This window comes from Eptesicus fuscus, chromosome 6 (assembly GCF_027574615.1).
Source record: "Eptesicus fuscus isolate TK198812 chromosome 6, DD_ASM_mEF_20220401, whole genome shotgun sequence".
Taxonomy (NCBI): domain Eukaryota; kingdom Metazoa; phylum Chordata; class Mammalia; order Chiroptera; family Vespertilionidae; genus Eptesicus; species Eptesicus fuscus.
Window position 1 is genome coordinate 2,049,349 of NC_072478.1, and position 72,089 is coordinate 2,121,437.

The 72,089-nt window shown below is 48.1% G+C and overlaps 1 protein-coding gene across 1 annotated transcript; it reads right to left on the bottom strand.

The window, feature by feature from the left end:
* Positions 1-40,457: 40,457 nt before the first annotated feature.
* Positions 40,458-41,527, bottom strand: TRAM1L1 (translocation associated membrane protein 1 like 1). Its single transcript, XM_054718297.1, is given in 4 exon segments — positions 40,458-40,840; positions 40,843-40,988; positions 40,990-41,230; positions 41,233-41,527. Coding segments are annotated over 4 exon segments (1,065 nt in total).
* Positions 41,528-72,089: the final 30,562 nt, after the last annotated feature.

The window sequence follows — 72,089 nt, forward strand, 5'->3', positions numbered from 1 at the left end:
CCAGACCCTGTATGTTTCCACAAAAGTCTCAGAATGCCGACCATTGTTGTCCCGGCCTATAAAATACTCTTAACGATTTCTGTAACAGTTCCTCAGCCAAAAGGTCCTACTCAAAATGAAAAATTATTTACTACCTTACATTTGCCAAGAGCAAATGGTGTCGCTTTCAATGGTAGCAACTGAAAGTGAGATTGTTAAAAGTAGAAATTTTGATAACCTAATAAAAATATTTGCAGAATATGAGCCAACAATATTTTATGATCATTTAAGTTATCACATTCATAAAACCGTGTATTGTGTTATGTAAAATTATGATGCTGGCATATTTTTGTAACTTTTAAGTTTATATTGTTACTCAAGTATCTCCCTTAATCCTATTACATTTTATATATCATTAAACATTTTTAAAATATATTTTTATTGATTTCAGAGAGGAAGGGAGAGGGAGAGAGAGATAGAAACATCAATGATGAGAGAGAATCATTGATCAGCTGCCTCCTGCACGCCCCACACTGGGGATTGAGCCCACAACCCAGGCATGTGCCCCAATAGGGAATCGAACCGTGACCTCCTGGTTCCTAGGTTGACACTCAATCACTGAGCCATGCCAGCTGGGCAGTCATTGAAGAGTTTAAAGGAAAACCTCTATATTTTAGTATGTGGACAGCACTTGTTTCCCTGCTGTTTGCACAAGGGGCCTCATTACCTGCAGAGGAAGGAGCTGTCCGACTTGCTCTCCCTGCAGCGCTGACATCCCATTGACATCTCCCACTGGCTGAGCCCAAAGCGGGAGCAGGAGACCAGGCAGCCCCGGTGAGCCAACCTGGAGACCCCGCTCCTGAGACAGAATGGAAGTGAGAAAGGCGCATGGGGTCGGAAGCTAAAGTAAAGCAGCCCCTGGCACAGCGGCCGGTAAATGCGTGCCATCCGCACCCTCAGACCTTGCGCAGGCTCAGGAACGTGCGAGAGACCTTCAGGACTCCCGCAGCGAAGCTGTTTGCAAGCATTTTCCAAACATGAATACATCGATTCTTATATTCTAATTCATTAGTAAGCGTAAGCACTACTGGAAGAGTTAGGAAACTATTGGATTTGAGATAAATTGTGCATCCATAGAGTTGTCATAGAAGGTGTAAGTGGAATATAATTTACATGGTAAATGAACATGGAGACACACTACCCGGTGTGGGGTCATGCTGGTGAAGTGCATTATTATTTACGTGGAATATTAATGAACGATCGCCCCCTCAAGGCCTGTCTCTTCCTGTTCATGCTTTGTGTAACAACTGCTTCCCCTGAAAAGTGGGCTCAACTTGGTGACTCTCCTCTTACATACAGAAATGAGTAGAGTTATGAAATATTACTTCCAAGGTTGTTTTACAAAACACCTACTCCTTCTGTTTTTGTTAATGTCTTGGTTTTTATTTTTTAATTTATTTTTATTTTTGAGAATATTTCAGATGTCTGTCATTTTCCCCTCTTGGCTCCCCTCCACTAGCTCCTGCCCCACCCCAGGCCTTCAAGTCACTAGTGTCTGTATCCATGTGTTATGCTTATATACATACAAGTGGCCTGGTCCACAGATTCATGCACATTGAAAGGAAATTAATTAAAAGAAATATTTTAACATCGCTATTCACCCTTTCTCTATAATAGAAGTGTCAGAGATGAAAGAAAATTAGTAAAATGTATATGAAAATCCTATATAATAAAAACCTAATATGCAAATCGACCGATTGGTGGAACGACCAGCAGAACAACTGGTTGTTATGATGCACACTGACCACCAGGGGGCAGACGCTCAATGCAGGAGCTGCCTCCTGGTGGTCAGTTCACTCCCACAGGGGGAGCGCCACTCAGCCAGAAGCCGGGCTCATGGCTGGCAAGCACAGCAGCGGTGGTGGGAGAGCCACACTGCTGGCTCAGGACAGCGGAACCCACACCACAGAGGAGGGGGACAGGTGGGTGGACAGATGGCCGGTCACTTGGCCTTTTATATATATAGATAAGTTCTTTGGTTAATCTCTCTCCTTCCCCCCTTCCCTCTGAGATTCGTCAGTCTGTTCCATGTTTCCATGCCACTGGTTCTATTTTATTCATCAGGTTATTTTGTTTATTAGATTCCTCATATGAGTGAGATCATGTGATACTTTTCTTTCTCTGACTGACTTATTTTGCTTAGCATGATACTCTCCAGGTCCCTCCATGCAGTCCCAAAGGGTAAGAGATCCTTCTTTTTTAGGGATGCGTGGTATTCCATGGTGTATGTACTCATCTACTGATGGACACTTGCTTTTGAGCTCTGTCTCTGTCCCAGGGAACTCAGCCGCTGCCCCCGAGGACCCTGGGCCAGGCTGCGGAGGGCGCCTTGTCACCAAGAACGGTGCCTCCAGCCAGCAGGGGTGGCTTCCTCCGGTGCACCAGCCTCTGACCTTGGGCGTGAGCTTGACTGCGAGCCCACCCCCAGCGAGGCTTCCCCAGTCCCCCTCCTCTGTGGTGTGGGTTCCGTTGTCCTGAGCCAGCGGTGTGGCTCTCCTGACACCCTACAGATGTCCCCTTGTCATTACCAGTTGGATAAAGGAACAGAGTTATTTCAATGCCTTATAAGGAGAAACTCACATTAGAAAGACGGGTTGTAGGGGTAAATGCATGCTCTAAAATTCCAGCAGCTGTCACAGATAGGCTGATATTTAGGTAGATACTCAGGAATCTTTCACCCCTTTGTCTCTTGATTTCTGTTTTCTGAAGCAGTGTAAATATTAAATGTTATCTATAAAAAATTATCCTTTTTAAAGAAGATCACCACACTGTCTTTTTCTGCTTAATTTTCCTTAAATGCACTTTCTTCTTTGATAGCTCATCATAAATGTTTGTGATGACATTGGATTCAAATATTGTATAATCTTCACTGCTTACAGAAATACATATTTTCATGTAACTTTCATTAACTTTTATTTCATTTATATATACATAATATATACATATATACATTATACATACATAAATACAAAATGTTTGTGCATTCAAATAAATATAAAGTTGTAAATGCAAATTAATTTATATGAGAAAATTCAATTAGTTAAAAAGCAATTTATTGCAATTTGCATCCTATAAACTGTAATGAATGTATATGCATATGTGTGAATATGCATGTCATGTAAATTGTTCCAAGTTTATTCCCTTCATTCATGTGTGAAACAAACTTTACCATTTAGTATAAGCTTCTAAATATATAGATATTTCACATTAAATGTTTTTATCAATAGCTATTCCTTGAAATTTTAATTTTTTTTTTTTTTATTTTTTTTTTTTTGCTTCTAAACTCAAGCACTTCCATAGATAGTTCCAGTTGACTTTCTTCATGAGAATTTTGTGAATCTGCTCCCACTCTCCCCAGTAGCATGGGTGGCAAGGAGCTGCCTTGGTGGTGAACTTCATCTTACCCCATCTAGAAGGACTCCTTTACCGTAATATCATAAGTTAGTGTTGGTTCTCTGAGGCTTTTCGTGAACGTGAAATGCTTGGGGCGAAGTGTTTCCCTTCTCCATCTGAAAGGAGACAGGAGAGGAGACACGGTTTGCATAGAAATGCACAGCAACTTTCCTAAATGACGCAGGTCTGACCTCAGCTAAGATGAGAGTGCTTCTGAAAGGGTCTTTTCTGAGGCTGTCCACAAAGTCAGAGTGAATCTGCCTCAGCTTCGGAGGTCGCGGGGTAGGGGGCATGACCCTGCTGCCTGGGGCATCTGCTGGGCAAATGGAGGGAAAGGGGCAATTTCTGAAAAGATGGCATCACATTGCCCATGTTTCGGCATCATCTGAGGCTGAACTTATTTTAATTGTTAAAATGAAATAAATCAGGTGAGTTTGTGAGGCTACAACTCCTGTTTAAAGAATTGTGCTAGAAAATATTCTAAGACAAGAAGAGAGATCAATCAATGGGGGGAATATTATCCAAAGGTCTGGGGGAGATGAGACCCAAGCTACTGCCCCCTCATAATGCCCGCTGCCCTCTGCCCCCTCCTCTGCTCCAGCTGAGGTGTCCATACCCAGGGCCCCTGGGATTTGCATCTATGAACCTGTTTGATCAAAGATAACAAATTATATCTAACTAGAGGCTCAGTGCACGAAATTCGTGCATGGGGTGGGGGTGTGTCCCTCAGCCCAGCCTGCACCCTCTCCAATCTGGGACCCCTAGTGGGATGTTTAATGGGCAGTTGGACATCCCTCACACAATCCAGGACTTCTGGCTCCCAACAGCTCGCCTGCCTGCCTGCCTGATTGCCCCTAACAGCTTCTGCCTGCTAGCCTGATCACCACCTAACCACTCCCCTGTCATCCTGATCGACGCCTAACTGCTCCCCTGCTGGCCTGATCACACCCAACTGTCCTCCCCTGCAGGCCTGGTCACCCCTAACTGCCCTCCCCTGCAGGCCTGATCACCACCAACTGCCCTCCCTTTCAGGCCTGGACACTCCCAACTGCCCTCCCCTGCCAGCCTGATCTTGTCCCCAACTGCTCCCCCCTGCTAGTCTAATCACCCCCAACTGCCCTTCCCTGCCAGCCTGATCGCCCCTAATTGCCTTTTGCCTGCCTGATCACCCCTAACTGCCCTCCCCTGCTGGCCTGATATAGCCCCCAACTGCCGTCCCATGCAGGCCTGATCTCGCCCCCATCTGCCAGCCAATTTGGTGCTGGTTGGTCGGTTTCTATGCCAGTCAGCGTCAAAAACTCTGCCTCCTAGACAGCCATTGGCTCCTCACACTTCACCCAGATTTGGTTCTGATTGGTTGGTTTCTATGCCAGTTAGCATCTCTGGGCTTATCAACGGGGCCTGATCAGAAAGGTGGGGCTGATCAGCAGCCCTGGTGGAAGCCTAAAGAGAAATGGAGGCACGGCTGCTGGCCCAGCCCAGAGAGAAAGAGAGAGGCAAGTGCTGATCAACAGCTTCCACAGTGATCAGACCCTACTTCTCTCTCCAGGCCCCTCTCTGGGCCTGATTCACAGCCCATGGCAACCCAGCGCTGACTGCAGGACTGACTTCTGGTTGGTCTAGCCTCCGGTCATGACAGACCCAGGGTTTTTATATATTAGTATTGATCAACAATATTAGAGTGGAAATGTTTAAATTATAAAAAGTAGATAAAAATTCAAGGATATAAATACATTGTGGACGAAAAGGGGCCACATGCTAGCCTGACTAACTCAGGGGAGGCCTGCGTGGCAGCCTTGCAAACTCAGAGACCTAAAGTAACCATAAAGGATGGTCTGAAGTTAAAATGGTTTAATTAAAAAGCAGTTTAAAGTGGGTAGGCATGTCCTAGGCCAGTATCTTCCCCGACAAAGATCAGCTTCAGGTCTTTACTGAGCCTGTTGTCTTTCTGCATCTAAGATAACATACCTGAGGAAGGTCAGGGTAACTTGTAATTTCCCTTTTTCCAGACCCTCAGGGCACAGCAAATGCTTCCAGGGCTGAGACCACAGATTCCCTCATTGTTATTGTTATCGTGTTAATTGCTGACTGTTAACTACCCTGCACCCGCCTAAGTAAAAGAAGTGTGTGTCCATCATTTTACCTTTTATCCAATCCCAGAGGTTTCCCCACTTTGCTTCCTCCCGCCTCCCTAATGTATCACCAATGGATTTCATGTAACCCACTTACATCTCCTCATTTGATTGTAATGTATCAAACAGGGTGAAAAACTGCCATTCTCAGGAGCATTATCTCAATCCGTTGAAATTCTGCTTCCCGGCAATTGCCGACAGTTTGTCTCAAATAAACTCACAAAAATTCTTTACAGGTTTGAATGTTTCTTTAGTTAATTCAAACTAAAAACAGTTTGAATGAATTCCAGTCACTTTATATGCTTAAAGGTAAGGCCTGACCTCTGACATTCAAAAACACAAAACTGTAACTACCATCCTGAGTGACTAGCTCCCGGGCTGGTCTCTCTAAGGAGGAGATTCCCAAGTCAGCACATGGGCAAGTGAATAAACTAAAATGCTGAGCCTTAAAAATATCAGAAGTCTCCACAGAGTGCAACAAACCCCATCACAGTCCCAACTCTCCTGAGGACAAGAGTTGTGCTAGGTGGCTACAGCTCGGGAGCTTCATTCTGAAAACGTCGATGAAATCGTGTCTTTCTTTGTGGTTCTGCCCCATTCGTCACAATTGCATGACTCCCTGACGAGTTTCATGCTTCATGGCGGTTCACAGAAAATGCCCACCACCTCTGCACCTCTCTGCAGTGGCCCCAGGAAGTGGGTACACCTGATAGCAGGTGCCATGCAGGTTTTGAGACAGGAATTTTTAGGGGTGAAAAAGACAGACTTAGAAAATGTTAGAAATGAAGGGGACCATGGAGGAAGCACAGCACTGCAGAGAAGCAAAGGTGTATTTCCATAGAATAGGGGAGCTGAAAAGCTGCAACAGGTGCATTTCCACAGAATGAGGGAGCTGGGAACAGCAAGAGCTCTATATTTACAAAATAAAAGGAAGGAGGGTAGGAGTTTTGAGCTCAGGAGTTACCATAGTAACCAGTCCAAGGAAATAGTGACCAATCAGAGGGGACATCAAGGCACCAAGCTCTGCAGCCTTTATAAACCTTAGGGAAAGGGAGCTCAGTGGGACCCCGCCCCACAAGGGAGTCCGTTCTATGGGACTCTTTCCTCGGCCCCACGTGGGAGTCTGTACTTGTTCTTCAGTAAATGTCCACCTTTGCTATACCACCTTCTGTCCGTGGATTCATTCTTCGACTCTGGCGGACAACGAATCTGGGACATCCGGCCCAGTCCAAAAATTCTGCTTCAGTTTGATGTAAGAAGTTCATGAGTGCGGAAAATGTCATGAATATGTATGTTGTCAGGTAAGAGTGTAGAATCTCCTTCCTTCTGCATTTTTTAAGAATAGAAGTCAGCTTAGGGTAATTTGGGAGAAGAACTCAGAAATGGTCCTTTGGAGGTAATTCTTTAGTAAGGAAAAAATACTACAACTAATGCTAATAAAATACTAATAATAATAACACACTATTAGTAACAAATAATGGTTAAGCAACAGGAATCGGGGACATGATAGAAAAGAACAATGGGTTATCAATTTAATGTTTGTGACAATGTCTATATAAAATGCTTTTAAATATGATTGCTTGAAAAAGCACTTAGAGAGAAAAAAATTATCTATTTTAACAAGGACCATTCCTGCCTCCTTAGAAGTAATAGCATTTATGTTCAGAGTTTTTTGTTGCCCTACAAACAGCTTCTTAAGAACTGAACAGTAATAAAATCCCATAAATGCTCATTTGAAAACGTTGGGGAAACTAAATGAATTAAGAAGAGCATCCAAAGGAAAAAGCATTCTGTAAAAACTAGATTGTCTTACTAACTGGAAGATGCCACCGTAACTAGACATTAAAAGTTCGCATCCATCTAATTAGGTCCTGCCTCAGAGACACACGTTCGCCCTCGACACAGACAGTGGAGGCCAGGACAGTTCCCCCAACTGGAACGCACAAGACCCATCCCGTCACCTGACTGTAAGTTGTCCTAAATGACAAAATGTCAGCATCCAAGCAGAAAGTTGCATGAAAGAGAAGGTTATAAGATGAGCTGAAAGCACCCTGGCATCACATTTCATTTATTTTTCCTTTGAATCATGATTTCCGAGTCCTAGACTTGATCATAGAATCCAATAGAAACTCACTCAGCAACACCTCCCAGGGTGTTGAAAACTGTTGCCTTTTATCTTTTACCAGTATCCCTGTAATAAGGAGCGATTGCCCCCTTTATAGCACAGAGGCCCCCAACTCTCTCTCTCTCTCTCTCTCTCTCTCTCTCTCTCTCTCTCGCTCTCTCCCTGTACAAAATCTTTTATCTCTTTTACCCAACCTAAGATTTAACTTATTGACTAAAAAGGAAACATTTTTCATGCTAACCTAATTTTTTAATCTTTCTTGGTACTGTCCATCAAATATAATCTTACAGGCCACCTTCTATCTTTTTATATATATACATTTTTATTGATTTCAGAGAGAGGGAGAATGAGATAGAAACATCAATGATGAGAGAGAATCCTTGATCAGCTGCCTCCTACATGCCCCCTGTGGGGGATCAAGTACCACAACCTGGCATGTGCCCTGACCAGGAATCAAGCCATGACCTCCTGGTTCATAGGTCAATGTTCAACCACAGAGCCATGCTGGCCCAGCAGCCCACCTTCCATCTTGGGCTAATTATTCTGGCCCAGCTCTCTCTCCCTCCTGCAGGAGCATGGCACCATCCCCTCCACAAATGGGCAGGACAGGGCAGCAAACGGGCGTGCCTCTAAGACCTGGAATATGACGTCGCTCTTAGACAACACTGGAGTCAAGGTTAGATTCAACTTCAACAGCTTAAGACACGCTTGACAAGGAATGAGAACCTTGGCAATTTTTCCTCAGCACAGAGCTCTCTGCGTCCTAGAGCTCAGTGATGTCAGTGGCGGTGCTGGGAGCAGACTGCAGCGCCCCTCCCCCCCACACCCCCGGATCCAACCTCAGTGGGGAAAGTCAGGATCAAGTCCTCGCAGTGGTTGAATGTTGACCTATGAACCAGGAGGTCACGGTTCGATTCCAGATCAGGGCACATCCCGGCTTATGGGCTCAACACCCAGTGTGGGGCTTGCAGGAAGCAGCTGATCAATGATTCTCTCTCGTCATTGATGTTTCCATCTCTCTCTCTCTGTCCCCCTTCCTCTCTGAAATATATATATATTAATAAAAGGGTACTATGCTAATTAGACCTGGAGACCTTCCAGGAGACCTTCCGGACATCCTTCTGGACAAAACCATGGTGGCAGGGCTGAGGCAGAGGCAGTTAGGGGTGATCAGCCCAGGAGGGGAGGGCAGTTGGGGGCAATCAGGCCGGCAGGGGGGACAGTTGGGGGAGAGAATGCTGGCGGGGCAGGCAGTTGGGGGTGAGCAGGCCGGCAGGCAGAGTGGTTAGGGGCAATCAGGCAGGCAGGCAGGTTAGGAGCCACCGGTCCCGGATTGTGACAGGGATGTCTGACTGCCAGTTTTAGCCCGACAAGGACTGGGCCTAAACCAGCAGTCAGACATCCCACAAGGGATCCCAGATTGGAGAGGGTGCAGGCCAAGCTGAGGGACAACCCCCCCCCCGCCCGCACAAATTTCATGCACCGGGCCACTAGTATACTAATAAAAGGGTAATATGCTAATTAGACCAGGAGACCTTCCAGATGTTCTTCCAGACAAAGCCATGGTGGGGGGGCCGAGCAGAGGTGGTTAGGGGTGATCAGGCTGGCAGTGGGGGCGGGCAGTTGGGGGCAAGCAGGCTGGCAGGCAGAGTGGTTAGGGGCAATCAGGCAGGCAGGCAGGTGAGCAGTTAGGAGCCAGCGGTCCCAGATTGCCCACCCCCCAGCCGCTCTGGGCCTCTGAGCAGCGTAGGAAGGTGGAAAGGCAGCTCCAGCCAGAGGGAAAGCGGTGCCGGCAGCCAGGGAAAGGAAGGTCCATTCTGGCACGAATCTTCGTGCATCGGGCTTCTATTATATATAAACATATAAATAATAAATATGTCGGTCTCAAGGTCCAATCACTAGGCCCACTGTTTTTCCTCTCTCGGTCCTGCTCGAGAGGCTGTGTGATGGCTAATTGTCACTCTGACTGGACAGCTGGCCCCAGACGGCTGGGGAACACCTGCCAGTTCTCACCACTGGGAATAATGAGAGCCACGGGTGGACTCCTCTCTCTCCAGGGAAAATGTGATTTCTACTCAGCAATGCACTGACTTCTTTCATTTCCAACCGACAGTTAAATGGACAACTCTGAGGCCGTTTCACACTACACCACGATGAATAAAGAGAAAAAAGTAATTTCCTCGGGAGGATTTGTTTATGAACGGTCACCAGGGACCCAGTGACTCTGCTGGTGGCTTGGCAATTCCAGGCGACACTGACACGCGCCGAGCCACTGCCTTCATTTCAAGGTGATAAAGCCAAAGAAGATTGTTTGATTGAAAAGTCGATCCTGTGACACGTTGCTCACAGAGAGGAGCTGGCCCACAGTGATGAATTCTAGCCAATTAGTTCAATAGTGTGTCATCTTGGACACAGTGAGGGTGTTGTGTCGTGGTGTTGTGCCTTTTAAGCATTTTCGTCCTGTTATCTAAATCTGGGGGCAATTTTTGTAGACCGTGAGATTTGACACGTGATTCGTAGCCGCTTAGTCCCGTTTTCTCTGACTGGACATGTCACTGTGAGTGACTGACAGTGTCCGTCACGCCTCCCACAGCCTCAGTCTGGAAGGACAGATGGTTTCTCACAGCAGCAGGTGCCCACACTGACCGGTGGGAGTGGCAGCTACCGCGGCTGGAAATCCTGCTCTGACCAAATTAAAAATGCACAGAAATGGTATAAACCAGGCGTCCTCAAACTACGGCCCACGGGCCACATGCAGGTGTTTTTGCCGTTTTGTTTTTTTACTTCAAAGTAAGATATGTGCAGTGTGCATAGGAATTTGTTCATAGTTTTTTTTAAACTATAGTCTGGCCCTCCAATGGTCTGAGGGACAGTGAACTGGCCCCCGTTTAAAAAGTTTGAGGACCCCTGGTATAAACCATCGGAGAGGCAATATAGCTCCCACTGCTCTAATACGGATTATACAGGATGGGCAGAAGTAGGTTCACAGTGTACTGTGCCTATGGAAAACAGTACACTGATTAATAAATAAGATGAGACCAAACTCTGTGTTTCTCGTGTGCACAACTATGAACCTGCTTTTGTTCACCCCTGTATTGTTAAAATAAAAATATTTGAGGAAATGTAAAAATCCTTTCAAACAATTTTTAAATGTATTAACCATCCATTTTCATGAAGATTAATATTTGAACAATATGAAAATGAAAGGCTTTTTGCTCCAAGACAACTCACTAAGAGGAAGGGCAAAATAATAAACTCAGAACTAAATAGAAAAATATCAGAAAAAGAGACAAGAAAATGTTTTAACACCATCCCCAAGATGAATACACCCAACCTGATGAAAACAATTAGTGACTGAAAATAATTTGTAATTTCCGCCGAATAGTTTTTGACCCTGGAGTGACTGAACATAAATATTTACCTGTCTCTGCTTCTTTTCTGGTAATATCCGGGTCCTCGCCATGTTTATAAAAACAACTGAGTTCAAGCATCCACAGAATAAGCATGTCCTCTTGATTTGTGACCATAAAGGAAAAACCAAAAGAAACCTCATCCGAGGCCTGTGGCTTGTACACCACCTTACAGACAGCTTGCTCAGCAACAGCATACACGTGACCTTGAAAGTTTCTCATGCCCCTGAGTCCAAGCAAGTGCCCTTCCGGTGCATTGTCTGAGGTCTCGCTGCTGCAGACACTCCCTCCCTCTCCTCTGGGTTCTGTTGCTGGCCACACAACGCCGACTGCAGGACACAGACAGCAGCAGCAGTGGGACCAGTGTCACCCTTGGGAGGCCCTCTGCAATGCGCACCATGTCCCTTTACAAAGTCACAAACCATCCCGTTTCAGAAAAGAACAGTCTCCCTTTAAGTAGGAACATTATTTGGAAACCTTTCCAATTAAATGGAATGTAACTACTAGGAGTTCACCAATAATGAACATCATCTCTTCAAAAACACATCACTTTGGAGACCTCAGATATAGAAACTAAGCTTCTCATGTTCTTCCTCACTGTTAACTAAATCATCGAGCTCATTCAAACTTTCCCACTCCAGGCAGACGTGCAGACGCCCTCGCCCCTCCTAGCAGCCATCTCTCCAGCAGCCAGACCCGCTTTCCGGGATAATCTACCCCCAGGTGCAGAGGCGTCCGCAAGCCCAGTGCACTTAGTGGAGAGTCTCAGACAAGACTGCCTGCTCATTAATAAAGCCCGTCCATTTACCCCCTAAATTTCAGCTGCTCCCCTAGTCACCTGAATGCTGTTAAACAATGCTCAGGTGTTTACAAATCCTCACTCTGTTGTGAAAAATTGCTTTTAAGACAATTGAGCACTGTGACTTCCTTGTGGAATCAAAAAGGAAATTTCCAACAGAGAAAAGTCTCTTTTGAAAAGGAAAGAAAAATGATGAATGTCATAAAATATCACAGGGAGACAAGGTAATGCCAAGAGTCTACAGGAGGCTCAGTCTTGAAAACGTTTTCCTGGGAGAGTTATGTCTACTTCAGACCTATATCTCCATGTGAAAGGCAACTCCTTCAATAGACAAGGACGGAAATCATGTTATATTTAAAGTTGCTATTGGTTTGTTTTCTTACTGTGTGACCCGCAGCTCCATGGCCGGCGAAATAGTTGGGCTTACAGAAAACAACATAAATATTCCGGTGAGACCGCATGGTTTGCGAGCCTTTCCATCCACTCCAAGGCAAGCCCACCCACCAGCTGCAGAAGTTTGGGATCCCGGACGAGCCAGCACCCACACACTCATGCACCTGGCAGGAGGAGCCCCTTAAGGTGAGGATGCGCTGCGACAGCCACTAACCTAGGGAAACGGCTAAGTCAGTTGTACTGAGACGTGGAAGTGCTGACAACAGCCTGTCTCCTCTCCAGGCCCGGCTCCCAGGCCTGAAACTCCTGGCACTGGGCACCAGGTGATCCTTGTGGGGAGAGTGCATCTGCCCCAACAGGGCAGCATTGACCATGAACTTGGCCTTCACCCACCAGCCGCCACGGCCCCTGCTCTCCCAGTCCTGACCATCAGCATGTCTCCAGAGATGGCCAAATGTCTGTGGGGGCCCGGACAACACTGTCCCTGTTTGACCATCCATCTTTAGGCTCATTTAAATGTGTAACCCAATCTGAGATGGGATTCAAATAATATCGAAGTCCAGGTCACTAACATAAGCATGAAAAATGTGGGGTCTCAAAAATATGATTTTAAAAATATATATGTTAATTGATTTCAGAGAAGAAGGGAGAGGGAGAGAGAGAGAGAAACATCAATGATGAGAGAGAATCATGGATCGACTGCCTCCTGCATGCCCCCCACTGGGGATGGAGCCGGCAACCCTGGCATGTGCCCTGACTGGGAATCAAACCCTGACCTCCTGGTTCATAGGTTGACACTCAACCATTGAGCCATGCTGGCCGGGCTGAAAACATGCTTTTAAAATACACATTGTCAAATGGCAGCCTGCATCCTTGTGTCTTTAGGAGGTTGGCAATCATAGGGATGATCGATCCCTCACCAAGCTTCTTCATTGGTGGAAACATCACCAGACTACTTACAGGGGAGCTAGGAGAAAGTCCCCTGAGCGTCACTCAGCTTGAGCCCCATTCTCAGTGCTGGGGTGGGTCCCCAGGAGTGTGACCTGGGCAGGAAGGTGGGTGCTTACAGCTCCCTCTGGACCATGAGCCCGTGGGGCTCAGGACAAGATGGGCAATGGGTTCTGGGAAGAGGGAGCCGTAGCTCCTTTGGTGTAGCAGCCGGTGAGGGCGGAGTCCTTGCTCTTGTGGGGGCAGAGGAATTTCGGGGAAAGATGTAGTTGGGATAAAACTAGAAAGAAGACCTGTCCCTTTGAATGAGTTCCAGTAACTGCCCTCCACCCTTTTCTCCCAAACCTGAGAACTGAGCCTCGGGAGGGTTCCCATGAGAAGGAACTGGCTTCCGGCTGGGGCTCCAAGAGGAGAGACCTGGAAGGTCCAAGAGCCGCCGTGGGGAGGGGCAGGTGGACAGGGGAGGCAGGAGAAGACCGGGTGTGCTGCCTGCTCCTTGGGACCTACTGATGCCACGGGACATAGACCGCTCCTTCCTGCCTCGGTGGAGAGCCACGCTCAGCGAATAGCGCAGGGAGGGGACCTGACACATCCTGCACTTTGGACGGGAAGAGCCAGGAACACGGAGATGCCAAAACCAGCAGCGTCTGAGGCCCTAACACAGGAGTGGGGGCCCACACCACAGAGGCTCCAGCTCTGTACACCTTGGCGGATGTCAGCTGGGTCTGAGAACTGGACAGCACTGGAGTCCCTTCCAATGCCAAGTGGCAACCTTCCAGGAGCCATCAAGGTAGAAGGAAAAATATAGGAAAAGAGTGTAAATTGATATTTTTAAAAAATATATTTTTATTGATTTCAGAAAGGAAGGGAGAGGGAGAGAGAAAGAGAAACTTCAATGATAAGAATCATTGAGCGTCTGCACGCCCCCTCCTGGGAATCGAGCCCACAACCCAGGCATGTGCCCTGACTGGGAATTGAACCATGACGTCCTGGTTCACAGGTCAACGCTTGACCACTGAGCCACATCGGCTGGGTGTAAATTGGTATTTTTTAAACTCAACATGGCAGCATTCTGGAATTTTTTTTGAAAAGGAATTAAACTGAAGTCTATTACTAAAATGAAGCTATTACTAAATCAGAAATATAAAAAAAAACCTTCATATTAAAAAAGTTAAGTAATCATTAATATTTTGGGTGTATGTCTTTCTCTAGCATGTCATTACTTAACACGAGTTATTTTCAAAACATGAAATGAATACAACTAATAAGGAATGAAAATGATCCATGGCCAGGGGTACTTGACTCAGTTAAATAATGAAAATCCTAAAATAAAGGATTGCTGCTGCGAGTCCCACTCGCCGGGCTCGGGGTGGGCGGCAGAGAGAAGGCATGTGACTTCCTTCCTGTCTGCCAGCTCGGGCCTCCCGGTGGGTGCACAGGAGCTACTGACAATAACTCTGATCACTACTAAGTTTTATTGTCAAAATACACGCTACCACGATTTCAAAGTGCAATTCTCCTGCGTCATCGTGGGTGGGTGCAGTGTGTGAGGTGAGCCCTGGGCACGAGACCAGGGAGTGCGGGCCCAGGGCCCTCCCCACACGGAGGGGCTGCACACAGGCCTGCTTGTTGCTCTTTTGGTCTTACTCATCTGATCTCAGAACTTCCGGTTTGGAAGTGCATCCAGTGGGCTGAGGAGCCAGTGTCCACAGGGAAGTCCAGGGCAGCAGGTGAGCCTGGCACCCATGCCATCCTGTGAGCAGGTGCACGGGAGGCCTGTGAGCCCGGGACTCCATGACCCACGGCACACAGGAGAGGAGCTCGGACTCCTGCAGGACAGGGACATGTGGGGCCGTGACCGAGTGTGGCTGTGGAACTTGTGTGCCTCAGAGAGAAGCACCAGGCACCCCTGGCATTCTTTCCCACCTGCTGGACTTCCCCATATCAGTCTCGGGCCTCGTCCTGAGACTGAGGACCAGGAGGAAAGGGAAGACAGGACAGGAAGCCCGGCTCCTCGATTCTTCCTCCCCTTCAGGTCCCCAGGTCGACTGCCTGTAGGAAGAACTTGCCGGTGGTCTTGATCCGGCATCTAGAAGGGTTCAGGAACCTGGAGAAGGCGTTGTGCATAAATTAATTAAGAGTCCAGAGACTAAACATAATTTTGAAAAGCATCATGGGGAGTCAGAGAAGACTTAGCTAAAGGAACTACGTTCTCCTCGTCTCAGGACCCCTTGCTATTTATTAACAAAATTTGTCCTAAGGCAAGGTGGAGGTATACACTTCAAAGAGTAGGGAATCCATTGTCAGGTTAGAAGAATTTGCCTACGACTGTTCAGGTGTTTGGCCAGTAGGAGGCAACAACATGTAGATTAAGATGCCCTGAGCTGTCTGGCAGTAAGCAATCATTTAATGCATCCCTTTCAGGTTTGGGGAAATGCCCTCAGCCATTTCCAGATGATTCAGCCCTGCTGACAGGCTGGAATTGGCTTCCAGCAAGAACTGACACAGACATCCGAGTTTGCTGCAGTGTGGGCCCTGCCCAGCAGCGCTGGAATAGATGTGCATGAGCACGTACATACACAAGCTGGAAACACCTGCCGGGCGATTCCCGTGACTCTCACATGAGTAAATGCTCTAAACCTGCCACGTACAATAAAAAAACCAACAGTAAAATTCATGTTAATAACTTACATCTTGCCCAGCCAGTGTGGCTCAGTGATTGAGCATCGACCTATGAACCAGGAGATCAGGGTTTGATTCTTGATTAGGGCACAGGCCCGGGTTGTGGGCTCCATCCCCAGTGTGGGATGTGCAGGAGGCAGTCGAGAGCAATGCGTCTCTCTCATTATTGATGTTTTTCTCTTTCTCTCCCTCTCCTTTCCCCTCTGAAATCAATAAAAATATATTTTAAAAAAATAACTTACATCTTAATTTGTCTTCACTGAGACTGATATTGAATAGCAAGTGAAATGCCCTGAGAAGCCAGAGAGAAGCCAGGAAGAGTGGAGACCTCCCTGGGTCTGAACGAGGGGCTGCGTCCTCACAGAACTCACAGACACTGCGGCCAGGGCAATGCTCCCGGCAGAAATCTGTGGGTTCTGGAACGCTTTGCTCCTATTAACACTGCATCTGGGTTGAGGTCAGGATTCCCATAAAAGCCGACTTGGACCACATCCAAGTGGAAACCCTTTCTCAGAAGCTGCTGCTGAATCATTGAAATGCCCTTCATTTGGCACCAAGGTCGTTTGCCTGCTGAGGAGGCGATGGGCTGTCCTTCCTCGGGGACCCAGTATCCAAAGGCTCATCCTGCCAGAAGGAGGCGACCCCAGCAGACCCAGGTGATTGCTCACTGACAACAAGTCCGAGGCACCTGGACCACCCACGCCCAAGGCCAACACAGACATGTCCCAACAGCCTTGTCCCCGGGCAGAGCCCATGCGCTGCGGTAATACCGCTCACTTTCTATCAAAACGGTCCTGCCTCAGACGCCCTCGGTGACATGCACAGCGTGACCTTTTGCATGTGGGTCATAATTAAGTCTTTCACCTTTGACATGTCTCGGAAACCAATAGGACCCGTATCAGGTCCCTGACACTGGCTAAGCCGCAGCCGCCATGCGCTGGGCGCCGGCTCACTGTCTGGCCTCAGCTCAGCCCTCCCTGCCGCCCAGCCTCCCTCCTGCCCGGTGCCCGCTCAGGCCTCCGCCAGCTTGCCAGGGAGCAGAGGGATCAGCAGATGTCACATGCATGCCGTGCCCACATGCCAGCCCAACACTTGCCAGTGAATCGGGAAAACACAAGAAATCACCTTCCAGATGCCGCTCGTCCCGGCTAAGGGGACAGCAAGACGGGCCGCGGTTCAGACCCCAAACCTGCAGATCCTGGCAAGCAGCCCCCCGAGGCTGTTCCCTTCCAGATGGGGAGGAGGGTGCGCTCCAGCCAGAGTCTCCAGCGCCCCCACTGCCATCCGAGGGGGCACCTCACGGCCATTATCAGAGGCCCCGTTGTCACAGCAGGCGCGGTTCCCAGGGGGTAGGAAAGGGGAATGGACAGCACGCGTGACACTTACGTAGAAAAGGGCCTGGGGTGGCTTTGTGTCAGTCCACAAAAGGCAGGACCGGCATATGGTGGGCACGCTGCCCGCCGCACTGACTGCGTGACCATAGCCACGCTGTGCTGCCCAGAGCTGCGGCTCAGATCCCTGCCAGGTGAGCCACCTGGAGAGCTGGCTGAGGCCCTGGGGTGGGCACGGGGGCAGGGGGGCTGGGGATGTGGCAGCGATGGCCGAGCTGACACCAGACAGTGGCCGACTCTGAGCTCACGGCGGCTGCAGGGTCCCGGCTTCTGCCTCCACACTCCTGAGGTGCCAGGCGCTGGCGCAAGAAATGCCTGAGCTCTCGAATGAATGTCCCCACGGCTCCCACATCCATCCTCCTCTGCTCCCTTTATTTTTATTTTTGTTTTGTTTTTTAATATCTTTTTATTGATTTCAGAGAGGAAGGGAGAGGGAGAGAGAGTCAGAAACATCAGTGATGAGAGAGAATCATTGATCAGCTGTCTCCTGCACACCCCACACTGGGGATTGAGCCGACAACCCAGGCATGTGCCCTGACCAGGAATTGAACCCTGACCTCCTGGCTCACAGGTCGACACTCAACCACTGAGCCATACCGGCTGGGCTCTGCTCCCTTTAGAATATCGAATGCCTTGCGCTGATTATAAGTAATTCAACTGAAATGAGCTAATTCATATATTGTCCAAAGTGTCCAGAATTCTGTATTTTTTCCTGTTCTGTTTGCATTGCAGCACGATAGGACCCTAGATGCATTTACCTACCTGTCTAACTGTTAGATTGTAGTGGCCACAGTGTGCAGGCCAGCAGTGTTACCGTGCAGCTCTCAGCAATCTGCGGGACGGAGGAGTGCTGAGCCCCCGTGGCCCTCGGTGAGGATGTGGGCTGGGAGGGAGAGAGCCTGAATCCCGGGCCGGCAGATCCCTACAGATTCCGATGATTCGAAAGCCCCTGAGCCTTTGTTTCTACTGAGCCTTCTCCACCCGCAGCTCTTCCTCCCCCTCTGAGGTCCTAGTTCACTCTCACCCCTAGGAAGGTCTCACCTCCTCCCTCCCTGGTCTCAGCAGACTGCTGATTCAGCTCACACCCCACCAGGAGGCCCAGGGCTCCGGGGACAAAGTCTGACACAGAGGTGACATATCTATCAAATAACTGCAAGACTCGCCTGGCCAGTATGGCTCAGTGGTTGAGCTTCAAACTATGAGGCAGGAGGTCACCGTTCGATTCCCAGTCAGGGCACATGCCTAGGGTTCAGGCTCAATCCCCAGTGGGGGGCTTGCAGGAGGCAGCGGATCCATGATTCTCTCCATCATTGATGTTTCTATCTCTCTCTCCCTCTCCCTTCCTCTCTGAAATCAATAAAGACCTATTTTTAAAGAGAAAAATAAATGACTGCAAGACTTAGCAAAATCATGCCGGAAATATGTATGGGCGTGGATGCCTGGCGTGTCACACCAAGGTGAAAAAACACGTAATCTTGGGTCAACCTAAGTGTGCAGCCACCGTGACTGAGCAGAAGCTCTGTGTCCGTGAGTTAGAATCAAATGGAAGCGCCTAGTCACTGGCTACGAGGCGGACTGAATTCTGGAACCAAAATGGCCTCCACCTAAAGGAGAGGGCGTGCTGGAACTTCCTTACACACGGACAAGGTGCCCACAGGCCTGGTCACGGGGAGGCCAGGGGGGTTATTATGCACATGTCACCAAACACTTACTTCCTTTTCCTGTGATAACGCCTCCCCAGGGCCTCCACCCAGGGGCTTCGCGCTTTCAGTTACCATGTTAACCAGCGCTGATTCTGACGAGAAGGTCATTTTGGCCCTGGCCGGTGTGGTTCAGTGGCTAGAGCATCAGCCCACTGACTGACGGGTCCCGGATTCAATTCCGGTCAAGGCATGTACCTTGGTGGCATGTTCAACGGCCCTGGTCGGGGTGCGTGCAGAAGGCAGCCAATGGATGGTCTCTCTCACATCAATGTTTCTCTCTGTCTCTCCCTCTCGTTTCCACTCTCACTCATGGACTTCAGTGATGGAACCACATAGTCTGTCAGGAGATGCTGGCTTGACATGGGTAACCTGGCCAATAACTCTGTGTGCACGTGAGGTGACACCGTTGAGAGGAGGGGTAGACTCCCAGGGAAGGTACACTGTAGTTACAGCAAATGGAAAACTAACTCTAGTTCCCCTACCCAAAAGCACATTAACATGGAAATGCTTTCTTTCCCAGAATCCAACTTCGGTGAGCTTCTAGACATGATTCATTTGTTCTGGAGGAAATGAAAGAGACGATGACTATTTTCTATAATATGTGAATCATATTTAAATCTGACTCTGGTTTGAAAGTGCTTCCACCCACGTTAGCTAAGAAGTTCACCAACATAAATACTCACCAGGGAACAAGATGCAGCTCAGAGCGGTCCTGGCACATCCCTCAGCCTCCCAGCTAACGGCCAGAGGCCCCCAGCTAATCGCTTCAATAAAAATGTGCAGGTCTGCCATTCAACAATCTCCCCATTTCTCAAACTTGAATTCTATCCGGTATATTCACATGCGTAATGAGGACCAGTGATGAAAAGTCCACAATTCATGTTTGAGAGTTGGTTGAAAGAAACTCCCATTTTGAATGAGCATTATTTTTATTTATGATTGAGAGGGAATAAGGGTCCTTGCCGTGGCTTTGCACACACCGCTCTTCTTTATGGGCAGAACAAGGGCGGCTTGCCTGCGGGAAAACAGCGGAGATCGGGTCCTGCTACCAGTATGTCAGAGCCATGCTTTCCCTACACGCTCTGCTCTTGGTTATTTTGCGAAGTAAGTTCTTAGAATACATATATCAACTAGATGAACTATTGACCTGCTGTGCTGTGGAGACGCCTGTACGCCTTTGGTTTCTTATGAATCTTATTATTTTCGCTTCTTGCTCTCTAAGTGAACTCCCCGTGTCTCAGCCTCAGTTAACTAAGTAAAACTGAGTAGGTTGAAATGCAGGCAGACAGCCTGGCCAGTGTGGCTCAATGGTTGAGCGCCAACCTATGAACCAGGAGGTCTCGGTTCGATTCCTGGTCAGGGCACATGCCCGGGTTGCGGGCTCCATCCCCAGTGTGGGGCTTGCAGGAGGCAGCCGATCCATGATTCTCTCTCATCATTGATGTTTCTGACTCTCTCTCCCTCTCCCTTTCTCTCTGAAATCAATAAAAATATTTTATCAAAAAAAAAAAAAGAGGAAAGAAATGCAGGCAGACATCTGTGCTACACGGAGCTGGCTTGTATAGCAAGCAACGCTGTATCCCCATCAGAATGGGCTGTGGTTCTATGAAGCATTAGACCCGGGCACTTCCATGGCACAGAACAATGCCCGGAACATGTATCCAGATCCAGTAACTCCGCGAGGCTCTCAGGTGAGACGCTGGACGATTCTCTCTGCGGGGCTCCCCAGCGCGTTCCCTCTCCCTGGAAGGTCAAGACCACGAAGTCTCCAGACCTTGCTAGGAGCTGTGTTTTGCAAACTGGCTCCCCTCTCCATACTGTGACCACATAAACAATTGATCAACAAGATGAACTTCACTGCATTCAAACAACACTGCTCGTTATGCAACAGGCACTAAATAACTCACCAAAGAAAACAAATCTGAAACCCATGCCACCACGCACCCCACTCCCTCTGTTCTGATATGGAAGTAAAACTGCTTTCCCATTAAGGACTCCAGGTTACCCTGTAAAACTCCCACGGCCATCACTCTTCACTCTGCGACTGTGAGAATACACCACGAAGTAAAGAGATGCCAGACTCACACTGTGAACTGTAATTCCCCCAACTAGTGATTATAATTATATGCTTAAAACCAGCTAAGGAAGTAAAATTAGGGTTGCCTCCTAAGACGCAGGAGTTCTCATAAAGCTGAATTTCAGTGATAGGAAAACTAATGAGATTTGCAATGACTCCCCTGTCCATTTTAGCGGCGCCTTCATGATATGGAAATATGAAGGTGGAAAACAGTAGGGTATAATTAGGAAACGTTTTTCGTTTTAAGAGAACCGGTAAAAATAAAGCGGAATATTATTAGCACTACACTGACATGCAGAATATATCCAACTGAGGGACACAATGAGTTGTACCTATTACTTTGTGTTACACTGGAGAGTTTAGGCATTTATAATTATCAGCTCATGTTTACAGAGTAAGAACTGAAAATTAGCTGTCAGGTTGGGAATGATAAAGTTTGGGAATGAAGAGTTTTCCGTACAGTAAACATTCACTGCGGACGGCTTTGGGTTGGCTTTATTTTAATTCTCAGGTGAGCACAATGATGTTAGCATAGTATTAGTATATTAGGAAAGGAAATCAGGGAGACCTTGGTAAGTTCCATAAAATAATAAGCACTATGATGGCTCCTTGGCTTTAATTTCTGGACATGTCAGGAAGCTGAAGGGACTGTGGTGTGCATCGCATTTAGTGCACACTCCTGTTGAGAGATGTAACCTTTCTCAATCTAAAAACTCCAGTCATTAAACGTGCACTTTCTGAAATCTGATGGCAATATGGAACAACCGGTCAAATAACATTACTTGGAGACCATTCAGTAAAGTGTATTTTTAACTCATGTAGGCAAATCAAGTAATACAATTTGTGCCTTCATTTTATAAAGCAAAGCATTTTTATAAAAAATAAATTTAAAATTTAAATTGCTGGTTTCCGATTAAGTTGAGGTTCACAGTAGATGTTTCTCAATGCTGCCACCTGCTGGGTCATAAACCTCACATTTAAAACCACCAGGGACAGGTGCTGGGGGGCATGTGCTCTGGGGCACTGTTGTGTGCATTCTCTTATTCGCCAAAAAGCGAAGAAGCTCTCAATTATAGGATATTTTGTATAAAAAGTGCTGAAATGAAAAAAAATCATGATTATAAAGGGATGTTTGCCAATTGAGCAATCAGTTAATTTATACCTAATGTTAAGCAAGAAAGATATTCATGAGGTGGTACAAGGAAGTGACTGTGGCCCGGCCTGCCTGGTGCAGGGGTTGAGGGTCCACCTATGAGCCAGGAGGTCAGGTTCGATTCCCGGTCAGGGCACAGGCCCGGGTTACAGGCTCCATCCCCAGTGGGGGGCGTGCTGGAGGCAGCCGATCCATGATTCTCTCTCATCATTGATGCTTCTGTCTCTCTCTCTCTCCCTCTCCCTTCCTCTCTAAAATCAATTATATATATATATATATATATATATATATATATATATACTTTTTTTTTTTTTTTTAAAGAAGGTGTCTGTTTCCTTTCTGACAGGCCATCAAAGGAGATCTGAGGGCTAATCTCTGGGAACATCTGTGTTCTTGCTGATTCTGTGAACATCCCTCATGGTCTGTTTCCTCCCGTCCCCCCTAACACCCTGACAGCCTACATCCCCTCGCCCAACACACACATTCTCCTACCCACCTGCTCAGTGATTTCCAAACCCCAGACTTGGCTAGGGATTCAGGTCACAGAGACACACAATGTGAAAGAAACACATGGATTGGTTGCCTCCTGCACAAGCCCTGATCAGGGCCCGGGCCAGGAAGGAGCCTATAAGCGAGGTATGTTTCCTTGACCGAAATTGAACCTGGGACCCTTCAGTCCGCAGCCTGATGCTCTATCCATTGAACCACACTGTCCAGGGCAGAAATTGCTTATTCTTCACAACTCAACTCAAATATCCCCTTTCCTGGGAGGCTCGCTCTTACTGCTCTGCGGCAGGAAGTGCCCCCCCCACACACACCAAATTTCTACTCTCAAGTCCCAGCAGGCCTTGGAGCGGGGACACCACCAGGACTGTGGGGGCGCCAGGCCAGGTCTGTCCGCAGCACCTGGAACGGTCCCCGACTTTTCTAAATACTCAATCACATTATAGAAGGGTAACTGTTATAACATATTTTATAAAATGTTATAAAATATTACATATGTAAATAAACACCTCCAAAATCAGTATGTTATTGTTCTCGATGTAACAAAGAAGGGAGAAAATGTGGCTGATACCACAGTTTAATATCTATATACAGTGTGAAGAACATTGATAAATGTGAGAAAAATATCACTGATAGATAAATATTTTACCATCTTTGGATATGCCATATTGGGGATACATTTTTTTTATATTTTTACTATAATTGGTACCTCTCTCTCTCTCTCTCTCTCTCTCTCTCTCTCTCTCTCTCTTTTCTAACCCTCACCGAGGATATTTTTCCATTGATTTTTAGAGAGAGAGGGGAAGACAGAGAGACTCCTGCATGCACCGCCGGTGGGGGAGGAGTCTGCCACCAAGATACATGCCCTGGACCGGAATCGAACCAGGACCTTGGTCCACAGGCGAGGCTCTATCCACTGAGCCAAACCGGCCAGGGCAGTACGTGCCTCGGTAGAGTGAAATCCTGTTTGAAAACTGCCCTGACACTGAACCTGTCAGCACCTGAATTTCTACGTGGAAACGTGACTTCCACGGACATGAAAACCCACGGGGTTTGGGGATGAAGCAGCTGCAGGCGGCCTGGCGGGTGGAGGCCCTGGGCACCTTAGACGGAGCTGAAGGCTCACAGATGCTGAGACTCCGCCCCCAGCCCGTCAGCCCAGCCCGGCTGAGCACAGCGCGGAGGCCACGTGTAGAGGCAAAGGCTGTCTGTGCGGGAGTCACGGTGGTTTAGGGGGGCTCTGGCAGGAAGCCCGGGGAAGGCGGATGGCTGGTCAGCGCCCCTGGATTCCTCAGGGGACTTGGCTGACTGCCCTGTGGTCCCGGGAGAGCGTGGCCTCCAGCGGGAACAGGGCCGCGTTCCTGGCTCTCGGGGACCCGCACCCCCTCCTGCCTTCCAGCAGGTGCGCTCCAGTCCCAGGTCTCAGAGGCCCAGCCCCTTTGCTGAGGGTCCGTGTCCTCCTGTCTGCCTATCAGTTCTCCGCTGGGGGTCCTTCCGCAGGAACTCGCTCTACTTCACTGCAAACTCCGACCCCCCGTGCGCACCGAGGCCTGGGGTTAGGGCCGACCCCGGCTGACCGCCTGCCTCACCAGCTTCGCCCTCAAGCACGAGATCAGCCCCAACACATCACCCTTCGCAGAGGTGTGATGGCTGAGTTCCCTGCGCAACTTTCTGGTTTGCACAGTTTGGTGATTGAAGATTTCAACTTTCACTGAAAGCAACTCAACGTGGATGATCGGCATGGCTGTTCCGTGGTCTCCCGCACCCAGGTGGATTTCCCGGGGCTCTGAGCGTCACCTGCCAGGTGTCCCCGCACCCAGGTGGATTTCCCGGGGCCCTGAGCGTCACCTGCCAGGTGTCCCCGCACCCAGGTGGATTTCCCGGGGGTCTGAGCATCACCTGCCAGGTGTCCCCGCACCCAGGTGGATTTCCCGGGGGCTCTGAGCGTCACCTGCCAGGTATCCCCGCACCCAGGTGGATTTCCCGGGGGCTCTGAGCGTCACCTGCCAGGTGTCCCCGCACCCAGGTGGATTTCCCAGGCCTCTGACCGTACCTGTGCAGGTGTCCCTGCACCCAGGTGGATTTCCCGGGGCTCTGAGCGTCACCTGCCAGGTGTCCCCGCACCCAGGTGGATTTCCCGGGGCCCTGAGCGTCACCTGCCAGGTGTCCCCGCACCCAGGTGGATTTCCCGGGGCTCTGAGCGTCACCTGCCAGGTGTCCCCGCACCCAGGTGGATTTCCAGGGGCCTCTGACCGTACCTGTGCAGGTGCCCCCAGCCTGGCTTCTGCTGTTCACCTGAGAAAAGTCCCCTGACCACCCACACCCGCTAGTGAAACTGTCCTCTGAATTTCCACAGAACACATTTCGTGTACAGCTAATGTGAGACTATGTATTTCCTGGTAAAACTGAGTTCCCTTTTAAATGTATAAGATTTACCTTTAAATTGGATTTTAAACTGATCAGAAAGAGAGTCAGAGAAGTTTCACCCACATGAAATATACCACAGAACTAGGGCAAATCATTGCTGGTAATGTATTTATTTCTCCATGAAAATCTCCATTAAGTCCCCTTTATTACATATCTCTAAACTCTTTCTTCCCTTTTATTAAAGTTCGTGTCCCTAGACACCAGTGGTTTCTGAAAAATGTGCCTCATGAGAAATGCTAATATTAGAGATTGAATTTGTTTTTCTTAATTTCATCTTTCCAAATTAATAAGAATTATTGAACCCGCATTTGAACTTTAGAGCCCCAAGATAATCATTTAAGCTTATGACAATCAAAATACATGTTTCCCTTGGCATTATAATTTCCATACACTTTTTTTTACTATAAATTGTAAAAATTAAAGCAAATTGCCACCCTTCCCAGTTGTAATCCTATATAATAAAAGGCTAATATGCAAATTGTCCCCTTGACTGGGAGTTTGACCAGGGGGCAGAGCCAGCTGGCCAACCACCCACGGCCCCTCCCCCCAGCCAGCCCCACCCCTCATCGCCCCCCTTCCCCATTAGGGTAGGCCGGCCAGACCCCATCCGTACACTAACTCATGCACCAGGCCTCTAGTGTGGTTTATAAATCACTTTGCTTGAATCTGGGTTTGCCTAGTGACTGGTTTGTCCCCAAAGAAGGCAGTGGAGGTGATGGTATACCAATGTGATATATATAAAATTGGCTATAACTCTGAGATCTGAAGTCAGCAAGCTGGAGACCAGAAGATCAGAAGGTGGAGTTTTAGTCTGAAAACCAGTGGCTTAAGACGCAGGAAGAGCTAATGTTTCAGCTGAGACTGAAGGCAAAAAAAAAAAAAAAAAGAAAGGAAGGAAGGAAGGAAGGAAGGAAGGAAGGAAGGAAGGAAGGAAGGAAGGAAGAAAGAAAGGAAGAAAGAAAGAAAGAAAGAAAGAAAGAAAGAAAGAAAGAAAGAAAGAAAGAAAGAAAGAGGAAGAAATAAAAGAAAAGAAAAGAACAGGAAAAAAAAGACAATGTCCCAGCTTGAAGGCAGTTGAGCAGGAGAAATTCCCTTTACTTGGGGGAAGGTCAATCTTCTGGTCTATTCAGTCCTTCAACTGATTGGGTAAGGCCCACCCACACTAGGAAGAGCAACCTGCTTTACTCAGTCCATCCATTTAAATGCTAAAGTTACCCAAAAGCACCTTCACGGGCACACCCAGAATGATGGTGGATGGGATACGGGCTCTCTGCAACCCCATCACATTGACATATAATTAGTTGTAAAATGATAACAACCTCTAATTTACACTGGATTTAACTGTTAGATTAAAAAATAAACTAACAGCTACAGAACAAAAGCTTAAGATTTAACTTACCTTCTGTTTTTCTTCTTTCTGCTAAAATATTCTTAACCTCAGCCACATGTTCACAAAAAATTATTAATGTTGCTTTCTATTTCTTAATCACATCATTGCCACAACTGTTTACCAGAGCCAGGTTACGTATAAAGTGTAGGTCACTGAGACCTAAGCATTATAGCACTCAGCGCAGGTCTTCATTCTGGATTTTGTCACATAAGCAGAACCTGCGAAGTGGTGAGACAAAGGGCTTGGATAAAGGCTTTGTGGTTCTCACACTTGAGGAGGGACTGGCCATGCAGATCGGGCCCCCTGCTGGCAGGTCCGGTGAACAGTCACAGAGATTCCCGCAATGGTTTTCAAAGTTCTCAGGTCTTTGCTCCATTCTGAGTTAATTTTTGTACTTGGGGACAAACAGCAGTCTAGTTTCATTCTTTTGCGTGTGGCTTTTCCATGTTCCCAGCACCCTGTGCAATATACGGATGATGTGTGGTAGAATGGTACCCTTGAAACCCATTTAATTTTATTAACCAACTAGAGGCCCAGTGCATGATTGAATCAAGCACGTGTAGGGTCCCCTACAAGCTTTCGCTTTCGATCACGGGGGAGCTGGGTGCCTGTCCGCTCAGGCACCAGGCCTTTCAGAAGCCTCCGGAGGCTTCTGAAAGGCCTGGTGCACCAGGCTTTTTATGGTCCACGGCGGGACGTGAGCTCGCTGCCCCAGAGGCCCCTTCTGTGCCGCAGCACAGCCATGGCCCAGACGCTGAGCTCGAGCCAACGCTGAGCTCGAGCCACCGCTGGCGATGCGAGCTCAGCATCCCGCTGGCCCAATCGGCCACCCCGGCCACCCAGAGTCCCCCCCGCCCCCCCACCCCTCCTGGCCAATCGCGGGCATAGCGAAGGTACGATCAATTTGCATATTTGTCTATTATTAGGTAGGATGTCACCCCAATAAATGTAATTTAAAAATGACCAAAACCCCCACAAAAATTTGCAGGGAAAACGCCACAGTTCTCCATGGTCTGGGTCTGACCACCAACCGTCTTGGTGTGCAGCGGGAAAGCGGACATTGCTGACCCCTGAGTGGCAGCCTTGCTGGCAGTCCTGCCTCATGAGAGATAAGGAGCTGAATCCCTCTGCTTGGACCACTCAGGGACAGGCACTCACCTGGAACTCGAGGCCGGACTTCTGATGAGCAGAGCCTGATGTGGGTAACGCAGTCACTCCAGCACAGGAAGGGGCCATGGACTAACCAGGACTCTGCATTTGCTCCTAAGCCATCCCTCTCCAAGGTCTTTTTATGTAATCCTAGATAATTCCTATATAATAAAAGGGTAATATGCAAATTGACCCTAATGACGGAACAACTGGGAAGGACTGGTCACTATGATGTGCACTGACCACCAGGGGGCAGACGCTCAATGCAGAAGCTGCCCCCTGGTGGTCAGTGCGCTTCCACAGGGGGAGCGTCTCTCAGCCACAAGCCGGCTCATGGCTGGCGAGCGCAGTGACGGTGGCGGAAGCCTCTCCCACCTCTGTGGCAGCGCTCAGGATGTCTGACAAGCGGGCCTCAGCCATCAGTCAGACATCCCCCGAGGGGTCCCGGACTGCGAGAGGTGATAGTGCATGCATTTTTGTGCACTGGGCCTCTAGTAACTAAATAACTTGATTAAATGTTGATGATTCTAAATGTAGCCTGGTCTTTTAGAATCTAACTTGAAACTGAAGGGATAACGGAGGATAGTAACCTTTCATCTCCTAATACCATCTAACCACTGAAAGCAGCACAGACAGCTGCTACCATTCACCCAGGTTGCTGTTCGTCAGCTTGTCCCACCCAGCAATGCAGAAGCATCATTTATTAGGTCGATGATATAGTGGGAGGACATCGATTCCATCGGCCACTAATTATGGTATATTGGGAATGTACTGGTTCTCCATGAAATCAAAATGTATTGTCATTTCTATTCTCTATTTTCATGAGAAGATAAAGTCTTTTTTAAAAAATCTCTCATGAATGTGTCAACATTTATATGATATACATATATAATTTATGGTTTATGTATATGCACGAGTGATCTCTCACACACACACACAAACACACACAATGGTGGAGTATTCTTTTATCCAACTTGGTAACTAACCACCTCAATAGAAATTCTATATTCACAGTTGCGCACCTTTCTCTGTAGGCACCATCATTTTCTCTTTCAGAGCCAGGCCCAGCGCTCAGGACCAGTGCCCTGCGTGTTCCCAGCACGGTGGGTGCCCACATGGGTACAGCAGGGACGCTAATCCTGCTCTGGGCACCAGACACTGCAGCACCAACTGGGACAGGATCCGTTTTGCAGCTGCTACCTCTGTTATCGTATGTGGACCTCAGTCAGTATCTTTTAATTAGAGGTCAGATCCTGATTAACATGGGAAACACAGCCGGGCTCAGCATGTGAGGAGAAGCTGTCACCATGCCTGTTCTCGCCAGCTGCTTCCCTATGCGTGTGTTGGGCTCAGCGGTTACTGGTGGGCAGAGTTACATGTGCCAAGGTCTCAGTCCTGTCCCACCCATGTCTGTGAGCACGTGTGCAAATGCATGTGCACATATGTGTATGTGTGCATGTGCGTTCCTTGTGTTCATGTGTGTTACTCGCCAGCGGCTCCTCTATGAGTGTGCTGGGCTCAGCGGTTACTGGTGGGCAGAGTTACATGTGATGTGTGTGCCTATGTGTCTGTATGTGTGTGTACTAGGAGTGGGTGTGAGGCAAGCTGTTTGTTGTTGGAAAATGGAATTTGATTTTAAAATATCATTAATGATTTTAAATTATTTCATTACTTAGGTTATTTTAGGAACCCTTTCTTGTAAATGAATCAATAATTCAGAATGTCTCTTATAGATCAATCAATAAATTAGAAATTCCACCCAGTATTAGGCGTGAAAAGGCAAGTTGGACTCCTAAGTGGTAAAGTCCATGAAAATGGAGCGCTGTATCTTGGCCTATAGTTTTGAGGGGGGTTTTTATTCTGCTATGTGTGAGGGCAATCGAGTAAGCATTTTTTTAGTCTTTCTTGTCACTTCATTTTTACCAAATACCACTGTGAGGTAAATATGTGTGTGTTGGGGTGGGGTGTGTGTGCATGTGTGTGTGTGTGTGTGTGCATGTGTGCATGTTGTGCGTGTGTGTGTGTGTGTGTGTATTAGCGACATCACATTTGACAGTTTCCGGTTTCCTGAAAATATGTGCAACTCCTGTTAATTCTTTTAACGTATTAACCACAGTTTTAAAATCTCTGTTATTAGGTTTCATACAAGAAATCTGTTAACATCAGCCCATAAAAGTCCCTTTCTACCACCTGCCACGTGTTCATGAGGTTTGCTTCTGCGGATGCTTAATTATTATTTGATTTATTGGGAGAGGCTTATTTCATCGTAAAGTAATTTTTGGCAACGACGTCGACAGTTCTCTGGGGAAGAGAATGAAGAACTTCTCTGGCCGAGTGATTTCACAGCTTCGTGCCGCCCGTCCTTGTCGCCGAGGCGCATTCCGTGAAACCGCCCACGGGGACGCTCCCGGGGCCGGTGGCCTCACTCGGCACCTGCCTTGGTGCCGACACCGCCCATCTCTAGGAATCCTGCTCCTTGGTCTTCAGCATATCTTCCTGGGTCCTGCATGTTCTTTCTCTGCCGGCCCATCCACAGGACTTCATAACCATGGTTCCCCCTGAATGGCCACTCGTTGGAACTCACCCTCCAGGGTGACTCCATGGTCACCCACAGAAGGACAGGTGCCCACTCCTCTGCCCCACAGGCGCTCCCTCTGCAGCTGAGGCCGCACGCTTTGCTGGCAGCGATCCGATTGGGTATTGTTGTTCCCGCCGCATCTGGAATTAAAAGCATCTAAAGCCTCACTTGATTTCAGGTCACAAACTCCTTTCTCCTCCTGTATGTTCTGCCTCAGAAAATAGCACCGCCAGCTGGTCACTGGCCCAGCCCGAGGCTGAAGGATGAGCCATGGGTGCGATATTGATCTTTGATAGGAAAGCATTCCTCAGGGGGAAGTTCAAGCTCCCCTCCCTCCCTCTCCTGCTCTGTGTCCTCAGGCCCCTGGTGGCCGTGCTCCTCTCTGTCGGGGAATGCGCACCCCGATGTTTAAACTGTCTGAGTTCTGCCCTTCTTCCAGAGTGGTCGTTCTTTGAGGTCCTTCCCTAAACCGGGAAGACGAGGCAGAGCTCATAGCGTGAACAATCCCAATCGCATCGCTCCTCACACGGTGTGCTGCCGCCAGTCTGCGCCTCGGACGGGACTGTGTTGTGCTGGGTCAGCCAGGCCAGCCCGGTGCTGGCCACGGGAGGGCTCAGGTGACACCGCTGAGCTGAGACGTGAGTCACCCTTTTGTACCTTCAGTCCATAGACTATAGGACTCAGTCCACAGAATACATGGCTCAGTCCACAGAATACATGGCTCAGTCCATAGAATACATGGCTCAGTCCATAGACTATATGGCTCAGTCCACAGAATATATGGCTCAGTCCATAGACTATATGGCTCAGTCCACAGAATACATGGCTCAGTCCACAGAATACATGGCTCAGTCCACAGAATACATGGCTCAGTCCATAGAATATATGGCTCAGTCCATAGAATATATGGCTCAGTCCATAGAATATATAGCTCAGTCCACAGAATTCATGGCTCAGTCCATAGACTATATGGCTCAGTCCATAATAGATTATATGGCTCAGTCCACAGAATATATGGCTCAGTCCATAGACTATATGGCTCAGTCCATAGACTATATGGCTCAGTCCACAGAATATATGGCTCAGTCCACAGAATACATGGCTCAGTCCATAGACTATATGGCTCAGTCCCTAGAATACATGGCTCAGTCCACAGAATACATGGCTCAGTCCATAGAATATACGGCTCAGTCCACAGAATACATGGCACACGGGTAACATTTACCAGGCTCGCATGCCACATGCTGTGGAGGTGAAGGCCTTCCTTATGAAGCATCAGTTTTCTGTACTCAAGTGCGGACGGATTAATAACCCACCTGAGCCTCAGCTGATAAGGAATAATGAGCTGTCTGCTATTTCCAAATACATATTTCAGGGACCAATTCCCACCGAAGATCAATTATCCTAATAATTCCTTGAAACTCTATCACACCTCTCTTCTGCTAAACCCTAATGAAGCACAATTTCGTGCCTATAATTAACACCATTTCCATGATAAATAAGAACAGGATTACCCAATTTTAAAAATTTTTTAAAAATTAAAAAACAGGCACATTCAGCTCCACAAATATTTTTATTATCCATCTTACACCTTGCTGAGGGAAACAGCGATCCAGATACATAATTTAACACAGCACAGTGATTGTCGTGACGGTAATAATCGGGCTGCAGTGGTGTGTGTGTGCCTGCAGTGGTGAGGGGAGGATGCAGTGGTGAGGGAGGCTGAGGTGGTGAGGGAGGCTGCAGTGGTGTGGGGCAGGATGCAGTGGTGTGGGGCAGGATGCAGTGGTGTGGTGTAGTCTGCAGTGGTGTGGGGCCGGCTGCAGTGGTGTGGTGTAGGATGCAGTGGTGTGGTGTAGTCTGCAGTGGTGTGGGGCAGGATGCAGTGGTGTGGGGCAGGATGCAGTGGTGTGGGGCCAGCTGCAGTGGTGTGGGGCAGGATGCAGTGGTGTGGGGCAGGATGCAGTGGTGTGGTGTAGTCTGCAGTGGTGTGGTGCAGGCTGCAGTGGTGTGGGGCAGGATGCAGTGGTGTGGTGTAGTCTGCAGTGGTGTGGTGTAGGCTGCAGTGGTGTGGGGCCGGCTGCAGTGGTGTGGTGTAGTCTGCAGTGGTGTGGGGCAGGATGCAGTGGTGTGGTGTAGGATACAGTGGTGTGGTGTAGGCTGCAGTGGTGTGGGGCCGGCTGCAGTGGTGTGGTGTAGTCTGCAGTGGTGTGGGGCAGGATGCAGTGGTGTGGGGCAGGATGCAGTGGTGTGGGGCAGGATGCAGTGGTGTGGGGCAGGATGCAGTGGTGTGGGGCAGGCTGAGCGGTGTGGGCAGGCTTCAATGGCAGGGGCAGGCTAAAAAAAGCTATGAACCTGATATGTATTTGATGTTTTATGTTCACAGAAAAACTGAAGAGAAAGTCAATACATATATCTATATTGTATTGACTAAAAGGTATATGTAAAGCTAAAACTTTATATATGTATATATATATATATATATATATGTATATATATATAAGCATAAATGTTCAACTTGTCTATACTAATAGCCTCAGGCCATCATGGCCAGGATGAACGACGGAACAGTGGGCCCCTGGCCATGGAGGAACACAGGTGGAAAAGGTCGTGGGCTCTGGGCCGCTGGGGTGCGGCAGCAAGAAGGGTCTATGGGCCCTGGGCCGCCAGGGTGCTGCAGAGCTCTGGGTCTCACGTTTTCGGGGGTGTGGCCAGCCTTCAAACTGGATCGTGACAAGAGGGAGAAGGGAGCCCCATTCCTCGCAGAATCTACTGTTGGGAGGAGGGAGCCTGCCTGCCTGCCTGATCGCCCCTAACCACTCTGCCTGCCTGCCTGCCTGCCCGAGGGTTACCGGAATGCAAGAGGGTGCAGGCCAGGCTGAGGGGATCCCCTCCCCATGCACGAATTCCATGCACTGGGCCTCTAGTCCTACATAATAAAAGGATAATATGCAAATCGACCAAAAGGCAGAACAACTGGTTCCTATGATGTGCACTGACCCCCCCGGGGGCAGATGCTCAACGCAAAACCTGAGGGAGCGCCGCTCAACCAGAAGCTGGGCTCGTGGCTGGTGAGCACAGCGGTTGTGGCTGGAGCCTCTCCCACTTTCGTGGCAGCGCTAAAACCCCTTGGGAGATGTCCACCTGCTGGCTTAGGCCTGCTCCCCAGCAGGCGGACATCCCCTGAGGGGTCGTGGACCACAAGAGGGCGCAGGCCGGGCTGAGGGGAACCCCCCCCCCCCCCGCAACAGTGCACAAATGTCGTGCACTGGGCCTCTAGTTATATATATGCTTGTAAATGTCAGAAAAAATACCAAACTAAGTTCAAATAGTATTATTAGAATAATTATCTTCATACTTGTTTTATGTTATTCATCAGATGCTTTATGCAAATTATCTGCATGTGGTTTCCTTAAGTAAGAACTTCAAATTTGACCCTTGTTTTGTCAAATTAAGAGGATATCAGAATATATTATGTCTTTGTGAAAGCTTTAAATCATTAATGTTGTATCTCTACTCTTCTTAAATCTACTCCAGATCAGTACACACCTGGCTGTACATATTCCCGCCATGAGCAACAAATAATGATGAGTTACATGGAGAAATATTTACAAGGTTACTGTTTTATCTTAAATTAATATAATATAATATAATATAATATAATATTATATAATAAATATAATATAATATAATATAATATAATTAATATATACATATGTAGTTTGAATTTACTTTTTTAAATATTTACTATTGAAAGTGTTACATATGTCCCTCTGTTCCCCATTGACCTCTTCTAACCCTCCCCCGCCCCCACCCCAGGCCTCACCACTCTCTTGTCTGTGTCATGGGTTATGCATATATGAATATAAATTCTTTGGTTGATTTCCACCCACCCACCCACCCACCCCCCCCACCTTCCCTCTGAGATTCCTCAGTCTGTTCCATGCTTCTATGTCTCTGGATCTATTTTGTTCATCAAAAATAGATCTATTTTGTTTATTTTGTTACTTAGATTCCACATATGAGTGCTATCATGTGACACTTGTCTTTCTCTGACTGGCTTATTTCACTGAGCATAGTACTCTCCAGGTCCCTCCATGCTGTCCCAAAGGGTAAGAGATTCTTCTTTTCTACAGCTGCACAGCATTCCTTTGTGTAGATGTACCACAGTGTTTTAATCCACTCATCTTCTGATGGGCACTTGGATTGTTTCCAAATCTTAGCTCTTGCAAATTGTGCTGCTATGAACACAGGAGTGCATGCATTCTTTCTGATTGATGTTTCAGCTTTCTTAGGACATATTCCTAGAAGTGGGATCACTGTGTCAAAAGGCAGTTCCACGTTTTTTGAGGAAACTCCATACTGTTCTCCACACTGGCTGCACCAGTCTGCATTCCCACCAGCAGTGCACGAGGGTTCCTTTTTCTCTGCATCCTCGCCGGCACTGGCCAGGCCGCTGTTTTCCTACTGAAATGTCCGGCAGAATGGGGCTGGGACTGAGCACTAGCAAAATAATAGGGCCTGCGACTTGCTTCTCTCTGACAAGATGTGCAGGCAGAGGAACACATTTCTACCGTTAGTTAAGAGAAATGGGGTACTTTCATGTCAACACCGGCATTAAAAGGAAATTCACCTGAGTCTATCCTAATAAGTCTGTCCCTAATAATTAATTTTTAAATTATTTATTGATTTTAGAGGGAAAGGGAGAGAGAAAGGTGTGTGGGGGAGAGAAACATCCATTTGTTGTTCCAGGTATTTATGCATTCATACTTGCTTATTCATTGCTTCCTGTATGTGCTCTGCCCTGGGCTTCAACCCGCAACCTCGATGTATCAGGACGACCCGCCGGGGAAGATCCTGGCAGGGCGTCCTGTCGGCTTGTTTAAGGAATAGTTTGGAGAGCATCAGTGCCAATAAGTCAGAGCGGAACCTTCCAATTCAAGTATCAGACAGGTCTTCATTGCGTTTGCAACAACAGGAGAGGAGTCAGTTAACGGGGCTCATTGGGGCTCACTAGCCCTGATGGAATCGTACCCAGAATAACCATAATGTACATGTTTTGTCTCTATGTGGTTCATTTTGATGGAAACCTCGCTAAGTATTATTACAGCATCAGTGTTTCAGGATGCAGTTTTAAACAGTTCGCCTTGCATGAATGTCATCCGCAGCCTTGCTTCATCATCTATGCGGCATGTATTTATTTTGTGGGAACATTTATGGAGCTTTTATAAACAGTTGACATGTCCCTAGCACGCTTCCCCCTGTTCCCGCAATCATGTTGCTACCTCTCGGGGCCCCGTCTTTCACAAAAGCAGGCGGGGGGAGGGGGGGGGGCTTTGCCTTTTCCACAGGGAAGCACACAACCTACCCAACCCAGGACACCTCTTCTCAAGTGAGTTCTGTGCAGCTGACCTCGGAGCTCGGGGCACTCCAGACATGGGGTCTCTCCTCCTCTCCACCACGTAGGGGACATGCAGGCACGAAGCCCAGAGCAGCTATGTCACCTGCTGCCAAGTTGGAAGGTCGACCTCTCGGGGGTGGAGCCAAGAGAATCCCAGGAAGCCAATCAGGGCGCTACTCAGGCGTCACGCCCCGCCCCGTGGAACCCGGCACCGGCATCACCTGAGACCCTGATGTTCTTGCAATCGCCTGCCAGGTTGAGTCAGGCCTGCACGTTGGCCAGTTAGGGTACACAATGGACGTGAAGCCTGCCGCAGGAGGGGGCTCCACTAAGAAGACGGCTCTCTCCCTGGAGAAGGGCCACCTTGCTGCGATGGCACTGTGGGGGGTGGAAGTGGCTCCAGGCGGCTGAGGAAAGCGGCAAGTGCAGGTGACGGATTCCACAGCCAGAAATGAAGCACCTCGTTCGGTCCTGTGCCCCCAAACACAGAACAGAAAGGAGAGCTGGCCAGGCAGTCGGACATCCCTCGAAGGGTCCCAGATTGGAGAGGGTGCAGTCTGGGCTGAGGGACACACACCCCCATGCATGAATTTCGTGCACCGGGCCTCTAGTTATTAATAATGAACTACAACGTTCGCTAATGCCTGATGACTAGAACTGTGTTGCATTCGTTTCCCTTACACGCCTTAGGCGCAGGTGCACCATTTCTCTCCACTAACACCAGCAGCGAATATTTTAGCAGCTGATTGCCTCTTGGACTGACTTGTTTGGTGTATGCAACAGGAAATATTTCGCTTTCAGAGAACAAGAATCGGTTTATTGGCATTACGCTTATTAACTTGTGCAGTTACTCAGTGTCTGGTAAGTTAATGTTCCCACAAAAATATTAATTTTTATTAAAATGTTCTATTTTTTATGGTAACAATGACTCATTTATTTCAGCCCTTTGTATTCATCGTGTCTCTATCAAAATAAACCTACATTTCTATGAAAATGGAAGCTTTTGTTTTTTTGTCACATACACTTACACCTTGTTTATTTGGCCCGAGGTAGCCATTGAGTTTGACTTGCTTATTCTACATACAGACCCACACATGTCCAGCATTAAACACAGAAATAAACTGCACCCAGTGGCTCAGGGCGCAGGCGGGACCCACGCTGGACCGGCTGCCCTTCCATCCAGGGCCCCTACAGCCACCCACCCGCCCAGCAGACGGGGACAGTGTGGACAGCCAGTGACCTCTGCACACCCGTGGGATGTGGAGGACAGCTCCCCCCCCCCCCGGAGGAAACCCACGCGGACGTGGGAGGACCTGCAAACTCCACACTGACAGTGGCCCCAGCCGGGAAGCCAGGTGTTGGTGGTTTTTGTCTCATTAATGATGTAAGGAAATGACCTTGAATGAAATGTTATTCAAGGACCTGCTGATCTGACCTTACCAACAGAATTGTTTTCAAAAATTGTCTCCTGCTCTAGCTGGTTTGGCTCAGTGGATAGAATGTGGCCCATGGACTGAAGGATCCCAGGTTCGATTCCCGTCAAGGGCACATGCCGGGGTTGCAGGCTCGATCCGCAGTAGGGGGCGTGTAGGAGGCAGCTGATCGGTGTTTCTCTCTCATTGATATTTCTAACTCTCTATCTCTCTCCCTTCCTCTCTGTAAAAAAGTCAATAAAAATGTATTTTAAAAATAATAATAAAAATAAAAGTGTCTCTTAAGGAAAGTATCGAGACCTATGGAAATGAAATCAAAATTAAGGTTGAGAGGAGATGAATATAAAAAACTAGAGGCCCGGTGCACGAAATTCGTGCACTGGGGAGGGTGTCCCTCAGCCCAGCTTGCACCCTCTCTAATATGGGACCCCTCGGGGGATGTCCAACTGCAGGATTAGGCCCGATTCCTGGAATCGGGCCTAATCCTGCAGTTGGACATCCTTCTCACAATCCGGGACTGCTGGCTCCTAACTGCTCACCTACCTGCCTGATTGCCCCCTAACTGCTTCCTTGCTGGCCTGATTGACCCCTAACTGCTCCTCTGCGGGCCTGATTGCCCCCAAATACCCTCCCCTGCTGGCCTGATCACCCCCAAGGCTTTTATTAGTATAGATATGACCCTGCACAGAAAATTCTACTAACCCTGCTTTACAATAAGGGCTTGACGATTGAATCATTAGGACCAGACACCAAGATTTCCTTTCTTTGAATAGTGGAGGGAATACTTATCTTGTCTTTAAGTTGCCCGGAAATTAAAATGAGATAATGACTTAGAAAAGTATAAAAGCACCACATAAAGACAACTGTCTTTTTAATGAAGTGGCAAAATGAAAAACACTTTTTATTCTCCCCTTCCTTCCTTTACAGCTTTTATTTAAACTTTGAAATTTATAAAAATTTCACTCCAATTTTCATTTCTTTACATTCAACATTATTTTGTATTGGTTTCAGGTTTTATATTAGTTACAGAATAGTGGTTAGACAATCATATACTTTACAAAGTGTTCCCCGATATTTCTAGTACCCACCTGGCATCATACCATCATTACAACACTACTGACTATATTCCCTATTTAAGTGACAATGGGTTTACAGGTTCCTTTCAATCTTTCTTTTGTGTTTTTTGTCCTTCCTTTTCTTTCTCACTTCTTCCCTCATTTTCTTTATATAGTATCTCAATTGGCCATCAAAGCTCAGTGAAGGCACTGGGACACGCTTCATCCATTTTACAGACCTGGAAACTGAGGCCAATTCCAGTTGGCTGTGGAACATGACTCAGGAAGCCCTCAGAGCACACAGGAAGCCTCAGAGCCATGCTCTTTGCGCTTCCTAAGGGGCAGCGGCCCAGCAAACAGAACAAACCTTCCAGTCAGGCTTCCGAGCCTCTTTCTCAAGCACCTCTTCATTGCGGATGCTCCACATTTTTTCCTCTCCCCCCATTCTTTACTGCCCCCCCTTCTCCGAAGCAGGTGGAAGGCTTCCCACTCACTGCCTAGGCATGCTCTGCTATGGGGCAGGGTGTAGCGAGCTTGTTTTGGGTGAAGGCAGGAGCAGTAGTCACTGCCTCTGAAGTGTGAAGGCTGCCTGAGCGAGGCCCATTAGCACTGGGAGCTTCTCTGAATCACGTCAGTCAGTCCAGTACCCTGCAGTGCAGCACCCCTTCACTGAGGTGGCTCCACCCCTCAACCCCCGCCTCAGGGGTGAGGGTCCTTGACACTCTGCCAGGAGTCCTTCCATGCCCCTTGATCCCTGGCTGGGCCCACCCACATCTTGGGGGCACTTCAGAACCTCTGTCTCTCTGCAGATGAAGCAGATCCCTGCCCTAGGTCTCCGCAACGCTATGAATCTGTGGCCAGAGGCCTCGTCTGGGTCTCAGCAACCACATGCCTGCAATGTTCCCAGGGACCCTGGGAGGGGCTGGGCGAGTCCTGCCATGCCCCGCAGGGTGGCTATCGCCGCCCGGGACCCCCGGGAGCGCCTGGCTCGGCCTGGACATGTCCCCCCGGGAGCGCCTGGCTCGGCCCGGACACGCCCCCCCGGGTGGCGATCGCCGCATCGGGACCCCAGGGAGCGCCTGGCTCGGCCCGGACACGCCCCCCTGGGTGGCAATCGCTGCCCGGGACCCCCGGAACTAAGAGGATTGGGCGCCGCCATCTTGGTCTTCTCAACAGCCGGATAGGCCACCCGGAGTCCCGCCCCCAACCTCTCGCAGGCCCAATCATGGGCATAGCGGAGGTGCGGTCAATTTGCATGTTTCTCTATTATAAGGTAGGATACCCACCACAGCCCACTATTTCTATTGGTTTCTGTAAAGAAGCAAATATATCTCTCTATAGTATAGATAGATTTGTCAGTTAAGATGGACGCCAAGCTTTAACTATAAACATTTTTCCTAAAGTGCCTTTCATAAGACTATTCAGACAACTGACTTTCAATTTACTTAAGGTTAGTGCATTACACGCTTTCCACATGTAATTAGCTGACATTCTTTTTACAGATATGTCAAGTATTACTTTTAGAAATGATTTACATTAAACAATATTTTAGATGCTATGAAAACTAAACTTAAAAGCCTCATTATGAATAATTTTTAATAAGCATTAGAAAAATTAAGTCTGTTTTCCTTTTGACAGTTAAATATTTAATTTTCTAACTTCCACTTTACAAGTGTTTAAAATGGACAAAGAATGATTTCACTTCCTCCATAGACTTTTATAGTAATTCAGTATTTTTTGATTCACTATATGGCAACAAACCTACAGATGTTACCCATTGGCATTGTTTATGTTCATGGCAATGTAACACTAACCACCACTATCTATAAAACACATCATTTATTTGGTTTTATAAATACTTTCTCCAGTTGTAAATTCGTAAAAAGAAAATTCTAAGAATTGAGAATACTGTTACTGAAAATGACCTCCCCCTTTATAATATTTCTGTATTAGAAACAGGACGTTGCGGGAGCAGGCCATCGTGCTGTTATGAATGATTGGTGTCACTGACTTGCAGAATTTTATCTGCACGTATCACTAGGAAAATGTCCACAGTGGCGTTGCTACTATTTTGATGAGTAGCTTCATGTAAATCATTTTTTTCTCACTCATAATAATCATTCTCTCCTCAAAGGCCTTTTTAAAAATAGCACATCACAGTGTCCGCAAAACCAAAGACAGCACAAACTACTGCTGCGGACAGAAACATCTGTGTGCGGACAGGAGAGCAGAAGGCGGACGTCCGCGGGGGCAAGGCCCACCCTGCGGGTCCTTCTTAGGGAGACCTGTCCTTCCTCTGATGGGGGGTGTCCAGTCTGCTAGGCGCGACGCCGCCGTTTTCTGCTCCTTTTCTGGACGCCCTGCCCTTGGGCCGCCTCCTCTTGGCTGCGGGCACCTGCAGGGAGGCGTCGCCCTCCAACCAGAGCTGCAGCTGCGCGCAGAGCAGGTCCCAGGTGACAGAGGCCTGGATGGTGCAGCTGGACAGCAGGAGGGCGATCTTGGCCGCCAGCACGTTCACGTTGCCCGTGGCCGCGTCCTGGGTGCGCGCCTGGCCCCCCGCCAGGTGGAGACCCACAGTGAGCACGGACAACACGAGGGTTCCCAGGCGGCCCAGGGTGAAGGCCGCCGCCCAGGGCGACCCGCCGCGCGGGGGCCGGCGTCGCGCAGGTGCACGAGGTCGCGCGCGTGCGCCAGCAGCTCCGCGCCACAGTGCAGGGTGAGCAGCAGCAGCCCCAGGTGGTGCAGGTGGAGCAGGTAGGCGCCCGTGACGTGGAACAGGTGCACGCCGATGTGCACCAGCCGGGCGCAGGTCCCGCGGCCGCGTGCGCTGGAAGTAGAGCTCGGGCAGCGCATGGCACCAGTAGGCCCGCTGCGCCACGTAGAAGAGCTTGGTGCCCAAGGTCATGGTGGCGGGCGGCGCGCGCCACAGGCGGGCGGGCTCGGCCAGGCAGCCCTCGGCGCGCAGCACGGCCGCGCCCCACACGCACACCAGCTCGAAGGCGCCCAGCTGACCCGCCTCGTGGAAGCGGCCCTGGCGCGCGCGCGGCCCAGCACGTACTCCCGCAGCGGGGCGCGCACGAGGACGGCCACCAGGGCGGAGAAGCACACGGTGGCCAGGTCGCGCGCGCCGTAGCGGTAGCGCGCGCGGGGCGGGGGCGCCCCGGAGGCGGGAGCGGCGGCGGGGACGCCGTGCTGCAGCGTCAGGAACACGAAGGACGCCTCGGCCGTGCGCTCCAACAGCAGCCCGAGCACGAAGAACATGCCCACGCACGCCGCCAGGGCCGCGTGGTTCTGCAGCAGGAACTCATGGCTGAGCACGGGCGGCTGTCGCCGGCGCAGCACCATGGCCACCAGGGCCTCCTCCGCGCTACCCCCCTCCCCCCACTGTCACCGTCGCCCCCGCGCCCGCGTCTCCAAGCCCCAGCCTCGCCCCCGGGGTGCGCGGCCCCGCCCTCCCTCCGCGCGCCGCCGCCCGCTCCAGTCGCCCCAGGAACGCGAATTGGGCTGGAGCGCCGCACCGCGCATGTGCAGGCTCCGCTGGGAAAGGAGCGCGCGCCCCGTCCCCGCCCGGCTGCAGGGGGCGGGGCTTATACCCCACGTGGGGCGGAGCTGGCGCTGCAGACCCAGATGGCCAGTGGGAGGTGCCTGCGCTCTGGGCATCTTCATTAGACAACCTGGCGAAGCAGGACCAGCGCTGGTCCCCACAGCGACAGAGATGCACACAGCACTGCAGGCCAAGGGCAGAAGCACGCGCTCGCAGGGCAGTGTCCTCCGGGTGCTGTCCTCAGAACTTTAGTGTTAAAAAGGCAACCCTTCTGGGTTTTCTAAGTTATTGTCTCTTTATCTATCAATCTCACCAGCTAAACACTGTTCTCATCCATTCATTCTTGTATTCACTTCACAGAGGAGAAAGGGAGGCACAGAGAGGGTCAGTGGTCTGCCCCAGGTCACACAGCTGGAACCGAGAGCCAAGCTTTGAATGCAGTCTGCATCCAGACCTCTTTCCTACTGGGCTGTATTACCTCTCACTGTGAATCAGTCACAAAATGTTTTCCTAGAGCAACAGCAACGCACACTATAAAGCAGGTCCCCTCTGAGTCCTACGAATAGTGTGGCAGAGACAGCGCCTGCTCAGGCATTGTGGTTAGTGTACTTTAAAAGCGTGGGGAGTGGTGGAAATGGAAACCTACCAGTTCTTGGAAGGTCTTTGGGCCCCAAGCCCCGAGCTGAATGTCCTCACTCTAGCAGATAGGAAACCAAGGTTTCATTATTTTGTTTTATTGCAAAAAAAAATTCCTGAAATTTGCATGTCAAAAGATAGCTTTTGTACATGCTGGTACCTTCCTCAATTAAAATGTCATATTAGTCTTCACATTTTTCTTTGACTCCAGAGAAATTGTCTTGTTCTTCTGTGCCTTATGTGATCACAATCCAGAGTTAAAATGGGGAGTTTGGGATGTACATGTTGAAGAAAAGTGCTCCATGACTTAAAGAATAGGGTGCACACGAAATTGGTGATGCCAGTTGCCTTTTATCACTGTCCTCCTGTTTGCCCTGCAATGACTACAGAAAGTCCAACCTGTGTAACGACTTTTAAGATACTGAACAAAGCAGTCTGACCAATAGAGTGTGCCTGCATTTCCTAGAACAGCCAACAACTGTGCATGGGGTTTGCTGTGGGCCCTGCTCCTGAGTTAAGGCAAGTGCCTCCATATTTTTCCATGGTGAGAATTCTCTGATTCGTGAAGGATGGCTCATTGGATACTCCATTGGGACTGGCGAGCACATGACCCCAAGTGGCCTCTCCCCGTTGTCCCAGAGCAGTGGCTATCGGCTCTGAGACTGAGTTTTCTAGGGAAAAGGGCAGAAATGTGGTGGCACTTTAAGACCTAGCACTGGAGGTTACATCATGTTATTGTCAGAGCAAGCACAGCCTTTTAACTTCAAGATGGGGTGGCGGTGGAGGGAGGGTGAGAACTTGGTAAGATATCACCTCGTAATAAGAAGTGTACCAGGGCATCTGTGCCTAACACTTTAAATAGTGACGTTCTTATCTTCTGACAACACATTTTGTCTCCTCTTGCAGGAAATGGACACTCCCTCCACATGCGAAAGGAGCTCTCATGCCAGGAGAGCCACAAGCTCAAGTTCATTCCCCAGGAACTTGAACGCTAAATGAGATCAGGTACAGAAGGGCGCCTCGGGTCCTCTCCTTGGTTCAATTTGTATCTGAAGAATCGTGAAGGAAGGAAACAAGGTTCCTGGCTCCCACACACAGGGAAATGCAACAGACACTTGCATTCAGGAAGCGGCCACGCAGCAGCCCACGGTCATTCATAATTAGGAGGTCTAGCCAGGGCGCCCCCAGATCTCGGGTCTAACCCCAGTCTCCCTCCCTGGGAAATGGCGGGAGACTGTTTTCTTGCTGTCCTTCGAAAATATGTCTTAGACATGACACGTTGATTAGTTTGTGTTGGTTGGCGCATGTATTTTAAAAGATAAAAGACCCTAGAAGCCAAATTATTTCTAAGTCGATGGGCTAATATTAATGGATAGTCTTTGCCTTTGTTATGTAATAGTGCATTGTACTGTTAATTAGAGTATTAATTACTCTAATAGTGGCACTAAGAGGAATTAACATTGTCAACAAATTTCCCGTGGAACCCAGAGGGGAAGGGAAGGAACCGGGTAGGGACGTCTCACACAGAGAATCACCTCACACCTGGCAAAGTAGCTTTTAAAATGCCCAATTGATTTTGTTATGATAAAGATTTGGCTTAAACAAATCAATAGAAAGCCCCATTATAATTTAGGGACTGTATCTTAAATCAGTACTAATAATTAGTTATTTCTATTAGTTATACAATGTAAACTTTTGATGTCTTATCATTCAACATTATTATTTATTTGAATAGCTTAACTTAAAACAATACTCTCTTAAATGATTTATGCACCTTGTTAAAACCATTCCCCAAAAGAGATACACTGACATTAATGCTGAATTTGTTCAAATAGGAAAGTACATTGGGAACTTTATAATACAGATATTGCCTCTTCTTTCTATATTTTTCCATCTCTCTCTCTCTCTCTCTCTCTCTCTCTCTCTCTCTCTATATATATATATATATATATATATACACACACATATATATATAGTACATATATATGTAACTGGTATACATCTGTCATAGCAACCTTTTAATCATTTAAATTTGGATCATTCAATTAATTGACGATTCAAATGCTAGAATTCAATAATATTTAAAGTAGTAAGATACTTTGGAATAGAACTACTTCAAAAAATCAAACTCAAGTCATTTTGAATAAACGTTTATAAGTGGCAGTCATAAATGACTGAGATCACCAGATACTTAGCTCCATTAACAAAACATAACAAAGCATGAAATTACAAAGTCTCTTGAGATTTGGCTGACTTGGCCTTGAATAACAAAATTAAAGGGATATTTACTACATATGTGGCACATTGGAATGTAGGCTTTAAAAAGCAGAATATGCAATATGAATGGTTATTCAATGGAATAAGGAAAAACCTCCATATAGCATTTCCAAATTCTAGGACGCCTATTTGCAAATGTATTTATTAGGAACCTAGCAAGTAAAAATAATATGTAGTGTTGTCTGAGAACAGAACTCCTAGAATAGGTTAACATAGGCAGTTTCTCTCTAAATACAAGAATCTATGAAAGTTAAAATCAGTATACAGTAGCTTATCAAGGGCCACCTTTACTGAGCAAAATAACTCTTGTGCCCACCCCCATGGGGCTTCGGTAAGACTCAGGGGAAACGGGGATGCTGACATTGTCCTTGCATTTTCAGATAGCGAGGGAATAAAGGCGAGGAAGGCAGGAGAGGAGGGTGAGCAGGAAAGTGGATGGCGAATGGGGGCAGGGTGGGCACGGGGCAGGGAGAGTCCCAGCTCTGACCTGTTTCTGTGCAGAACTGTCAGGGATTGATTGCCCACACCTCAGGGAGCGTCTTCCTCCGGGAAGGGGCCCCCCAGTGTCTGCCCTCTCTGCTCTCCTCAATTGTGGCCCCAGCCCCAACTTCACTGGCAACTCTCCCATCCCTTAGAGCACATTGTCAAAGCTAATCGTCAGCGGCATAAATTGTTTCCAGCTTTATGTTCCATCAAGACCCCCGCGTACACAAGCACTGAAGTAAGAATTAGGGTTCGAACTAAACGTGGGAGACAAGTCCTCCTCGGAGTCCTTCCCTGAGTGAGGAGAGGGTGGAGGGCAGTTCTTGGCCCCCATTCCGCAGCGGGTGTAAAGTGCCTGGGCTGTGGAGAATGCACAGTTCATGCTTCTGAATGATTTCATAAATAAATGAAAGTGTTCTTCTTATTTTTCACAAGGAAATTAAAGCCATCATTCCCAGGCAGGAATTCAGGGTGTTGACAGTTTGGTGTAATTAAAAATGCGCATTTATCCATCCCTGTTATTCTCGTCTCCCTGTCTGTTAATTAATTCTTTAGCAGTTTCTACAAGATGGCTTCGGCGATTCCGACAATCTGTGCTGTAGGAACAAGCCTGCTCTGAAATAAAATCAGTGTTCAATTCTCTTTCTCCCAAGTAATTACAGCACCAAACTTGCAAAGGAAAACAACATTTTATTGGTTGTAGCATTGTTATTGCTCCCAAAATATTTTCTGTTTCATCCATGGGGCAAAATAAAGGATAGAACTCAGTCTTCACATGAACATTTTCCCAATACCCTCAATTTAAAAAGAAAATACTTCTACTTTTCTATGAAATGACAAATAGTGGATAGAAGCGAGACCTTCAGGAATATATAAAACCAATTAATCTTTCCTCGGGCCTTGGGTTTATCTGTGTGCGCTAAGGTTCTTCAACAAATCAAGCCAGGAATCTCGGAGATGAACGAACGCCAAAGGGAGGAGCCGTGGTCAGAGGAATAGTTTTCAAAAAAGCATCCTCCATTCTTTTTAGCATAAATTATTCATAACGAGAAGAAAACTTTGCAAAAATATTCTTCAATTTCCATTTTCCAAGAACAGAAATTATTTTACGTAAAAAACAAACAGCTATTACAGTAATAAGGAAAATCCATTCTGAGGTACCTTCAAGCAACCACTTTTATGTACAGAATGTAGGACAGCCCTAGCAGGTTTGGCTCAGTGGATAGAGTGTCAGTCTGCAGACTGAACAAGGGTCCCGGATCGATTCTGGTCAAGGGCACATGCCTGGGTTGTGGGCTTGATCCCCCGTGTGGGGCGTGCAGGAGACAGCCAATCCATGATTCTCTCTCGTCCTTGATGTTTCTCTTTCTCCCTCTCCATTCCTCTTCGAAATCAATCAATCAATAAATATATATTTATTTATATATATATTTTTTTAAACTATCTGAGTTCTGGTTGCTAGCCAAGAAGTCATGATTCCACCCTAACGAGTAAGGAGCTGGGAGAACTGGAGAATCAAGAGCCCTTCCTAGACGCAGGAGGGATGGAGGTCACAGGGCAACCCCTGTCCCAGAACTGGACAGACAGACTGGCGGACAGAGTCACAGCCAACCAGAGCAGCGATGTCTGCGGTGGGCAGGTGTGTGTTGGGGGAAGGGGGGGATAGTCACCTGTAACCCAGAAACTGCCAGGGCCTCAGCGAGGAGGAGTCTGAGTTAGAAACTCCAGATCCCCACTTCTGTGAGTTCTACTTCCCCAGGGCTGGCCGGGTGCCCACCGCAAATACCAGAGCGCAGTGCCCCCTCTCCCAGCACAGGGAGGGGGAGGAGCCATTCTGGAAGATGCTGGAAACTTCCATGGTTCTTGACCAGGTTTGCCCTCAATAGGGAGGGATAGTTTGACCAGAACCTGAGCCAGCTGGGCCGGGGTGTACCCAAGTGCAGCTGGAGCTGATGTTCCCACACTCGGGGGAGGAAAACCCAACCCACACCCCCACCTGAGACCCTGGGACATTCACACATCAGGGGCACAGGCTCCCAGGACTACGACCCATCCCAGGACACAGGAAGGTCCCAGCCCCACATCACTGGGGCCTGTGTACAGCAGTGCCTGTCACCCGGGTGGTCACACACACCTTCCCACAGAGAGTGAGCAGGTGAGAACACACTGGAGAGAGTGAGCGTGCATGAGGACCGGGCGCGGCAGGTGCTGACTTATCACAGACTCTGAGGACCAGGCTACAGGCTCTGAGGGGAGGTAGAGACCAGCAGGGACCCGGGGGAGGGCAGCAGACATGGAGATGCTAGGAAGGCAGGGGAAGGGAACACTGCCCCAGGCGCTGGTTCCACAGGTGAGGAGCTGGCAGCCACCCCTCCGTCCATCAGGGAAACCTGCGGGACTGACACATCAGCACCCTGCTCTTCCAGGACCCACGAGAGACCAGGAAACTGGGCTCCAGGACTGTGGAGGCGCCGGGGACAGCGTGACTCACGGGGGCGGGGGGCATGGAAGGCACCAGGACCAGTGCCCAGAGGGGAACCGGAGCTGCACTGGGGGGTTCGCAGGAGGCCAGTGAAGACAGTGTGAGAGGAGGAACTCTGGGTGTCACAGGGTCCCACATGCCGGAGATGGGCCACTGGGAACCCCACCAGATCCTCAGTAATGGCAGAGGGACTGCCCCCCTCCCCCCACACACACACACACAGCGGCAGAGACAGGGAGCAGGGAGTCTGTCCTCAGCACAACCAGAGCCCAGCCTGCTGGGCTGTCGCCAGCCTCACTCACCTGGGGAGGGCGGCAGCCAGCCACCTGTCCAGCCTCCAGCCCCACCTGAGGGGGGAGCAGGAGCAGGTGTGAGGGCCTCAGACCAGAGTGCAGGCCTCCTTCCTCACGGGACTGGCATGTCTGGCATGTCATCAGGGACTGAGCCTTCCTCACAGGACCAGGACCGAGACCACTCATCCCAGGACAGGAAGCCTGGACAGGGCCCCTCCCCTGCCCCCTGGCATCTGCTCTCAGGAAGCAGGTGCAAGGTGCACAGAAGGCAGAGCACACATTGAGGAGAGGGAGCAAGGATCGGAACCACACATGGCAAGGATGTTGGCATTGTTCATCCAGGAACATAAAGGAAGTGTAATTAATACAGTAAGTGTGCTAATGGGTGCACAGGGAGTGAGCAGGAGCAGATGGGCAATTCAGAGAGAGAGATGGAAACCCTACACCAAAAAGAAATTCTAGAGACCCAGCAAAAATAAAAGTACTGTAACAGAAATGAACAGAGTCTCTGATGGGTTTGTTACACATGCATGTACATTTACACACATGTGCATACATTACATATAATGATATAATCTCTAAATTTTTTAATACGCCCATTTATTTTCTGTGGAGGAAGTCTTGTTTGCTTTATATTAAATATGTCTTAGAGAAATGAGTCTGCATGATACAATAAAGTAAAGTCTTAGAACTAGAATAAACTTGCTCGCCATCTGGCCGAACATGTCATTTTTCTTGGAAAACATATTTTTAAACATATCATTTGCTTGGATAAAAATTATGAATCGCAAGTAGGCTGAGTGCATTTATTAAAAAAGAAAATGGTTGGGTGTCATTACAGTTAAACTATTACATGACCCAAAGCACACGATCAATATACCTAACAGCTGAATGAGACAAGCACAGCAACGGAATCCACGGGGAGGCTAGCAATGAACACGGAGTGGGTGCCGGCCTTCTCCCGGCCCCACAGTCACTATGGGACGCCTATGACAGCCACTGGCCCTGGAAGGGGCACAGGGAACAGTGCTAATGAGTGAGGCTCCCAGAGCCAAGGTGATAAGCATTTGGCACTTAATGTCCGGTCTCCATAAAAGACCAAAATTGAGCGTGAAAAATAGAGGTAATAGGGGTCTCTCCTACTCTCTTCTAGCCTTTTCCCTAGAACCAAACCCTTCATTCTCTTCAACATACCACTTCTGACACGGTAGTTTCTGACAGTGAAACCCAATTAAAGTTCTAACATCGAGCTACCCTGAGATGAGGCTCTTCCTACCTGCTTTGCCCCATCACTGCTAAAATAATTTCTTCAAAAATTAAAAATTAGCCCTAGCCAGTCTTGCTCAGTGGATAGAGCATTGGCTCATGGACTGAAGAGTCCTGGCTTTGATTCCGGTCAAGGGCACATGCTTGGGTTGGGGGTTCGATCCCCAGTGTGGGGCGTACAGGAGGCAGCCGATTCATGATTCTCATCACTGATGTTTCTATCTCTCTCTTCCTCTCCCTTCCTCTCTGAAATCAATAAAAATAGATTTTAATTTTTTTTCAAAAATTAAGAATGAATCGTGTTTCTTGCTGGCTTGCAATGCTTGGATGCTGTCTGCTGCTTTTTAATGAATTAGATTTGGAGTTCCTCCTCCGCCTGCCCGCATAGCTCATCTCCCCCGAGGCCAACAGTGACCCTTTTCTTCTTCTTCATCGACTCATGCATGTGCCTTTAATGGCCCCCAAATTCCAATAGTTTCCCATCCCGGGCTTCCCTCTACCTGACAACCCTTCTCCCTGCTCCACTCGGTCTCACCTGGGACCACGAAGAAGGCTCAGCTACAGTGTCACCAGTAATTCCGAACCTTTCTCGAAACCCTCACACTTGTTCAGGCACATCCAGTCACTGTTGAGTTTTGTAAGACTTCGTTTTTAAACTAAGAAAATACCTCTCTTGGCCACTGAACTTGGGACTCCTTTAGCAAAATAGTAATATCCTCTCATTTCCATATTCAGTGTCCTCAATCAAGAACCATGTATTTGGCTCTAGTCCGTTTGGCTCAGTAGATAGAGCATCAGCCTGTGGACTGAAGGGTCCTGGGTTTGATTCCAATTGAGGGCACGTACAGTTGCAGGCTCCATCTCCGACCCCGACAAGGCCATGCAGGAGGCAACCAATCAATGTGTCTCTCTCACATCGATGTTTCTCTCTCTCCCTTCCACTCTCTTTAAAAATCAATGGAAAAATATCCTTTGGTGAAGGTTGATAAAAAAAAAAAAAAAAAAAAAAAAACCATGTATTTGGTAGATCCTTGGTAACTCATAATTCAATGAGCAACTCATTACTTTATCACTCACACCACGAATCACACCTGTTAACATCGTCAAAAATCACACGGCACCCCCACACTGGCCACTGGAACCAGAGGCAAAGGAATGGGTTTGAAGTCTCCGACCAGCGTTGAATGTTAAATACAGCGGCCCGTGGGTATGACTGTAAAACGATGTCCATTTCCATTTCACTGTAGAATGGCTCTCTTCGTTCTCTCAGTTACTCGATAATGGTCTAATTTGTATAAAGCCCACAATTTAAAGGAAGGAAACCTTGATGCCTTTGAAGCCACGCCCCCTGGAGCTGGTGTCCCCTGTGGTCAGTGGGGAGTGGGATGTTCACGCGGGTCCCAGTGGGACGCTGCCTCTCGGGGCTCCTCGGTGCTGCTCGGGAGCCACGTCTGCCAGTGTCTGCACGCAGACCGTGCCCTGGGACCAGGCCTAGAGTCACTGAGATCCCTGGTACCTGGCGCTGCACCCGCTGCCTCTGTGAGGATCCGCACTCCCTCCTGCAGACTCGGGAAGGCCAATCGCAGTCCGTGGGGAGAATGGGAAGGGAGGAGAGGGCGTGTCAGAGTGGATCCCTGGACGATCCGGCTGGTGGACCACGGAGCCTCGGGACATCGCGTCACAGAGCTGACGGTGGAGCCTCAGAGGGGCCTGTGTCTTGGTCCAGTCAGCCCTCACCGCCCGCCAGCTACTTGGGCACAGACTTCAAACAGCAGGAACAATCCCCATCCATGGACAGAGACTGAAACAGCAAACCCCTGCAGCGCGGGCGAGGCGGCTGGAACGGCACGTTTGCTGTGCTTGCAGGAAGGATGGCGCCTCGCATGAAAGCTGTCACTGTGAAGCGGAAACTCCATCCCAGCGTCATTTCTCAGGAACATTCACTGTGTCGCTGCGCCTGCAGGTGCTTTCCTCCTGGTGCGGGGCTGAGAGCCCTTCCGGGGACTCTAGGGGTGCTGTGAGTTTCCCTTCTTTCCCCCCGTGCACATACACTAAGCATTAGAAGGAAACAGCAATCATGATGGACATGTTTACAGTGACCTCGTTTCTATAACCATAATGAGAACATTGGTAGTTGTATAGGCAATATTCTCACAACGTAAGTGTTATAGTTACCACCACGGCTCACCGTTTCCCTGCGCTAACGCTGCTCTTTAACTGATGCCGGACTCCCAGCAGATGGATAGATGGGAGCCCAGTAACAGCAATTAGTTACGTGTGGGCATGGGGACCCAGAGCAGAGTAAGCCACACGGACATTTCAAAGTGCCAGAGTGACCCCAGATGTCTTGGTTTTGAAATCTACATCCTTAAATACATCCCACAGAAAAATACGTCCATGTATTGAGTGAGGCATGGATGACATAGGCTACAGAGTGTTTTCAAATGCTGATCAATAATTCTGGAGCCAATGGCTGTCAGGACACACGTACACACACATGACATGCATGTGCACACATGCACACACAGACACACACATGCACAAGCATACACACACACTTTATCTTGGTGGTAGAGCAAAACTTCCCTTGCTTTTGAACATGCCCTGTCACACACTTGCTCCTCTAAAGCTCACCAGGCCCTCTGTATGGACGCTGACTGTGGAAAGACCAACCTCAGTTCCAATGGCGCGGGCTCAGGACATCTCCGCAGCCAGAGGTTCTCCATCTCTTGCTCGAGAAACCCTCCGTGCACTCTGTGGGGGCATGTGTGCCCATAATTCATTCCTCCCCCTCCGGCCCCTCCTCAGTCTCCCCTGACGTTCTGTCCTCTGGGCATCGTCTCTGACATTGGACACTCAGGCCTCCATCCTTGGACTCCTCTTTGCTTCGTGCACTTGTCCCCTTGGGGATCACAAACAGAATATATTTCTAATTAGCTTATGTGTTTGTTAATTTCTCTCTATAGCAACACACACTTTTTTATAAAGAGGCCCTATGTAACTTTTCTTATATGTATTTCCAGATAATTTATAAGATAATTTATAATTTTCATGCTATTATATTTTACCTTATATTTGTACTAGAGGCCTGGTGCACAAATTCGTGCACCACTGGGGTCCCTCGGCCTGGCCTATGGAATCAGGCTTAAACTGATTCTCTGACATCCCCCGAGGGGTCCCAGATTGCAAAAGGGCACAGGCCAGGCCGAGGGACCCCAATGGTGCATGATCAGGGCCTTGGAGAGATGTGGGAGGTTGTCCAGCTGGAAAGGGACTGTGGGAGAGCTCCGGGGAGTGTCCGGCCCATCTCACTGAGTCCCGATTGGCCAGAACCCAGCGGCAAGCTAACCTACTGGTTGGAGCGTCTGCTCCCTGGTGGTCAGTGCATGTCATAGGGAGCAGTTGAGCAGCCTTAGCATATCATTAGCATATTATGCTTTGATTAGTTGAACAGCCGACCGGATGACTGGACACTTAGCATTTTAGGCTTTTATTATATAGGATGGGTTACTGGTATTCAAAAGACAATTGTGAGGTTGACTATGAAAAATAATTATTTTGTAGTAACTATTATCTATTTGGATTGGACATTGTTCTGGAATTAGATCACTGCTACATTTATAAGATCACTCAGTAAGCTTTTTAAAAATATATTTGTTTATTGATTTGTGAGAGGAAGGGAGAGGGAGAGAGAGATAGAAACATCAATGATGAGAGAGAATCATTGATCGCTGCCTCTTGCACACCCTACACTGGGGATCAAGCCTGCAACCTGGGCATGTTCCCTGACCAGGAATTGAACTGTGACCTCCACTGGCCAGGCCTCAGTAAGCTTTTTAAAATCTCATCTTATGTTCATCCTGTGAAGTTTTTCACCAAGGAGCAGTCTTTAAATTTCCATTTATCACATCCCTAAGGTGTGCATGCTGGTTATACCTGTATGTTGCTGTCCACGCATTTGTACACACAGTGAATACTCAAGTGCAATGAGATAAGAGTGAATGCACAGCCCTGAGACCAGCATTTAGACCAGTCTCCATCGCTGAGTGAATGTATAATTTAACTACTAGAGGCCCGATGCACGAAACTCATGCAAGAGTAGGCCTTCCTTCCCCTGGCTGCTAGCACCGGCTTCCCTCTGGCCTCCAGCAGGCACCCTGGACCCGGGCTTTCCTCGAAACCCTGGCTTCATCTGGAAGGTTGTCTGGAAGGACGTCCAGTCTAATTAGCATATTATGCTGATATTATTATAGATTAATTAGATTGGTGTTTGCCAATGGACCAACAACAGAGATCACATACTAAACCTATTTTTATCTCAGTACCTGTTATAACCTCATGTACATAGTAGGAGTTCAATTAAATAGTGTGGTTAAGAAATTCAGAGGGAAGTGATGTATATAATGAGAGAGAAAAGGTGAGGATCAACTCTATCTAATAAAATCATAGTGAGAAATAAAATCTGCCCACCTGGCATGGCTCAGTGGTTGAGCTTTGACCTAGGAACCAGAAGGTCACGGTTCGATTCCTGGTAGGACACATGCCCAGGTTGCAGGCTCAATCCCAGAGTGGGGCATGCAGGGGGCAGCCGATCCATGATTCTCTTATCATTGATGTTTCTATCTCTCCCTCCCTCTCCCTTCCTCTCTGAAATCAATCAAAACATATTAAATGAATAAATAAATAATCAAATCCGCTCTACACAATCCACGTGGAAAGAAACAGGAGAAAGGAGTTGGACCCTAAGCCTGAAAGGAAAGTAATCACCTTCACAATTATCATCGTTAAACCCAGTGCCCTCCTTTTACAGACCCGACAGGAGCAGGGCATTAATGGGGCTGATGCTTTAATCCTCCCGACTCTGTTGGGGATGAGAGGAAGCTTAGCAATGCTGTCCCAGTGAGGGGCTCCGGTCTCCTAAGACAACAACGGGCAGTTTCCCGGGTGCCACGATTAATATTTTGAAATCCATTTATTTTTCTGAATTCGTACAATGGTCAAACGCCAAGCTCAGACCACTTGGTTGGTGAGGGTAAAGCTAACCCAGTTTCCACAAGAATCCCTGGGCTCGGCTGACTTGTGAACGGCAGAACTGATGGCTGTACGGTGTGAGCCTGTGGGCATTCCCGTTTCAGTTGAACTAACTTTTGATTTTTTTTAAAAAAATATGTTTCATCTAAAACAGAAACACTATAAATAGGTCAGGAAAACAATCCTAAGTTAGGCCGTGTTTATAAATATTTCATAAAATCATATATAAATATTCCCAAATGGTTCTCCATGTCATAGATATTTGACTTGGAAAATACTTCCCGCACTGTGGCCAGATTGACAGATTGTGAGCGGGAAGACGGCTAATGTATGTGCACTTTGATTGGACAATGACACAGCTGCATCACCTCATCGTCAAAATGATGGCCAAGAACTTCACTCAGAGCTAATCTCAGAGCGCAGCTTAGCAAAATTAGAATTACAAAAGAGCACACCTGTTTCAGATCAGATCTGGGTAAACCTCCCTTTTTGTCTAATGTCAATCTTCTGACGAGAGCAGCTGTCAGTTTTGTTTGAGGAAGTAAAAATAACCCCAAGAGAATGTATTTGTGACAAAGTGAACTTTAATCATCTTTGAGTCTTGCTGTCTGATCATATATTTTTTTTGGTCTGTTATTACATGGGCACTAGTAGAAATCAGCTAGTAAAAGAGACTCTTTAGTTTCAGGACTTAAAAAACAAAATAGCCTCTCTTCTTAGACTCCCAGAAAACAAAATAAAGTTTTTGAAGGGTGTAGACAGTGAATTTGAAGACATAGAAATATCCTAAATGAAAATAGAGATATAAAAGAAAATCAAAGGAAAGAAGGAGCATCAGTGAATTAGTCAAGTTCTAAGGACATTGCATAAGTGTAGTCAGAGTCCCCCAAAGAGGGTGGGGTGTCGGAAAAAACTACTTGAAGAAATTGTGGTCAAAATAATTCCAAATTAGATGAAAACCATGATTCGAGAAGCATAGATTCAAGAAGCTCATGAAAACCATGTCCAAAACCATGAAGAAAAGCTCATCAAGGCAAGTAATAATCCAATTGCTCTAAAACTGGTAAAAACCCTTGAAAGCTGCCAGAGGAAAAGAGACACATTATATAAATGGGGCCAAACATAAGGGCAACAGCAGAATTCTTCTCAGTAATGAAGATAACAAGAGAGTAGGGCAGAGTACTGGGAAAAACATCCATTTCAATCTGGAATTCTATACGTTGAGAATATTGTTCAACATACAGGCTTCAAGGGGGACACTTTTGGACACAGAAGATGAAAAACATTCATCTGCTACAGGGTCACCACAAGGGATGTTAAAAGAAATCTCCCAGGCAAAAGAAAATGGTTCCAGGTAGAAACATGGACCAAACAAAAGAGTGAAGAGCGATAAAGTTTTGTTGGAACACACACACACACACACACACACACACACACACACACGGCATAAAAGCAGCAGAGAATGAAAAAGTGTCCTCCCGAAATGACATTTCAGCCCACTCCTTACAAAGCAGGCAAACATGTAAGAAGACCAGAGAGGACTTTGGAGACTCAGAAGAAAGAAGAAGCTCCTTACTGTAGGTGTGTGAACAGGACGTTATAATGAAGGACCGAGAATAACAACAACTGACCTAGAAAATGGGGGGAGGGGAAGCCATGGTCACGAGCGGCCCCATGCACCTGTCAGAACACAAGAGGCTCCAAAGACCAAAATAACCTGTGAATGTTAGGGTTAAAAACGTTTCTGGACAATTCTGTGTATGATGCAGGAAATCCCCTACCACTTCCAGTCACAGAAAAGCCATCAACCCCCAACATAAACAGAGAGAGGCTTATGTTTACTCACATCAGGAAAGTGTGGGTGTCTGATGGTCAGAGAGGTCCAGCGTGTTATGGAAGACCCCAAATCTGTTCCTTTCTCTGAAATATTTTTCTTAGAGCTTCCTTTCCCCTGTGGCCTCAGGGTGGCAATGCAGCTCCAGGAGCAACAAGAGGAAGGAAGGAAGAGAGAGAGGGAGGGAGGGAGGGAGGGAGGGAGGGATGGAGGGAGGGAGGGAGGGAGAGAGGGAGGGAGGGGAGGAAGAAAAAGAAAGAAAGAAAGAAAGAAAGAAAGAAAGAAAGAAAGAAAGAAAGAAAGAAAGAAAGAAAGAAAGGGAGAAAAGAAGAAAGAAAGGAAGGAGGGAGTTAGGGAGGGAGGGATGGAGGAAGGGAGCGAGGAAGGAAGAGAGGAAGAAAGAAAGAAAAAAGAAAGAAAGAAAGAAAGAAAGAAAGAAAGAAAGAAAGAAAGAAAGAAAGAAAGGAAGGAAGGAAGGAAGGAAGGAAGGAAGGAAGGAAGAGAGAGAGAGAAAAGAAGAAAGAGAGAAAAGAAGAGAGAAAGGAAGGAGGGAGGGAAGGAGGGAGGGAGGGAGGGATGGAGGGAGGGGCTTCTCCAGGTACATCTTCCCGCATCCTATGCAGGAGCATCTCCCTGGCCGCCTGTAGCTGAAAGGGAGTCTTGGCAGTGGAATATCTGAGGTGTCCAGGAGCCACAGGAGGGGAAGGCGGGGATGAAGGCCTTGGCAAGGACTTCAGGTGCCTAAAGATCCTCAACATCCAACAGTAGCCCAACAACAAGGAAGCCCAAATGTAAGAAGACCAGAGAGGAAACGGATAGCTCCAGAGAAAGAGGAGGCTCTCTTAAAAAACAGCAACACACGTCACCATATCTTCATGGGCCTTTTACAGTCTTGTAATGAATTGTGCAAATGGGTTGGAAAGTTTTATTAAAATGTCATGTTGTAAACTAGTAATTACAACAATGGAATATGTCATAAGAGTTTTTAAAGCCCATAACATCATCCCCTGGGAAGCAACCTACAAAAACATGCTGAGGAGTAAGTTATGAACAGTATTCAGTCTGGCTCTAAACCTCTGCTATGGGGGGAGAAGTAAAGTCAAATATCTCTGTCTCTCTCTGTCTCTCTGTCTCTGTCTCTCTGTCTCTCTCTGTCTCTCTCTCTCTGTCTCTCTCTCTCTCTCACTCACACACACACACACACACACACACACACACGAAAACCCTTCACTGTGAACAAGGAAACATTGTCACTACCATAGACCGATGCCTTTCATTCCTCACAGAATCAAGTAAATGATAGCACGTGATTTTAGAAAAAGGGGAGATGAAGGAACAATGCGATCAAACTGATGGTGAAGAAAACTTTGCAAGAAATATAATTGTAAAGCAATTAACAGTCCAGATAGAGATAGACTGCGTTAACATGGAAGAGTTTGTTTAAATATTTTAGAATTCGCAGCATACAGATAAGAATGCAGGCAAGATATGGTGATGGAATAGGTCAGATAAAGTATCAGCTTGCAGAACTCAAAAGAGAAATGAACGAGAATGAAATCAGCACAGAATGGCAAGCTCTCTAGAGAACACTGGATCTGCTGAAATACTAGTGACCCACCCTTCCTGTTTATTTTGGGCGGGAGAATGACTATCACCTCACAAGGGTGTGAGCGACATTAATTGGAATTTAATTGTGATATTAATTGGGGTGATCCATCTCTTCCATGTGGCAGTGTTCTTATGGACATGGTGTCGATCAGAGTGACTACACTCCATGCCCACTGTGCTCCTGTCAGTCAAACCAGGTCCAAAGCAAGGCCAACGGCAGGCTGCTCCCTCCAGGGGCTCAGGCCTACAGGGATGGTGGGAAACGTGCCAAGGCTGTGATGAGTGGTTCCAAAAACGGGACGTAGCAAGCACACTGCAAGGAAAGCAAAGTACGTGTCTTGCAAATGCCAACGAAGCGAGTGAAATGGAGAGCAGAAAGAAGAGTAAAGGAAGTGTTTTTCAGAAGTTGTACTTACAGCAACAATTATGATTAAGCCTATTGCCAAATCCATGAAGGGATATTTTACTTAATTTCAAGAATAATGTAATGCAGACTCCAGTTTTTCTTTTGGCCAAAAGCTCAGGGTAATTCTATGTTGAAATGCCTTTGCTCCCACATCCAATGTATTGCCGCATTTTACTGAGGAATTTCAATTAAAAATAATACCACAGAGGTAGCTCAAGCTCTTGGCTTCACTGAGTCTTCTGCTCTCTGCTGAAGCCCGAGCAGGAAAATTGCACTTTGCCTTCGAGCTGTGGTCCCGTAACCCCAGCCTCGAGGACGTCTGGGGGTCCTGGCGGCGCTGAGTCAGTTAGAGGGGTTGTAAGTGTCAGGGCGCAGGAGGCCACCCAACTGGAAAAGACACGCGTCCTTCCTGCTCGCTGTGAGGGCGTGGCATGGTTCCGAGGGAGTCGAGGACTGGTCAAGGACACCTATGCACGAAGCAGCGGGGATCGAGCGCCAGCTCACACACCATCTTACAGCCTCCGATCTGACCAGACTGACCTGCCCCTCAGTGTGACCGTGGTTACAGCGACTACGTGGGAATGTAGGGCTGTCGGCGGCTGCGTGATGTCTAGCCTGACCAGCGGGCCTTGGTGCGAACTCCACGGTCACGGTCACGGCCACAGCCTCGCCCTCACGTCGGACACAGCTGCCCACTCAGGGCCACCTGTGCCTCTGACCACTGGCTATGAATCAGGGCTTCCTGCCAGCCGCTCGGATATAGGGACTCGCGGAAGGAGGCAGAGCTCAGGAACGTGGTACAGTCATGACTACAATTTTCTTACAGCAGAAAGTATGAGGTCAGGGCCAGTGAAAGAAGAGACGCACATGGCCAGGTCTGGGAGGGCCCGGGGCCAAGGGCCATGTCCCCCATCTCTAGAGCCAGGACGTGTCCCCCTCCCAGCATCATGATATGCATAGCAGCTTGCACAGACTACATCAGCCTGGGCGGCTGGCCCAAGCTTCCCTCTCATTCAGATGCAGGTGGCTAAATCCCTGGTCACGTGACTCCTACTCAGTCCCCAGCCCCCAGGACTCCCAGAGGTCTGGGCTGCTGTCACCTGGCTCCAAGCCCCAAACTTCTGATCACCTGGGAGCTTTTTCTGCAGAGCCGCCCTCTCCCAGGTCCTCTTGTTTGCACTTGTCTGCACACACAGGCCAGGGACCAGCCATGACCACCTCATTAGCATAAGCTCAGAGGACATGTGAGGGTCCCCCCACGAAAGCCTGAGACAGCCCTCAGTCACTCAGGTCAGTAGAAGGATTTGGCGTTTCCCTCCCAGGAATCAGGGACAGAGGTCGACAGAACTTTATTTTCCCGCCTGGTCTCACTGTGGCAATGAATGAATGGGCCTGGCTAGATGCTCATCTACTTTTTAAAGTGATACAGAGGTGGACTCTTTTTATCATCGTCAACTTACTTATCATCGTCACTTTTATAATACAACTTACGTGTTATTTGACAGAAACATAAGCTGAGTTATAGTAAACCTGTTTTTCCACAATATGTATCGGTTTTTTAAAAAATTCAGTGAGCCTGGCTGGTGTGGCTCAGTTTGTTGAGCATCGTCTGGTGCGATGAACGGTCGCTGGTTCGATTCCTGGTCAGGGCACATGGCCCGGTTGCTGGTTTAACCCCCAATCGGGGTATTTGAGAGGCAACTGGTTGATGTTTCCTTCTCACATCCATGTCTCTCTCTCTCTCTCTCTCTCTCTCTCTCTCTCTCTCTCTCTCTCTCTCCCTCTCTCTCTCTTCCTTCCTCTGTCCCTAAAGTCAATGAAATGTATTTTTAAAAACGAGCACAGTGTAATTACTTTCGAAAACCACAACTCACTCAATACTTAAAACTCCTGCTCGGGCCCCTGAGTTGCCGAAGGGTTCTGGTTTCTTGGTTCCTTCCAGTCATGCCCGCTGCACACAATGGTGCTGCAGACGCTGACGGCCTTGTAGGAGGGGTTATGCCTGACGTTCCTGAAACTTCTCAAGGCTGAAAAAGAGGAAACAATCACACAAACAGAAAAAAAGATATCTACCTTTGGAGAGAAGGGAGTAAACATGTCTTCATAACAAAGCAATCTTAAGAAAGCAACGATCTCTAAAACTCACGTGGCATCTCCCGAGGTCCTGTGAGGTCATTTTCCATCCATTTTACACAAGAAAAGCTTCCCTGGAAATCAATGCCCCCGGGCTGGGGGACGGTCCCTTACGGCTTGCGATCCTAGCCAGCGTAGACACTTGTAAATGATTTTCTGAACGTTTAGCCTAAATTATGGTTCAGATTGCCGAAGGAACAGTGACAGAGCAGTCTTTCAGACATGAGCACGCACTGCTGTGGCGGGGTGCGGTTACCCTAAGCTGGGACCCTCGGGCTGGGTCAGGGCCCTCCCCAGCACAGCTCTTCACCACTTCCAGGTCCACGCGCCCTTCAGGTTGATGAAAGAACATCAGGAAAATCAAGCGTCCGTTCCTGAGAGGAGCACTCGGGGTGACACCAGTCAGGCGCCCGAGAGGATGCAGGGAGAGGACAGCGTCCGGGACAGGTGGGCAGAGGCGGCGCAGTGAGCCACCCACCTCCCGGGTCAGGACGCACTGGGCACGCGGGGGAAGAGGAGAGGAGCAATTGCAGGGAAACGAGTCCTTCAGGCTGTTGAGAGATTGACTGGCTCACACGTCGGCTGCTTCAGGTTCTGTCCGCCCCCAAGGAGCACTTTTAAGTCGAGCGATTAATTTTTAATGAATGCTTAGACGCCTGGGAATCTTGGAGCCATTTCAAAGAACGCGGCTGCCTTCCTACGGGGTTTGCCCCAGTTCCCACAGATCCCAGTGACACCGAATGTCTCCTTAAGAAGACAAGTAAAGAAACCGCAGACATCGGGATCAGGTGTATGTCCGTTGAAGGTCTCAGCCCAGCGCTGGAGGAGTGAGGCGGAGGAGGTCTGAGGATCGCACGTCTCCCTACCATTCCTATACGCAGCCTGCGTGACAAGACACGAGACGACAGCCACAGAGACTCTCTGAAGCATCGCCGGCATCAGCGGGCCGAGGGGGTGCCCACTCATGGCAGGAGGAGAACCCTCACCAGGGCTCAGCTGTTAGGTAAACAATAGCTCTTAAAGAGGCAGAGTTTGAGATTGCATCTAATGAAGTGTTTCTAACAGATATTCCCTGGGCATCAACTACGTGCTCCTTTCGCTGTCAGGAGCTGGAATACTCAACCAGTGGTCGGCAAACCGCAGCTCACGGGCCACATGCGGCTCTTTGGCCCATTGAGTGTGGCTCTTCCACAAAATACCACGGCCTGGGCGAGTCTATTTTGAAGAAGTGGCGTTAGAAGAAGTTTAAGTTTAAAAAATTTGGCTCTCAAAAGAAATTTCAATCGTTGTACTGTTGATACTTGGCTCTGTTGACTAGTGAGTTTGCCGACCACTGCTCTAGACTCTAGAGTCTAGAAAATACAAATATAGTTCCTGCCCGACTGGCGTGGCTCAGTGGCTGAGCGTCGACCTGTGAGCCAGGAGGGCAGAGTTTGATTCCCGGTCAGGGCACATGCCCGGGTTGCGGGCTCGATCCCCAGTAGAGGGCGTGCAGGAGGCAGCTGATCCATGAGTCTCTCTCATCATTGATGTTTCTATCTCTCTCTCCCTCTCCCTTCCTCTTTTAAATCAATAAAAATATTTTTTTTTTTTTAAAAAAAGAAAGAAAACAGTTGCTCATCTTCAAGACTCCGTGTCTGCTCTGGGGGGTGAGGGCATGTGTGGGTGTGGGGTGGGGGGATAATGGTAAGATATGTACACATATATACCTAAATAAATAAAAGACTCCGTGTCTGCTCTGGGGGTGAGGGCCTGTGTGGGTGTGGGGTGGGGGATAATGGTAAGATATGTACACATATATACCTAAATAAATAAAAGACTCCGTGTCTGCTCTGGGGGGTGAGGGCCTGTGTGGGTGTGGGGTGGGGGATAATGGTAAGATATGTACACATATATACCTAAATAAATAAAAGACTCCGTGTCTGCTCTGGGGGGGAGGGCCTGTGTGGGTGTGGGGTGGGGGATAATGGTAAGATATGTACACATATATACCTAAATAAATAAAAGACTCCGTGTCTGCTCTGGGGGTGAGGGCCTGTGTGGGTGTGGGGTGGGGGATAATGGTAAGATATGTACACATATATACCTAAATAAATAAAAGACTCCGTGTCTGCTCTGGGGGGGAGGGCCTGTGTGGGTGTGGGGTGGGGGATAATGGTAAGATATGTACACATATATACCTAAATAAATAAAAGACTCCGTGTCTGCTCTGGGGGGGAGGGCCTGTGTGGGTGTGGGGTGGGGGATAATGGTAAGATATGTACACATATATACCTAAATAAATAAAAGACTCCGTGTCTGCTCTGGGGGTGAGGGCCTGTGTGGGTGTGGGGTGGGGGATAATGGTAAGATATGTACACATATATACCTAAATAAATAAAAGACTCCGTGTCTGCTCTGGGGGGGAGGGCCTGTGTGGGTGTGGGGTGGGGGGATAATGGTAAGATATGTACACATATATACCTAAATAAATAAAAGACTCCGTGTCTGCTCTGGGGGGGAGGGCCTGTGTGGGTGTGGGGTGGGGGGATCATGGTAAGATATGTACACATATATACCTAAATAAATAAAAGACTCCGTGTCTGCTCTGGGGGTGAGGGCACGTGTGGGTGTGGGGTAGGGGGGATAATGGTAAGATATGTACACATATATACCTAAATAAATAAAAGACTCCGTGTCTGCTCTGGGGGTGAGGGCCTGTGTGGGTGTGGGGTGGGGGGATAATGGTAAGATATGTACACATATATACCTAAATAAATAAAAGACTCCGTGTCTGCTCTGGGGGGTGAGGGCATGTGTGGGTGTGGGGTGGGGGATAATGGTAAGATATGTACACATATATACCTAAATAAATAAAAGACTCCGTGTCTGCTCTGGGGGGGAGGGCCTGTGTGGGTGTGGGGTGGGGGATAATGGTAAGATATGTACACATATATACCTAAATAAATAAAAGACTCCGTGTCTGCTCTGGGGGGGAGGGCCTGTGTGGGTGTGGGGTGGGGGGATAATGGTAAGATATGTACACATATATACCTAAATAAATAAAAGACTCCGTGTCTGCCCTGGGGGTGAGGGCCTGTGTGGGTGTGGGGTGGGGGGATAATGGTAAGATATGTACACATATATACCTAAATAAATAAAAGACTCCGTGTCTGCTCTGGGGGGGAGGGCCTGTGTGGGTGTGGGGTGGGGGGATAATGGTAAGATATGTACACATATATACCTAAATAAATAAAAGACTCCGTGTCTGCTCTGGGGGGTGAGGGCATGTGTGGGTGTGGGGTGGGGGGATAATGGTAAGATATGTACACATATATAACTAAATAAATAAAAGACTCCGTGTCTGCTCTGGGGGAGAGGGCCTGTGTGGGTGTGGGGTGGGGATAATGGTAAGATATGTACACATATATACCTAAATAAATAAAAGACTCCGTGTCTGCTCTGGGGGGTGAGGGTATGTGTGGGTGTGGGGTGGGGGGATAAAGGTAAGATATGTACACATATATAACTAAATAAATAAAAGACTCCGTGTCTGCTCTGGGGGTGAGGGCCTGTGTGGGTGTGGGGTGGGGGGATAATGGTAAGATATGTACACATATATACCTAAATAAATAAAAGACTCCGTGTCTGCTCTGGGGGTAAGGGCATGTAGGGTGTGGGGTGGGGGATAATGGTAAGATATGTACACATATATACCTAAATAAATAAAAGACTCCGTGTCTGCTCTGGGGGGGAGGGCATGTAGGGTGTGGGGTGGGGGATAATGGTAAGATATGTACACATATATACCTAAATAAATAAAAGACTCCGTGTCTGCTCTGGGGGGTGAGGGCCTGTGTGGGTGTGGGGTGGGGGGATAATGGTAAGATATGTACACATATATACCTAAATAAATAAAAGACTCCGTGTCTGCTCTGGGGGGTGAGGGCCTGTGTGGGTGTGGGGTGGGGGATAATGGTAAGATATGTACACATATATACCTAAATAAATAAAAGACTCCGTGTCTGCTCTGGGGGTGAGGGCCTGTGTGGGTGTGGGGTAGGGGGATAATGGTAAGATATGTACACATATATACCTAAATAAATAAAAGACTTCGTGTCTGCTCTGGGGGTGAGGGCCTGTAGGGTGTGGGGTGGGGGGATAATGGTAAGATATGTACACATATAATACCTAAATAAATAAAAGACTCCGTGTCTGCTCTGGGGGTGAGGGCCTGTAGGGTGTGGGGTGGGGGGATAATGGTAAGATATGTACACATATATACCTAAATAAATAAAAGACTCCGTGTCTGCTCTGGGGGGAGGGCCTGTGTGGGTGTGGGGTGGGGGATAATGGTAAGATATGTACACATATATACCTAAATAAATAAAAGACTCCGTGTCTGCTCTGGGGGGTGAGGGCCTGTGTGGGTGTGGGGTGGGGGATAATGGTAAGATATGTACACATATATACCTAAATAAATAAAAGACTCCGTGTCTGCTCTGGGGGTGAGGGCCTGTGTGGGTGTGGGGGGGGGGGATAATGGTAAGATATGTACACATATATACCTAAATAAATAAAAGACTCCGTGTCTGCTCTGGGGGTGAGGGCATGTGTGGGTGTGGGGTGGGGGGACAATGGTAAGATATGTACACATATATACCTAAATAAATAAAAGACTCCGTGTCTGCTCTGGGGGTGAGGGCCTGTGTGGGTGTGGGGTAGGGGGATAATGGTAAGATATGTACACATATATACCTAAATAAATAAAAGACTCCGTGTCTGCTCTGGGGGTGAGGGCCTGTGTGGGTGTGGGGTGGGGGGATAATGGTAAGATATGTACACATATATACCTAAATAAATAAAAGACTTCCTGTCTGCTCTGGGGGGGAGGGCCTGTATGGGTGTGGGGTGGGGGGATAATGGTAAGATATGTACACATATATACCTAAATAAATAAAAGACTCCATGTCTGCTCTGGGGGGGAGGGCCTGTAGGGTGTGGGGTGGGGGATAATGGTAAGATATGTACACATATATACCTAAATAAATAAAAGACTCCGTGTCTGCTCTGGGGGTGAGGGCCTGTGTGGGTGTGGGGTGGGGGATAATGGTAAGATATGTACACATATAATACCTAAATAAATAAAAGACTCCGTGTCTGCTCTGGGGGTGAGGGCCTGTGTGGGTGTGGGGTGGGGGGATAATGGTAAGATATGTACACATATATACCTAAATAAATAAAAGACTCCGTGTCTGCTCTGGGGGTGAGGGCCTGTGTGGGTGTGGGGTGGGGGGATAATGGTAAGATATGTACACATATATACCTAAATAAATAAAAGACTCCGTGTCTGCTCTGGGGGTGAGGGCCTGTGTGGGTGTGGGGTGGGGGGACAATGGTAAGATATGTACACATATATACCTAAATAAATAAAAGACTCCGTGTCTGCTCTGGGGGGTGAGGGCCTGTGTGGGTGTGGGGTGGGGGGATAATGGTAAGATATGTACACATATATACCTAAATAAATAAAAGACTCCGTGTCTGCTCTGGCGGGGAGGGCCTGTGTGGGTGTGGGGTGGGGGGATAATGGTAAGATATGTACACATATAATACCTAAATAAATAAAAGACTCCGTGTCTGCTCTGGGGGTGAGGGCATGTATGGGTGTGGGGTGGGGGTAATGGTAAGATATGTACACATATATACCTAAATAAATAAAAGACTCCGTGTCTGCTCTGGGGGTGAGGGCCTGTGTGGGTGTGGGGTGGGGGGATAATGGTAAGATATGTACACATATATACCTAAATAAATAAAAGACTCCGTGTCTGCTCTGGGGGTGAGGGCCTGTGTGGGTGTGGGGTGGGGGATAATGGTAAGATATGTACACATATATACCTAAATAAATAAAAGACTCCGTGTCTGCTCTGGGGGGGAGGGCCTGTATGGGTGTGGGGTGGGGGGATAATGGTAAGATATGTACACATATATACCTAAATAAATAAAAGACTCCGTGTCTGCTCTGGGGGTGAGGGCCTGTGTGGGTGTGGGGTGGGGGGATAATGGTAAGATATGTACACATATATACCTAAATAAATAAAAGACTCCGTGTCTGCTCTGGGGGGGAGGGCCTGTGTGGGTGTGGGGTGGGGGGATAATGGTAAGATATGTACACATATAATACCTAAATAAATAAAAGACTCCGTGTCTGCTCTGGGGGGTGAGGGCATGTGTGGGTGTGGGGTGGGGGGATAATGGTAAGATATGTACACATATAATACCTAAATAAATAAAAGACTCCGTGTCTGCTCTGGGGGGTGAGGGCATGTAGGGTGTGGGGTGGGGGGATAATGGTAAGATATGTACACATATAATACCTAAATAAATAAAAGACTCCGTGTCTGCTCTGGGGGGTGAGGGCATGTGTGGGTGTGGGGTGGGGGGATAATGGTAAGATATGTACACATATAATACCTAAATAAATAAAAGACTCCGTGTCTGCTCTGGGGGTGAGGGCATGTGTGGGTGTGGGGTGGGGGGATAATGGTAAGATATGTACACATATAATACCTAAATAAATAAAAGACTCCGTGTCTGCTCTGGGGGGTGAGGGCATGTAGGGTGTGGGGTGGGGGGATAATGGTAAGATATGTACACATATAATACCTAAATAAATAAAAGACTCCGTGTCTGCTCTGGGGGGTGAGGGCATGTAGGGTGTGGGGTGGGGGGATAATGGTAAGATATGTACACATATATACCTAAATAAATAAAAAAATTGGGGAAAAAAAAAAGAGTCCGTGTCTGGATACAGGCCCCCAAAAACCAACAAGAAAACAAAAGAACACAAACCTGCCAGTGACTCAGGCCCCGAGAAGGGCACAGCTAGAACCACCTCAAATCAAACCACGCCCCGAGACAGCTGTGGACAGCCTGGGTCAGCAGTAGGCGTGGGTTGAATGGGGCATTTTGGAACATACATCTACTCTCAAGTTTGATTTGACTCTGAGGCATTGCAACTTGGTTATCTATTTTGTATTTATTTTGACACTAAAAATAATTTAAAATAATAATGTGAATACTCACTCATAACACCAAGATGCTACCCCTGACCCCTAGTTAAAGTCCACCAATGGGAGGCTGCAGGAAGGCTTCTGAAAGTGAGTGATGCCGATGGGAAAACGATAGGAAACAGCAAAGATGCATGTGGGTGAATGGGACTCTCTAACTCCCGGGCAGCCCCTGGGTCCGAGAAGCAGGCAGAGCTAAGGGATCAGAGCAAGGGTGACAAACCCAAAGGCTACCTCGGGCCAAATAAACAAGGTGTGAGTGTATGTGACAAAAAGACAAAAGCTTCCGTTTTCATAGAAACAGAGGTTTATTTCGCTAGAGACATGCTGAATACAAAGGGCTGAAATAAATGAGTCACTGTGAACATAAAAGAACAGAACATTTTAATAAAAATTAATGTTTTTCTTGAATATTAACTTACCAGACACTGAATAACTGCACAAATTAATAAGCGTAATGCAAATAAACCTATTTGACTTGTTCTCCGAAAGCGAAATATTTCCTGTTGTGCACACCGAACAAGTCAGTCCAAGACTAATGACGTGGCCATCGGCTGCTAAAATATTTGCTGGTATTAGTGGAGAGAAATAGTGCGCCTGCGTGTAAGGCACAAAAGGGAAATGAATGCAACATAATGATAGTAATCAGTCATTAACGAATGTTGTAGTTCGTATTAATAATTATATATAATAGGATATTGTAAAAATTAAGTTACGAAATTTTTAGTAAAATGTTTCTTAGATACATTGGCTGGGCCGCAGAAATATTTGTTGTGGGCTGCGTATGTCCGGTGGGCCGCGAGTTTGACATGCTTGGCCTACAGGGCCAACTGGAGGAAGACAGTGTCTGAATAGCACATAATGGTCTTGTCAGGAGGCAAACTAATGGACAATAATCTTATCAGTTGGACAAGTCCTACATTTAAGAAGAAAAGGTGTATTTCCCAGGTATGTTCATTAAGAAATGGAGAAATGTTTGGGAGTGTGGTTAATAAAAGAAAAACTAAGTCTCCTTTCATTAAAGATAGTTCACAGTAGAATTTTATTAACATTTATACCTTATTACATTAGTTTTAAAAATCAATGAAACAATCAAATAATAAACTTCATCATATAGCTTCTATTTCACCGGAGGCAATTCATCAACTTTCAATTTTGACTTTTTAATTGAAGTGGTTAATGGACTGTCAGTATTTGAAATGTGCTTAATTGTATTGTCAAAGTATAATGCCATCTACTAAGTGCAGTAAAGGTATTGGAAGTGGATATGCATACAGCCTCTTCAAGGTCCCAGTCCAGAAGCTGGAGACCATCTACCCACTTTCCAGTGGGAGCAGAGCGCCTCTGAGAGCCCGGGCGTCAGGGTGCAATGTGCTTCTTTGCAGGAAAGCACGGCTGCCCTCCACCTGCTGCCTGTCATAGCCCAGAGGGTCACCTTAGAACAGGGGCTGAATCTGCCTGCGTGTGCTTAGATTTATAATGTGGTTCTGAGTGTGGATGCCAGAGCCTAGGTGCCCAGAACTGAATCCCAACTGCTCAGGGTTAGGGCCCTCGGCCTTGGGTGTGAGAGAGCCGGGCCTTGGGTGTGAGGGTGATGGGCCTTGGGTGTGAGGGTTCTGGGCTTTGGGTGTGAGGGTGCTGGGTCTTGGGTGTGAGGGTGCTGGACATTGGGTGTGAGAATGCTGGGCCTTGGGTGTGAGAGTGCTGGGCCTTGGGTGTGAGGATGATGGGCCTTGGGTGTGAGGATGCTGGGCCTTGGGTGTGAGAGAGCTGGGCCTTGGGTGTGAGGATGATGGACTTTGGGTGTGAGGGTTCTGGGCTTTGGGTGTGAGGGTGCTGGGTCTTGGGTGTGAGGGTGCTGGGCCTTGGGTGTGAGGATGCTGGGCATTGGGTGTGAGGATGCTGGGCTTTGGGTGTGAGGATGCTGGGCCTTGGGTGTGAGGGTGCTGGACCTTGGGTGTGAGGATGCTGGGCCTTGGGTGTGAGGGTGCTGGGCCTTGGGTGTGAGGATGCTGGGCCTTGGGTGTGAGGATGCTGGGCCTTGGGTGTGAGGGTGCTGGGCCTTGGGTGTGAGGATGCTGGGCCTTGGGTGTGAGGATGCTGGGCCTTGGGTGTGAGGGTGCTGGGCCTTGGGTGTGAGGATGCTGGGCTTTGGGTGTGAGGATGCTGGGCCTTGGGTGTGAGGGTGCTGGACATTGGGTTGAAGATGCTGTGCTTTGGGTGTGAGGATGCTGGGCCTTGGGTGTGAGGGTGCTAGGCCTTGGGTGTGAGGATGCTGTGCTTTGGGTGTGAGGGCGCTTGGTGTAAGGGTCAAAATAGTAGCAAATCTGAAATGCAATATGCTTGGCTGTATATTCTTTAGATGCTAGCTTTGATGGGCTCCAGTTGGTTCTGTGGGAATTTTAGAAAAGCAGCTGGAGTCTTAGTCTGTCTGTGACCGCGTTGTGGACCTCACCTCACCAGGCTTCCTGGGACCCCCTGCGTCTAGGACACGTGCTCCCAGGAACATGATTAGCTTCCAAAAATAGCACCCCAGGAGTTCCTGCTTTTATAGCCGAACTGAAGGCTGTTACAGGGGTCCTATTCTCTTCCTGGGAAGAGAAGGCTCTGGCCACTGTGTGTCCCCATCCCCTCCACACCGGGGGGCCACGATCTGACCACAGTCCTGGTGACCAACCCAGAGTCAAGTTGAATAGAAATCTCCTTTCTGTTTAATAACTCTTTGACGACACTTATTTTTATGACTTAGAGAACAGAGTGATTGACTCAGGGTTATGAGTTAACATTCAAATCATGTGTTACTGCTAGCAAACACGTGGCCAGACTTTAGCTTCTTTGGGCGTCTCTCATGTCTACAAACTATAGACTGAATCACCCTGATGACTACCGACAAATATTCTCAACAATCAAAACCAACCCAATACAGCAGCATGAGAACAAGAGTATCTACTGTTACCAAGTAGGACTCATCCCAGGAATATTACTTACAAAAATCAATATACCAATCTTAGAAAACGAAGAAAAATGATAGCCACAGTTTATCTCAATTGAGGCAGAAAAGGGCAACATCCAACATCATCGGAGGATAAAGACTCTCAGGAACACGAATGCAGATGCCTTCCTCTCCTGGGAAGAATATTCATGCAATGCCCAAGGCCAACATCATACTCAATGGTGACAGACTCAAACCTTCCCCCAAAGTGGAGGAGTGACACAAGGATGCCCACTCTTCCACTTCTAGTCAGCATTTCAGTGGCATTTCTGCCCTGAGAAATTAGTGGAAAAGGATGAACAAAAGAAAATTAAAACTGGAAAATGTGCTCCATTACCGACACCCCAGCCAAATCTAAGTGTTGTTACACAGGTATTTTCTCTATCGCTGCTTCATCACTGTTGTGAATTCTTATGAGGGTGATAGCTTGGTGCTATTTAGTTTTAAATATGTTTTTATTGATGTCAGAGAGGAAGTGAGAGGAAGAGAGAGACAGAAACATCAGTGATGAGAGAGAATCATGCATCCGCTGCCCCCTACACGCCCCACATTGGGGATTGAGCCCACAACCTGGGCCTGTGCCCTGACTGGGAATTGAACTGTGACCTCCTGGTTCATAGGTCGATGCTCAACCACTGAGTCATGCTGGCTGGGCCATTTAATTTTAATTAAAGAACTCCTGTTTATATCTTGGAAGACTTTTAAATGAAGTAACCCATATTTATAGGTGCTCAAATGCATACACAGTATGATTGTTATAAATGTATGGACAAAATCACTCAATTATTAGTTCTCCCAAAATCTACTTATTAAATGCAGAATTCTTTAGATTAAATAATATCTATACTAATAAAAGGGTAATATGCTAATTAGGGTGGACATCTTCCCGACAAAGCTACAGTGGCTGCTCAGGCAGCTGTGGGCTCAGGCAGCTGCGAGGCCCGGGGTAGGTAGGATAGGATACGATAGGAGGGGATAAGGAAGGAAAGGGAGAGGAAGGAGGCCTGCATGCAGACAGGCCTAGAGGAGAAACAGAAATACAGAAAGGGAAGGAGAAAAAGATGCAGGAATGGAAAAGGGAAGGAAACGCAGCGCTGCACGCTGCAGGGGATGGCCACCGCAGGGGGCGAAGCAGGTGTGCCTGGCGAGGGGCGGGGTGCAGGCTGCACAGAGTGGGGAGCCCCGCCCAGACACGGGATGAGGGTGGCCCAGGCCTTTGGTGGGGAGGCAACTTACATTTCATTTCAGATGTATACAACTCGAAATTTGATTAAATCTTCCTATAAAATCAGTCTTTTAAAATATTTCTACAGCCCTGGTTGGTTTGGCTCAGTGGATAGAGCATTGGCCTGGCCTATGGACTGAAGGGTCCTGGATTTGATTCAGGTCTACAGATAGTACCTTGGTTGCAGGCTCCTCCCCAGCCCTGGTTGGGGCTTGTGGGGGAGGCAACCAATCGATGTGTTTCTGTCACATCGATGTTTCTCTCTGTCTCTCCCTCTCTCTACCAGTCTCTTTAAAAATCAATAGAAAATTATCCTTGGTTGAGGATTAAAATAAATAAATAAAAGATATAAAATTTACTATAAATAGGTGCATTATATAAAATCAACATTAACATACACAGAATGATTTAAAACAGAAAAGTAAAGATAAGGTGGCACTGCCGATGGAGAAGCTGACTCCCAGGAACAGACCATCAGCAACCCCATCTCATGCTCCAGTCACACCCTGGCCTGGAGTGGTGCACGTGGAGTTGGAGTGGTGCACGTGGAGTTGTTGGAGTGGTGCACGTGGAGTTGTTGGAGTGGTGCAGGTGGAGTTGTCGGAGTGGTGCAGGTGGAGTTGTTGGAGTGGTGCAGGTGGAGTTGTTGGA